The sequence below is a fragment of the Trachypithecus francoisi genome, unplaced genomic scaffold (assembly GCF_009764315.1).
Source record: "Trachypithecus francoisi isolate TF-2019V2 unplaced genomic scaffold, Tfra_2.0 Lachesis_group1, whole genome shotgun sequence".
Lineage (NCBI taxonomy): Eukaryota > Metazoa > Chordata > Mammalia > Primates > Cercopithecidae > Trachypithecus > Trachypithecus francoisi.
In genome coordinates this window covers 326,419-398,507 of record NW_022681454.1, presented here as the reverse complement: position 1 = coordinate 398,507, position 72,089 = coordinate 326,419, and the positions used below count along the sequence as shown (strand labels likewise).

General features: G+C 42.9%; 1 protein-coding gene and 1 long non-coding RNA gene across 2 annotated transcripts; one reads left to right on the top strand and one right to left on the bottom strand.

Annotated features, from left to right (window-relative positions):
* The first annotated feature begins 12,538 nt into the window (after nucleotides 1-12,538).
* Nucleotides 12,539-18,395, top strand: LOC117084997. The gene is made up of 3 exons (XR_004437742.1): nucleotides 12,539-12,600; nucleotides 17,802-17,932; nucleotides 18,205-18,395. It is a non-coding gene; the product is annotated as an uncharacterized LOC117084997 (long non-coding RNA).
* A 12,106-nt stretch (nucleotides 18,396-30,501) lies between these two features.
* LOC117084992 (zinc finger protein 141) lies at nucleotides 30,502-71,578 on the bottom strand. Its single transcript, XM_033213354.1, has 4 exons — nucleotides 71,350-71,578; nucleotides 63,559-63,685; nucleotides 63,027-63,122; nucleotides 30,502-33,037 (listed from the first exon to the last, which is right to left on the bottom strand). Exons 1-4 carry the CDS (start codon nucleotides 71,350-71,352, stop codon nucleotides 31,833-31,835), a joined length of 1,431 nt encoding a protein of 476 aa, XP_033069245.1. The 5' UTR covers nucleotides 71,353-71,578; the 3' UTR covers nucleotides 30,502-31,832.
* Between the last annotated feature and the right edge of the window lie 511 nt (nucleotides 71,579-72,089).

Here is a 72,089-nt window from a genome sequence, read left to right as displayed (position 1 = left end):
AGACGGGGTTTCACCGTATTAGCCAGGATGGTCTCGATCTCCTGACCTCGTGATCCGCCCGTCTCGGCCTCCCAAAGTGCTGGGATTACAGGCTTGAGCCACCGCGCCCGGCCCTCCCTAACTCTTTTTATGAGGCCAACATCATCCTGATACCAAAGCCTGGCAGAGACACAACAAAAAAAGAGAATTTTAGACCAATATCCCTGATGAACATCGATGCAAAATTCCTCAATAAAATACTGGCAAACCGGATTCAGCAGCACATCAAAAAGCTTATCCACCATGATCAAGTGGGCTTCATCCCTGGGATGCAAGGCTGGTTCAACATTCGCAAATCAATAAACGTAATCCAGCATATAAACAGAACCAAAGACAAGAACCACATAATTATCTCAATAGATGCAGAAAAGGCTTTTGACAAAATTCAACAGCCCTTTATGCTAAAAACGCTCAATAAATTTGGTATTGATGGAACGTACCTCAAAATAATAAGAGCTATTTATGACAAACCCACAGCTAATGTCATACTGAATGGGCAAAAACTGGAAAAATTCCCTTTGAAAACTGGCACAAGACAGGGATGCCCTCTCTCACCACTCCTATTCAACATAGTGTTGGAAGTTCTGGCTAGGGCAATCAGGCAAGGGAAAGAAATCAAGGGTATCCAGTTAGGAAAAGAAGAAGTCAAATTGTCCCTGTTTGCAGATGACATGATTGTATATTTAGAAAACCCCATCGTCTCAGCCCAAAATCTCCTTAAGCTGATAAGCAACTTCAGCAAAGTCTCAGGATACAAAATTAATGTGCAAAAATCACAAGCATTCTTATACACCAGTAACAGACAAGCAGAGAGCCAAATCAGGAATGAACTTCCATTCACAATTGCTTCAAAGAGAATAAAATACCTAGGAATCCAGCTTACAAGGGATGTAAAGGACCTCTTCAAGGAGAACTACAAACCACTGCTCAGTGAAATCAAAGAGGACACAAACAAATGGAAGAACATACCATGCTCATGGATAGGAAGAATCAATATCGTGAAAATGGCCATACTGCCCAAGGTTATTTATAGATTTAATGCCATCCCCATCAAGCTACCAATGACTTTCTTCACAGAATTGGAAAAAACTGCTTTAAAGTTCATATGGAACCAAAAAAGAGCCGCATTGCCAAGACAATCCTAAGTCAAAAGGACAAAGCTGGAGGCGTCACGCTACCTGACTTCAAACTATACTACAAGGCTACAGTAACCAAAACAGCATGGTACTGGTACCACAACAGAGATATAGACCAATGGAACAGAACAGAGTCCTCAGAAATAATACCACACATCTACAGCCATCTGATCTTTGACAAACCTGAGAGAAACAAGAAATGGGGAAAGGATTCCCTATTTAATAAATGGTGCTGGGAAAATTGGCTAGCCATAAGTAGAAAGCTGAAACTGGATCCTTTCCTTACCCCTTATACGAAAATTAATTCAAGATGGATTAGAGACTTAAAAGTTAGACCTAATACCATAAAAACCCTAGAAGAAAATCTAGGTAGTACCATTCAGGACATAGGCATGGGCAAGGACTTCATGTCTAAAACACCAAAAGCAACGGCAGCAAAAGCAAAAATTGACACATGGGATCTAATTAAACTAAAGAGCTTTTGCACAGCTAAAGAAACTACCATCAGAGTGAACAGGCAACCTACAGAATGGGAAAAAATTTTTGCAACCTACTCATCTGACAAAGGGCTAATATCCAGAATCTACAAAGAACTCAAACAAATATACAAGAAAAAAACAAACAACCCCATCAAAAAGTGGGGAAAGGATATGAACAGACATTTCTCAAAAGAAGACATCCATACAGCCAACAGACACATGAAAAAATGCTCGTCATCACTCGCCATCAGAGAAATGCAAATCAAAACTACAATGAGATACCATCTCACACCAGTTAGAATGGCAATCATTAAGAAGTCAGGAAACAACAGGTGTTGGAGAGGATGTGGAGAAATAGGAACACTTTTACACTGTTGGTGGGATTGTAAACTAGTTCAACCATTATGGAAAACAGTATGGCGTTTCCTCAAGGATCTAGAACTAGATGTACCATATGACCCAGCCATCCCACTACTGGGTATATACCCAAAGGATTATAAATTACTCTACTACAAAGACACATGCACACGTATGTTTATTGCGGCACTATTCACAATAGCAAAGACTTGGAATCAACCCAAATGTCCATCTGTGACAGACTGGATTAAGAAAATGTGGCACATATACACCATGGAATACTATGCAGCCATAAAAAAGGATGAGTTTGCATCCTTTGTAGGGACATGGATGCAGCTGGAAACCATAATTCTTAGCAAACTATCACAAGAAGAGAAAACCAAACACCGCATGTTCTCACTCATAGGTGGGAACTGAACAATGAGATCGCTTGGACTCGGGAAGGGGAACATCACACACTGGGGCCTATCATGGGGAGGGGGGAGGAGGGAGGGATTGCATGGGGGAGTTATACATGATATAAACGTCATGCACATGTACCTTAGAACTTAAAGTATAATAAAAAAAAAAAAATTAAAAAAAAAAGCGAACTTCTTGTTTTGCTATTTATCTTTGGACCTAATTACCAGGCTGTAACTGTATGTTTTTCTCCTGTGGTGTGGGGCACTGTGTGAGTTTAAGCATCAATCACATGTGTTCACATCGACCTGCACTTCTGTTCCCAGAAGGAAGGCTGTTAAGTGTAAGCTGTCCAGGTCCTTGTCATTTTGAACAAAAAAATTGAACAAAACAAAGGAACGAAAAACAGGAAGGACGCAGCAAAAGCAAGAATTTATAAAAGTGAGAAAGCACTCCACAGGGTGGGTGTGGGCTCCAGCAGGCAGACTGAGGACCTGGTTACAAAGTTTCCTGGGTTTAGGGCCGGGCGCGGTGGCTCAAGCCTGTAATCCCAGCACTTTGGGAGGCCGAGACAGGTGGATCACGAGGTCAGGAGATTGAGACCATCCTGGCTAATACGGTGAAACCCTGTCTCTACTTAAAAATACAAAAAACTAGCCAGGCGACGAGGCGGGCGCCTGTAGTCCCAGCTACTCGGGAGGCTGAGGCAGGAGAATGGCGTAAACCCGGGAGGCGGAGCTTGCAGTGAGCTGAGATCCGGCCACTGTACTCCAGCCTGGGTGGCAGAGCAAGACTCCGTCTCAAAAAAAAAAAAGTTTCCTGGGTTTTAAGTACTCCTTTTGAGGTCCCTATCAGCTAAACCATTATTTGGATGAAGAATTTGGTCCGTGGCTAATCAAAGGCTGAGGCGAATTGGTACCCCATGCAGATGAAGGCATGGCCTGTGCTTGGCCCACAGCCTCTCCAAGGCACTCTCCTTTTCTATCAGAGAACTGGTGCAAGGGGGAGGGTTGTAGCGACAGTCACCTCTGATCCTTTGCTACTCGGGTGTAGATGAGGTTTCTCCTTTTGGTTTAGATGCAGGAAGTTCACGTTAATTGGCCTTAGGTTCCCTGCTCCCAGACCTTGGTGTTTTTACTTTTAGGAAGTCAGCACGAATTGGCCTTAAGTTCCCTGCCTCCAGACCCTATTCTCCTGCCTCACTTCTGTGTAAGTAAATACCATCTTACAACAAATTTAACTTTAAATAAAGGAAAAAAGAAAATCAATACCTAAAGAGTGCCAAGCATTTGCAGGTTATTTGTAATCAATCTGTCCTGGCATCCTGGAATCCTGTTTTTAATGGGTGTATATATGACTAAGTTACAACTGCATAACAAACAATCCCAAAACATAGTAGCTCAGCATTGAGCTGTTTAGAAACTTAGGCTGGGCTCAGCTGGGCCATTCTTCTGGGTTCAGTTTGGCTCCTACAGGTGTGAATGGTCAGCTGCTGGTGAATTAGGTGGCTCTGCTTCTGGGAGTGAGCTGTCTGTAAACTGAGGCTCTTTGGCTTTTCCCAGCATGCTATTTTATCCTCTAGAAAGCTAAAATGGGCTTGTTGTCATAGAGATGGAAGAATTCTGAAAAAGATAACAGAAGCATTTAGTACCTTTAAACCTGGGGCCCAAACTGGCACACTGTGCCCGTGCAAATAAGTCAAGAGAGATTCAAGGTTTGGGAAACAGAATCTGTCTCTTGATAGGAACGACTATGAAAGCCATTTCCAAGGACATGAATAAGAAAATTTTCAAATTGCTGTTTTTGCAATCAATTTTATCATTACTTTTCTTGCAGATGTGTCTTATATAACTATCCTACAGCTACTAAGTAGCTGGCTGGGATCAGGATCAGCGTTGGCCTGACTCTGAAGCCCATGCACCTCCATAGACCACACTACTCAGCCAGGTTTCCTGGTCCTTCAAGGGGTTGAAGAGTGACACTTCTGAAGTAGAAGCAAGATTTTTTTTTTTTTTTTTTGAGAATCTCATGCCATCCACCCCTTACTCTTCACCATTGGAAATAATTCATTCCAGGGAATGGTTCTGAAGTCTCTTGGAAAAACTGGAAACAATTTGAGAAAATTGCTGAGCGTTGGGTTTAGGAAATTAATGCCCAACATTATATTTTTAATTTATAATCGGAGAAATTTGAAAACACCTATAATGCACTCATCATATCTGCAAACTCTTTGTATTTTTTGTATTTGTTGACTATGATTTTTAATATAGACTAAGTCAAATTACTGTTTCTGAGACAACTTTTGCTCTGCAGGCAAGTGACATAGCAATAGGGCTGCTGATATTTTTTCCCTCTGCAATTTATTCAACCAGCAGAGTATGCTTCGAAGGGCCAACGTGTTTTGTAAGACCCCACTTTTATGAGCAGCTATCGGGCAAATGCCTGGAGCACACATAGAAATCACACACAACCAGTGAATTTCTGACCCTGAAACAATGCTTCTTTCCCTTGGATGCATGTTAGCCTGCTGTGCATGTGGATAGTGGTATTTAAAGTTCCCAAACCCAAGTTGCAAGGGAATAATTAAGCCAGAATCTCTAGTGAGACCCAGGCAACAGTGTGATTTAAAGCTCTCCAGGTGATTACAATATGCAATCACATTCACAAACGTCTGCTGTAAACCACCATCTTTCAGAGGACCAGTTGAAAATATTTCTCAAAATAATGTAAAAAGTGTTTGCTGTTGAGTTGTGGCTTTTCAGTCCTACCTGTATTGTCTACATTCTATCCTTTGCAAAACTGACCTCTGCTACTTGTTTTGTTCCTGATTCAAACCAGTTCCACAAACACTGAGTGCACACTATGTGCAGCCCACGGTGCTAGATGGCCTGGCCGTGGTGAATACTATTATGGAGGAAAGACTTTGCTGTAAGAAATTGCATTACCCAAAACCAGAACCATGCTGCTTACTCAACTGAGGTAAAAAATGGAAGACTATCACGCCTGTAATCCCAGCACTTTGGGAGGCCAAGGCAAGTGGATCACGAGATCGGAGATCAAGACCATCCTGGCTTACATGGTGAAACCCTGTCTCTACTAAAAATACAGAAAATTAGCTGGGCATGATGGTGGGCGCCTGTAGTCCCAGCTACTTGGGAGGCTGAGGCTGGAGAGTGGTGTGAACCCGTGAGGCAGAGCTTGCAGTCAGCTGAGATAGCGCCACTGCACTCCAGCCTAGGCAACAGAGTGAGACTCTGTCTCAAAAAAAATTAGCTGGGTGTGCTGGCGTGCGCCTGTATTCCCAGCTACTCGGAAGGTTGAGGCAGGAGAATTGCTTGAACCCAGGGGGTAGAGGTTGCAGTGAGCCGAGATCATGCCACTGCATTCCAGCCTGGTGACAGAGTGAGATTCTGTTTCAAAAAACAAACATTGCTATGATTCTGAAATATTAATTTAGGATTAAATATGTAATATTTCAATTTTTATTGATGTATAACATGCATACAGAAATACTTCTGCAATAAAGTATTAATGTAATGCTCAATAAATTATAACGAAGCTAATACATTTGTGTAACTATAGAACTACGCTTGTTTTTGCCCACAAACTATTTCCTCTTTTCCTCCTCCCCAAATGTAAGCACAAGCTTAAGAGCTAGTATTGGCCGGGCGCGGTGGCTCAAGCCTGTAATCCCAGCACTTTGGGAGGCCGAGACGGGCGGATCACGAGGTCAGGAGTTCGAGACCATCCTGGTGAATACGGTGAAACCCCGTCTCTACTAAAAATACAAAAACTAGCCGGGCGAGGTGGCGGGCGCCTGTAGTCCCAGCTACTCGGGAGGCTGAGGCAGGAGAATGGCGTAAACCAGGAGGCGGAGCTTGCAGTGAGCTGAGATCCGGCCACTGCACTCCAGCCTGGGTGACAGAGCAAGACTCCGTCTCAAAAAAAAAAAAAAAAGGCCGGGCGCGGTGGCTCAAGCCTGTAATCCCAGCACTTTGGGAGGCCGAGAGGGTGGATCACGAGGTCAAGAGATCGAGACCATCCTGGCTAACACTGTGAAACCCCGTCTCTACTAAAAATACAAAAAAACTAGCCGGGCAAGGTGGCGGGCGCCTGTAGTCCCAGCTACTCGGGAGGCTGAGCAGGAGAATGGCGTGAACCCGGGAGGCGGAGCTGCAGTGAGCTGAGATCCGGCCACTGCACTCCAGCCCCGGCGACAGAGTGAGACTCCGTCTCAAAAAAAAAAAAAAAGAGCTAGTATTATAGAGGGGTTTTTTAAATATGTGTTTTATCAGAGAATATTTTAAATTTTTACATGCTATAACCAAAATAGTATAATAGACTGATGCTTAGCCTCAACATCTACTAATTAAGTCTCATTTCTGTTTAATTTCTACTTCAATTCCTTCCCCATCCCCACTTTATTATTGTTTTTATTTTCTGTAAGATAACATGTATATGCATTGAAACATACAGTCTTTACTGTACCTTTCTGACAAATCAGTGTATCTTATATCCTTTTCCCTTTCAAATATAGAATTACTGCCACTTAACAATTATTAATGTGCATGTGAATCACCTGGAAATACTTGAAGTTTAGATTTTGATACAATGTATCTGGGTTTTGCCTGAAAATGTGTATTTCTACCATGTAGAGCACATGATAAGTACAAGATCTCTTTGTCTAAAATGTATAAAACTTGATGAATAAAATTAAGAAAAATTGGACTGGGCACGGTGGCTCACACATGTAATCCCAGCACTTTGGGAGGCTGAGGTGGGCTGATCATCTAAGGTCAGGAGTTTGAGACCAGCCTGACCAATATAGAGAAACCTCATCTCTACTAATGTAGCAGGATGAGCAGCAGACAAAACTCCTCAGACACCGAGTTAAAGAAGGAAGGGGTTTATTTGGCCAGAGGCGTCGGCAAGACTCCTGTCTCAAGAGCCGAGCCCCCCGAGTGGGCAATTCCTGTCCCTTTTAAGGGCTCACTCTAAGGGGGTGCATGTGAGAGGGTTGTGACTGATTGAGCAAGCAGGGGGTACGTGACTGGGGGCTGCATGCACCGGTAATTAGATCGGAACAAAACAAGATAGGGATTTTCACAGTACATTTCTATACATTGTCTATAATCTATAGATAACATAACATGATTATAGGTCAGAGGTCAATCTTTAACTACTAGGCCCAGGGTGCGGTGCCAGGCTATCTGCCAGTGGATTTCATTTCTGCCTTTTAGTTTTAACTTCTTCTTTCTTTGGAGGCTAAAATTGAGCATAACAAGATATGAGGGGTAGTCTCATCCCTTACTAAAAACACAAAAGATTAGCCAGGTGTGGTGGCACACGCCTGTAATCCTAGCTACTCGGGAGGCTGAGGCAGCAGAATTGCTTGAACCAGGTGGTGGAGGTTGCGGCGAGCAGAGATTGTGCCATTGCACTCCAGCCTGAACAAGAAGAGCAAAACTGTATCTCAAAAAAAAAAAAAAAAAGGAAAGGAAAGAAAAAGAAAAATTGACCTTATATAAAAGAAGAAATCAAAAGTGCAGTATGCTATCTGTAGGAGCACTTCATCAACAATGACTCACAGTCATATGTGACTTGTCACGCACATCCATGTAAAGACACCACCAAATAGGCTTTGTGTGAGCAACAAGGCTGTTTATTTCACCTGGCTGCAGGAGGGCTGAGTCTGAAAAGAGAGTCAGCACAGGGAGATGGGGTGGGGCTATTTTATAGGATTTCGGTGGGTAGTGGAAAATGATAGTCAAAGGGGGTTTTTCTCCTATGGGCAGGGGCAGGGTCACAAGGTTCTCAATGGGGGAGGTTCTGAGCCAGGAGAAGGAATTTCACAAGGTTAATCGCTCATTTAAGGTGGGGCAGGAACAAATCACAATTGTGGAATGTCATCAGTTATGGCAGGAACTGGCCATTTTCAATTCTTTTGTGATTCTTCACTTGCTTCAGGCCATCTGGATGTATACATGCAGGCTTGGGTTCAGAGGCCTGACATTCCTGTCTTCTTATATTAACAAGAAAAATAAAACAAAATAGTGTTGAAGTGTTGGGGCAGTGAAAATTTTTGGGCGTGATATGGAGAGATATTGGGTGCTGTTTCTCAGGGCTGCTTCAAGTGGGATTAGGGGCGGTGTGGGAACCTACAGTGGGAGAGATTCAACTGAAGAAAAATTTTGGGGTAAGGGGTGATATTGTGGGGTTGGTAGAAGGTGCATTGGTCATATAGAATTATTGGTGAAGCCAGGCGCAGTGGCTCAAGCCTGTAATCCCAGCACTTTGGGAGGCCGAGACGGGCGGATCACGAGGTCAGGAGATCGAGACCATCCTGGCGAACACAGTGAAACCCCGTCTCTACTAAAAATACAAAAAACTAGCCGGGCGAGGTGGCGGGCGCCTGTAGTCCCAGCTACTTGGGAGGCTGAGGCAGGAAAATGGCGGGAACCCGGGAGGCGGAGCTTGCAGTGAGCCGAGATCCGGCCACTGCACTCCAGCCTGGGCGACAGAGCAAGACTCCGCCTCAAAAAAAAAAAAAAAAAAATTATTGGTGATGGCCTAGATGTGGTTTTGCATGAATTGAGAAAGTAAATGAAAGATATAAGGTCTGAATAAGAGAAGGAGAAAAATAGGTATTAAAGGATTAAGAACTGGGAGGATGCAGGACATCCAATTAGAGAGTGTCGAAGGGGGTTCAGTGTAATTACTTGTTTGGTTGGTGAGTTTTTGGGCTCTATTCTTGACAGAGTCCTTATTTTTAAGTTGGAGGCTGAGCTTGTTGAGGTGTGTTTTTAAAAGACCATTAGTCTGTTCTACCTTTCCTGAAGACTGAGGATGGTAAGGGGTATGAAGGTGTCACTGAATACCAAGAGCCTGAGAAACTGCTTGAGTGATTTGACTAGTAAAGGTCGATCTGTTATCAGACTATATAGAGGTAGGAAGGCCAAACTGAGGAATTACGTCTGACAGAAGGGAAGAAATGACCACAGTGGCCTTCTCAGACCCTGTGGGAAAGGCCTCTACCCATCCAGTGACAGTGTCTACCTAGACCAAGAGGTATTTTAGTTTCCTGACTCAGGGCATGTGAGTAAAGCCTGTTTGCCAGTCCTGGGCAGGGGCAAATTAACAAGCTTGATGTGTAGGGAAGGGAGGGGACCTGAACAATCCCTGAGGAGTAGTAGAATAGCAGATGGAACACTGAGAAGTGATTTCCTTCAGGATAGATTTCCACAACAGAAAGGAAATGAGAGGTTGTAAGAGGTGGGCTAGTGGCTTGTAACCTACATGGAAGAGGTTATGAAATGATGACAGAATGGAATGGGCTTGTGAGGCTGGGATGAGATATTTTCCTTGGTCCAAGAACCCTCTGCCATGTGTGGAAAGGTTGATATGTGGAAGTTTCAGTCGGGGAGTAGGTGGGAGTGGCCAATAAGAAGGAGAAAAATGCTGTGAAGGATAGAAGTTGGAATGCTAGCTGCTTTTTTAGCTACCTTATCAGCGTAAGTGTTGCCCTGAGCTATGGGACCTGATGCCTTTTGATGTCACTTGCAGTGAATGACTCCAGCTTCCTTTGGAAGTGGCCTTGAGAAGAGTTTTTATTAAAGAGGCATTAATCATGGAGGACCTTTGAGTAGTGATGAAACCTCTTTCAGCCCATATTACAGCACGGTGGTGCAGGATATGGAAGGCATATTTAGAGTCAGTATAAATATTGATGCGTAATTCCTTTGCAAGACTGAGGGTTTGGCCGGGCGCGGTGGCTCAAGCCTGTAATCCCAGCACTTTGGGAGGCCGAGGCGGGCGGATCACAAGGTCAGGAGATCGACCTAGCTAACACGGTGAAACCCCGTCTCTACTAAAAAATACAAAAAACTAGCCGGGCGAGGTGGCGGGCGCCTGTAATCCCAGCTACTCGGGAGGCTGAGGCAGGAGAATGGCGTGAACCCGGGAGGCGGAGCTTGCAGTGAGCTGAGATCTGGCCACTGCACTCCAGCTTGGGTGACAGAGCGAGACTCCATCTCAAAAAAAAAAAAAAAAAAAAAGACTGAGGGTTCAAGTTAAGGCAATGAATTCGGCTTGCTGAGAGGTAGTGGAGGGGGGCGGAGTGGTAGCCTCAATGATAGATGTGGAAGATACTATAGCATAGCCTGCCTTTGCTAGTGAGTGGCGATTAGGCCTGGTGGAACTGCCATCAATAAAGCAGTTGTGATCATGGTGAGGAACAGAATATAAGAATATATGGGTTTTGGCACCAAATGTCACACGCGTCCATGTAAAGAGACCACCAAACAGGTTTTGTGTGAGCACCAAGCCTGTTTATTTCACCTGGGTGCAGGCGGGCTGAGACCGAAAAGACAGTCAGCACAGGGAGATGGGGTGGGACTGTTTTATAGGATTTGGGTGGGTAGTGGAAAATGACAGTCAAAGGAGGTTTTTCTCTTATGGGCAGGGGCGGGGGTCACAAGGTTCTCAATGGGGGAGGTTCTGAGCCAGGAGAGGGAATTTCTTTCTTTCTTTTTTTTTTTTGAGATGGAGTCTCGCTCTGTCGCTCGGGCTGGAGTGCAGTGGCCGGATCTCAGCTCACTGCAAGCTCCGCCTCCCGGGTTTACGCCATTCTCCTGCCTCAGCCTCCTGAGTAGCTGGGACTACAGGCGCCCACCACCTCGCCCGGCTAATTTTTTGTATTTTTTAGTAGAGATGGGGTTTCACCATGTTAGCCAGGATGGTCTCGATCTCCTGACCTCGTGATCCACCTGTCTCGGCCTCCCAAAGTGCTGGGATTACAGGCTTGAGCCACCGCGCCCGGCCAGGAGAGGGAATTTCACAAGATTAATCGCTCAGTTAAGATAGGAGGGGAACAAATCACAATGATGGAATGTCATCAGTTAAGGCAGGAACTGGCCATTTTCAATTCTTTTGTGATTCTTCTTCACTTGCTTCAGGCCATCTGGATGTATACGTACAGGCTTGGGCTCAGAGGCCTGACATGACCTTTACTGAATTGCCGAAAATTCAGTCATTTATACACCAAGTGCACATATATTTCATGGTTTCCTATTAAAATTGCATGTAATACCTTTAGAAAATCAACTCAGTTTTCTTATAAAATTAAGTAACAACATTTTACATGACATTATAAATTCCATTTATATTAAACTTAATCATATATAATTTTATTAGGCAGTGTCTGTGTGTCTACCACTGAATATTCTTTGAGTTCTAGCATTTGCACAGGCATCACAGCTGAGAAGTACAGATTCTGGGTCTTTGTCTGTGTGACTGAGACAAAGGTGGACGTTATGTTCAACTGTTTTTTTTTTTTTTTTTTTTTTTTGAGACAGAGTCTTGCTCTGTCGCCCAGTCTGGAGTGCAGTGGCCGGATCTCAGCTCACTGCAAGCTCCGCCTCCCGGGTTCACGCCATTCTCCTGCCTCAGCCTCCCGAGTAGCTGGGACCACAGGCGCCCGCCACTTCGCCCGGCTAGTTTTTTTTTGTATTTTTAGTAGAGACGGGGTTTCACCGTGTTAGCCAGGATGGTCTCGATCTCCTGACCTCGTGATCCGCCCGTCTCGGCCTCCCAAAGTGCTGGGATTACAGGCTTGAGCCACCGCGCCCGGCCTATGTTCAACTGTTGAAAGGCATTTTTATTGCCATTCTGACTTGACAATGATACATCTAAAAAGATAATGGAATGCTGGGCACGGTGGCTCAAGCCTGTAATCCCAGCACTTTGGGAGGCCGAGACGGGCGGATCACGAGGTCAGGAGATCCAGACCATCCTGGCTAACACGGTGAAACCCCGTCTCTACTAAAAATACAAAAACTAGCCGGGCGAGGTGGCGGGCGCCTGTAGTCCCAGCTACTCGGGAGGCTGAGGCAGGAGAATGGCGTGAACCCGGGAGGCGGAGCTTGCAGTGAGCTGAGATCCGGCCACTGCACTCCAGTCCGGGTGACAGAGCAAGACTCCGCCTCAAAAAAAAAAAAAAAAAAAAGATAATGGAATGGATGTTAACTCCTGTCAAACAGATCACTAGCAATTTCTTCCTTATGCAGAGGTTGCAATGAGCCGAGATTGTGCCACTGGATTCCAGCCTGGGCGACAGAGCAAGATTGCCTCAAAAAAAAAAAAGAAGAAAATAAAGGAATAAAGATTTGTTTTCTGAAACACAACAGCCAAAAGTGAGTAAGTTCAGTTTCAATAAATGGACCAAGATCTTCAAAGACATTTTCTAAAGGAAGCTTTGCAAATGGCCAAGAGACATTTGAAAAGATAATAAAAATTATTATTATTATTTTTCAGATAGAGTCTTGCTTGTCGCCCAGGCTGGAGTACAGTGGCGCAGTCTCAGCTCAATGCAAGCTCTGCCTCCTGGATTCACACCACTCTCCTACCTCAGCCTCCAGAGTAACTGGGACTACAGGTGCCTGCCACCACACCTGACTACTTTTTTGTATTTTTAGTAGAGACAGGGTTTCACCGTGTTAACCAGGAAGATCTTGATCTCCTGACCTTGTGATCCACCCACCTCAGCCTCCCAAAGTGCTGGGATTACAAGTGTGAACCACTGTGCCTGGCCTCAAGATTACTTTTTGAGAGAAATGCAAAGCACAATCCCAGTGAGCTCTTACCTCTTAACCATTAGCATGGCCACTATTCAACGCACAAAAGGAATCAATGTTGTCAAGGATGCAGAGCATTTAGAACCCCCATGCACTGTGGTGGGAGAGAATAATGCAGCCCCCAAGAAAATTTGGATGGAGATTTCTCAAAATATTAAAAATAAAATGCATCTTGGTGTGGTGGCTCCTGCCTGTAATTCCAACACTTTGGGAGGTTGAGGTGGGATAATTACTTGAGCTCAGGAGTTTGAGTCCAGCCTGAGCAACATAGTGAGACCCCATCTCTACAAAAATTAAGCAGGTGTGGTGGCATGTTTCTGTAGTTTCAGCTACTGGGATGGCTGAGGTGTGAGGATTGTTTCAGCCCAGGATGTTTTTTTTCTTTTTTTTGAGACGGAGTCTCGCCCTAGCCCGGGCTGGAGTGCAGTGGCCGGATCTCAGCTCACTGCAAGCTCCGCCTCCCGGGTTCACCCCATTCTCCTGCCTCAGCCTCCGAGTAGCTGGGACTACAGGCGCCCGCCACCTCGCCCGGCTAGTTTTTTTTTTTTTTTTTTTTTTTTTTGAGACGGAGTCTCGCTCTGTCGCCCAGGCTGGAGTGCTGTGGCCGGATCTCGGCTCACTGCAAGCTCCGCCTCCCGGGTTCACGCCATTCTCCTGCCTCAGCCTCCCGAGCAGCTGGGACTACAGGCACCCACCACCTCGCCCGGCTAGTTTTTTGTATTTTTTTTTTAGTAGAGACGGGGTTTCACCGTGTTAGCCAGGATGGTCTCGATCTCCTGACCTCGTGATCCACCCGACTCGGCCTCCCAAAGTGCTGGGATTACAGGCTTGAGCCACCGCGCCCGGCCTAGTTTTTTATATTTTTTAGTAGAGACGGTATTTCACCGTGTTAGCCAGGATGGTCTCGATCTCCTGACCTCGTGATCCGCCCGTCTCGGCCTCCCAAAGTTCAGCCCAGGATGTTAAGGCTGCAGTGACCACAGCACTCTAGCCAGGGTGACAATGTTAAGATGCTATCTCAGAAAAATGAAATTATCCTACAATCCAGCAATTGCATTTCTGGGTATCTATCTATGTATGCAAAGCAGGAGCTGGAATGGACATTTGCATACACATGTGTATAATAACACTCCCCGCAAAAGATGAAAACTACTTAAAAGTTTCTTGATAGGCCGGGCGCGGTGGCTCAAGCCTGTAATCCCAGTACTTTGGGAGGCCGAGGCGGGCGGATCACGAGGTCAAGAGATCGAGACCATCCTGGCTAACACGGTGAAACCCCGTCTCTACTAAAAAAATACAAAAAACTAGCCGGACGAGGTGGCGGGCGCCTGTAGTCCCAGCTACTCCGGAGGCTGAGGCAGGAGAATGGCGTGAACCCAGGAGGCGGAGCCTGCAGTGAGCTGAGATCCGGCCACTGCACTCCAGCCCGGGCGACAGAGCGAGACTCCGTCTCAAAAAAAAAAAAAAAAAAAGTTTCTTGATAGATAAATGGATAAAGATGTGGCATATGCATGCAATGGAATATGGCTCTAACTTCTGAAAGCAAATTATGCACGTGCTACAAAAAGTATAAAACTGGCCGGGCGCGGTGGCTCAAGCCTGTAATCCCAGCACTTTGGGAGGCCGAGACGGGCGGATCACGAGGTCAGGAGATCGAGACCATCCTGGCTAACACGGTGAAACCCCCGTCTCTACTAAAAAAATACAAAAAACTAGCCGGGCGAGGTGGCGGGCGCCTGTAGTCCCAGCTACTCTGGAGGCTGAGGCAGGAGAATGGCGTAAACCCGGGAGGCGGAGTTTGCAGTGAGCTGAGATCCAGCCACTGCACTCCAGCTGGGCGACAGAGTGAGACTTCGTCTCAAAAAAAAAAAAAAAAAAAAAAAAAAAAAGTATAAAACTTTAGGACATTCGGTGAAACATGCCAGAAACAAAGTGACAAAGATCATATAATTCCATTTATATGAGCTATCTCAAGTAGTCAAACTTACAGAAACAGAAATTAGAATGATGTAATTTCATAAGGTGGAGAGAGAGTAAAAGGGGCAGTTAATGCTTCGGGGGTATTGAGTTTCAGCTTTGTAAGATGTGAAAATTCTTGGCTGGGCACGGTGGCTCACACCTGTAATCCCAGCACATTGGGAGGCTGTGGCAGGTGGATCATGAGGTCAGGAGGTTGAGACCAGCCTGGCCAACATGGTGAAACCTCATCTCTACTAAAAATACAAAAATTAGCCAGGCATGGTGGTGGGTGCCTGTAATCCCAGCTACTCGAGAGGCTTAGGCAGGTGAATCACTTGAACTTGGGAGGCGGAGTTTGCAGTGAGCCAAGATTGAGCCACCGCACTCTAGCCCGGGTGATAGAGTGAGACCCCGCCTCAAAAAAAAAAAAAAAAAAAGTAAGTTCTGGAGGTTTGTTGCAGAGCAATATAAATATACTTAGCACTGCTAAACTGTACACATTAAAAATATAAGATGGTCAATGTCATGTGTTTTCCTGACAATTAAAAATTTGTGAAAAGTACTTAAAAGAGATTCAGCATAATAAACTGTTCCTAAATTATCTTCAAATTACAAAAGTGTTTTGCTCCCACAAAATCACTTAGATTCATCCAAAAGCACATAGTGAAATTAATATTCTTTTCATGACTATTTGACTCAACAGGGTAAAACAACCTTCAGCACAAGCCAAGAACACAAATAGACAAGATAAGCCATGCAGAAAGTTGGGGTTATGATTTTAGAGGAAGACAAATACATGCATAATTTGATTGGTGATGAATATGGCATATTCCTACTAAGCCCCACATTGACTTGAAGTGTTTCTAGAGAGTTCCAAATTGACATCCAGAATCACTGACATCCAAAATCACCACTCCCAGGTAAAACCAAACACACAATACACTGACACCAAGAAACTTACCATAAAAAAAAATCATACAAAATTACCAAATAAGAATGAGAAAAGCATTCACCCAAACAATCCTGTATACAACCTAGATATACTACTGAAAAAAAATCCCATAGATTTTCAAATGGATATGTGTAAATGTGAAGAGCAGATATCTTAAATCATTAACTGTTTGAAAAAGTTGCCCCAGAGCAAGCACCTCCACTCTCAGGAAGACAGTGGCACAATCCTCTGGCTTAATAGACCACAAGGCCACATGGAGCATTGGTGGCACATGGGGTGGGACAGCAGGAGCACTGGTTCTGGAGTTTTGGAGGGCAACTGCAGGCCCCAGTGTAGGCCCCAGCCTCTGGCACACTGGTGCATGCCAAAAAAGGAGCCCTCAGGCCACCATCACTCTTATCAGGGCCCTTGCATCTGTCACTTTGTAATCTGTGCCTGCAGCTCCCTGGTCCCTGAAGGTCCTGTTCTCCAGGAGGCAGATAGCTTTGCTTCCAGCCTCTACACCTTCTTATTTCACCTATGCAGGATATAAGGATCTGTGCTTTTCCTGTGCCTCTAAGGATCTATGTGCCCAACCATGAGAATAAGGAGGAGGTGTTTTGAGGGAGCCAGAGGCAGTGGCTGGCTGAGAGGAGGGGTGACAGGACCACTACGTGCATGATGTCATGGGTGGTAGGGCAGGCTGGGCTGGCTGCTTCCTGGGCAAGGAAGTCAGAAGATCCAATGGTTTCCACCATCTCCACACTCTAACCAGGGTTGCCAGGGGGAGATCTAAACACATTCATGACTGGGTGCTACAGAAATGGAAGCAGCAGCAGCTTCATCTTGCAGTTGCATGGCTGTTATCATGACCACACAATGGGGAAAGGGCTGACTCTCCAACAAAAGGTATTAAAAAACTCAATATTGAAACTTAATTTTACTTAGACCTTTCCTTCGCACAATGTACAAAACATTACTTATCTGTTTATGTATGCATAGCAGGAACTAGAAATGACATTTGCACACCCATGTTCATAAACAGTATTATTCCAAAGCCAAAAGTTGGAAGCTACTTATATAACCCTTGACATATAAATGGATTTGTAAAATGGAATATACATGCAATGGGAAATAATTCTATTTTATAAAATGAAATTATGTCACACGCTATTATAAAGATAAACCTTGAGGGCTAGGTGTGATGACTCACGCCTGTAATCCACATAATTGGGGAGGTAAAATAAAAGAGAGAGAGAATCTTTTGAGGCAAGCAGTTCAAGATCAACCTGGACAACACAGGGAGACCGCATATCTACCAAAAAGGAGTAAATCTTTACAACATTACGTAAAGAGAAATACGCAAAAAAACAAAGTATCAGGGAGTATATAATTTCATTTATGTGAGATACTTTTAGTAGTCCACTCATAAAAACAGAAAGTAGAATGGTGTTTGTCAAGAGCTGGGGGAGGAAGAACATGTTACCAAGAAGTGCAAGGTCCTTAATTTTTGTCTTCTTGAGAGAAAGAATTCAGCCAAGAGGTCATTTAGTGAAACAAGCAGAGTTTATTAAAGGAAAATAAAGTACACTCCAAGAGGAGTAGGCTGGCCCAACTGAAAACTGCCCTGAGAGTTCCATGTTGCAGTTTTTATTATCTTGCATTTAAAAAAAAAAAAAATTTCCTCATCTGTCTCAAGGGGCTGTTTTTTCTGGTCATTTCTAACTATCGGCCTACTCCAACATTCCCTTCTCAATAGATTGTGACTAAAAATCTTCAAGTCTAGGGGCACTGTGGGTCTTCTGTAACTACTTCCTGCTGATATGAGACAAAGAACTCATCAGTGTCTCATTCTCTTGCTCCCTTTCAGGGAAAGATACCTTCCACGTTTTCCCAGAAGGTTCAACTTGCAGTGTCCAGAGGAAATGTGGAGGAACATGGTTGTCCAGAAGGGAAGAAGATAGATCAGTGTTCCCGTTGCAGGACCGCTTGTAGTCTGAGGTGAGAGAAAACAAACCTGGTTACTAGATTTAGTGAACAAGGCCCAAAAAGGATGGGGGAAAAACAAAGAAACAAACAAACAAACAAACAAACAGATAGGAACAAGGCCAGAGATCCCAAGAAAATGAGATATCAGGAGAAGTGGAACCAGGTGGCACCCTAGGAGAACTAGCTCTCAGTGGCATGTTTAGGATGGCTTAGTTTATAAAATCTCTAACTTAATTCTGGCCTTTCTCTATTCTGTTAACCCAGAAACAGCATTTTTCTCCTAGAATAAGGCAAATTCCTTTGTGAGCTGCAGCTAGTGTGTCAAGACCTCTACAACTTTGGAGAACTACAACCATGAGAGAATCAACTTATTGCTGTGACTCAGAGTTGGAGCAGTGGTTTCTATTTTGTGAGTCAGTTCCAGAGACAGGTGGTGGTAAGTTGAGGAGGCAATAATAATGCCAGTTATTTCTGTGGTGGCACTTGTGGTGCCAAGCTCATTGCAGAAAGAAATTAGATGGGCTGGGCGCGGTGGCTCAAGCCTGTAATCCCAGCACTTTGGGAGGCCGAGATGGGCGAATCACGAGGTCAGGAGATCGAGACCATCCTGGCTAACACGGTGAAACCCCGTCTCCACTAAAAAATACAAAAAAACTAGCTGGGCGAGGTGGCGGGCGCCTGTAGTCCCAGCTACTTGGGAGGCTGAGGCAGGAGAATGGCATAAACCTGGGAGGCGGAGCTTGCAGTGAGCTGAGATCCGGCCACTGCACTCCAGCCTGGGCGACAGAGTGAGACTCCGTCTCAAAAAGAAAAAAAAAAAAAGAAATTAGATGAACTGCTCAGTCGATCTGGTGTTGAGTAAATGTGTTAAATGGTGTGGTAAATAAGGGTAATAGCAGAGAAGCAATGGACAATGGAAACTTAAGGGGTGAGGTAAGCCAGAATATATGTTCTGGTTCAGTTTGCCGGGAGGCAGAGATAAACTTGCATTTCCCAGAGGAATTAAAGTTCTGCAGTTGAGAAACAAGAATGAGGCCAGGTGCAGTGGCTCACGCCTATAATCCCAGCACTTTGGGAGGCCGAGGCGGGCGGATCACGAGGTCAGGAGATTGAGACCATCCTGGCTAAAACAGTGAAACGCCGTTTCTACTAAAAATACAAAAAATTAGCCAAGCACCTGTAGTCCCAGCTACTCAGTAGGCTGAGGCAGTTGAATGGCATCAACCTGGGAGACGGAGCTTGCAGTGAGCCGAGATCGCGCCACTGCACTCCAGGCTGGGCAATAGAGTGAGACGCCATCTCAAAAAAGCAGAAACAAAAACAAAACCAAGAATGAATGTAGGAGGTAAGGTCAGATCCAAACATTGACCAGTGTACTTTGTTGGCTACCCAATATATGATATTTTGCCAATAAAGTTGCCGCTATCGAGGAGCCAGATATGGGTGATTAGTTTGAATAGGACAATGGGTCCTATTTTCTTACAAGAGCATGTGTCTAATAGTATCAAGAGAAGTGGAGCAGTAGTTTCTGTTTTGTGAGTCAGTTCCAGAGACAGGTGTTGGTAAGTTGAGGAGGCAATAATAATGCCAGCTATTTCTGTGGTAGCACTTGTGGTACCAAGCTCATTGCAGAAAGAAATTAGATGAACTGCTCAAGGAGTATCAAGGAGAAGGGTTTTCTGGAAGGAATCACAGAGTTGAAACCTATTGCATAATCCATACCAGCTTGGTCAGTACCATGAGTTGGATTGACTGCAAGGGTGACTGAAGCAGAATTCAGTGGCATCATTTTGGATGAAAGGGCCAGGAGTTAAAATATTTGAAGGGCCCAGAGAATCCCATTGGTAAAAAAAAAAAAAAAAAAAAAAAAAAATTTGAGAGCTATCAATAATGGTGCTGTTTGTGTTGCATTGTGCTCAGTTAATTTCACCCACAAGGGTTCTGGAATTTATGGTATCATAGATGTATAGAGGTGTCGCCGGGCGCGGTGGCTCAAGCCTGTAATCCCAGCACTTTGGGAGGCCGAGACGGGCGGATCACGAGGTCAGGAGATCGAGACCATCCTGGCGAACATGGTGAAACCCCATCTCTACTAAAAAATACAAAAAACTAGCCGGGCGAGGTGGCGGGTGCCTGTAGTCCCAGCTACTCGGGAGGCTGAGGCAGGAGAATGGTGTAAACCCGGGAGACCGAGCTTGCAGTGAGCCGAGATCCGGCCACTGCACTCCAGCCTGGGCGACAGAGCGAGACTCCGCCTCAAAAAAAAAAAAAACAAAAAAAACAGATGTATAGAGGTGTCAGGTCAATAAGGGTAACAGGGGAGAACAAGGGGCTTAAGGTGGTAGAATAAAATCTTTTTTTTTTTTTTTTTTTTGAGATGGAGTCTGGCTCTGTCGCCCGGGCTGGAGTGCAGTGGCCGGATCTCAGCTCACTGCAAGCTCCGCCTCCCGGGTTCACGCCATTCTCCTGCCTCAGCCTCCCGAGTAGCTGGGACTACAGGCGCCCGCCACCTCGCCCGGCTAACTTTTTGTATTTTTTAGTGGAGACGGGGTTTCACCGTGTTAGCCAGGATGGTCTCGATCTCCTGACCTCGTGATCCGCCCCTCTCGGCCTCCCAAAGTGGGTAGAATAAAATCTTTTTTTTGTTTTTTTTTTTTGTTTTTTGAGGCGGAGTCTCGCTCTGCCGCCCAGGGTGGAGTGCAGTGGCTGGATCTCAGCTCACTGCAAGCTCCGCCTCCCGGGTTCACGCCATTCTCCTGCCTCCGCCTCCCAAGTAGCTGGGACTACAGGCGCCCGCCTCGTCGCCCGGCTAGTTTATTGTATTCTTTAGTAGAGACGGGGTTTCACCGTATTAGCCAGGGTGGTCTCGATCTCCTGACCTTGTGATCCGCCCCTCTCGGCCTCCCAAAGTGCTGGGATTACAGGCTTGAGCCACCGCGCCCGGCCTAGAATAAAATCTTTAAAGCCACTTTAGTTTGTGTTAGAAACAGTACATTAGTAGGGGGAAGCTTTTGCATAGTGAGGTCTCGATGGTAGTTGAAGCCATGTTGGGACTAAGGAGTTGGCCATTCTTGTATTATGACCAAGTAGGACATTCCTACCATGAATGAAGAGGAATTCATGCGTAGCTAACAGGTTGAGACATAGGAAGAACTGGCAGACTTTAGTAGTTGTGGAGCTGCCTATAGAGTGCTAAAAAAAAAAAAAGGCTGTTGACAGTGCACATGCAGGTGATTTTAGCCAGAAGTAAGATTGATGACTATAGAGAATTAGGTTGCATGGTTCCAAGGGAAGTAGATTAGGGCCAAAGTGAGAAGCTTGCTGATTAAGAGATACTGTGAACACAATGAATATTAGAGAGAGAGATCAATACTCAAGATTATGACTTTGAAGTTTAAATCTAGGAGGGGCATAGCAAACACTTCCCTGGAGAGTGTGACGGTTTATAGTAAAAAAGGTCTATTAGTTAAGTCTGCATAGAGTATTACAACTTGCAATATAAAGGCCAAAATATTACTAACAATTGCTGATGAACTAAGGCAGTCAAAAGTAAAATAACTAAATCATTAGGCTAAAAAAATTCGTACTAAAGATAGCTCTTACTGAAACTTTGGGCAGTGCACAAGTTAGGGTTAAAGTAAGAATAAACAGTATCTTTGAAAATAAGATTGCCAATATTGGGACTACCCTACTGTGAGGTAAAGGAGTGGGAGCATTACTTATCCTCTCTTTTAAAGAGAAATTTTAAATCCTCTACTGGCTCACAGGAGTAGCTGAGTGTTGGTTCCTTAAAGTCTTGTTGGCCAGGTGTGGTGGCTCACATGTGTAATCCCAACACTTTGGGAGCCTGAGGCGGGCAGATCAGGAGGTCAGGAGTTTGAGACCAGCCTGACCAACATGGTGAAACCCCATCTCTACTAAAAATACAAAAAGTAGCCGGGCCTGGTGGTGTGTGCCTGTAATCCCAGCTACTCAGGAGGCTGAGGCAGGAGAATCACTTGAACACGGGAGGTGGAGGTTGCAGTGAGCTGATTGATTGTGCCACTGCACTCCAGCCTAGGCAACAGAGTAAGAGTCCATCTAAAAAAAAAACAAAAACAAACAAACAAAAAAACTTTCCAGGGTTTTATTCAGAAGTGATGTATTCAACTAGAGATGCCAGGAACTTTGATAACTATTGGGGTGTAAAGTATGATAGTAAAAGGCTTATTTTGTAACCGGGTTGAGATCCCAGAGACCCGTATCTCCAGATTTTAATGAGGACGTGTGACCCTGCCTAGTATAAGGGTTGTTGGTTGTTACAGGGGTCACACTCGGGCAGAATCCTTTATCCCAACTCCTGGATGGCTGTGTGAAATTAAGCCATGGATTTTAATTTGGTAACCACTGGGTACATTAGGTTTGCATGTAGAAAGGGTCTCTCATATAGGATTCCAAAGGAACTAAGGCATAGATGTAATTTAGGGGCTGTTCAGATCTGGAGAAGTGTCATGGGCAGTTCTAGACATAGTAAAGAGGTTTCCTGGCATCATTTGCTCAGGGTCCTTTTAATGGCTTCATTAATTCTACCTTCCCGGAAGATTGTGGCCTTAAGGAGAAGTGTAGAATGTATTTTATCCCTAGGGTTTTTGCCACTAATTGAGTATAGTTTATAAAATAAACATGGACCATTATTAGTTTGTGAAGACTGGGAAAGCCCAAACCAGGTGATAATTTGAGAAGAGCCTTGGCAACTACTTGAGTCTTTTCTATTCTAGTATGAAAGGCTTCAACCCAGCCAGTAAATGTGTCCGCAAAAATCAGAAGGTATTTATAGCCTCAACAGGCCAGGAATTGAGTAGTCTATCTGCCAGTCTTTCTGCTGGGTAGGTTTCTTGTTGCTGAACTGGCTGAATTAAGGGAAGCAGCTTAGGGCCTTGAGGATTATTGCAGACACAGAATGGACAGGCTTTACAAACTTTACAAAAAAAGTTGTTTTTTTTTTTTTTTACATTTGATGGAGATGGTCTCTACCAAAGTGACAAGAATTATAAAGTGCCCTTATTACTTTCTGTTGGAGGGCCTGGGAAGGATAAAGAACCTCACCCAATTATTACAATTTTTCAAGTTCTAGGGTGTTTTTGCATTTGATCGCCATTTCTGTCTTGAGTATATTGCAGGGTGGGTAGGTTGTTAGGCAAAGGTGGAATAAGGGCCACAAAAAGTTCCCAGAGATGGTGGTGGCCCTAGCTGCTTGGTCAGCCCTCCTGTTTCCCTGAGCAATTTCATCTTGACCCTTCTGGTGGCCCCAGCAATGAACTACAGCTACTTTCTATGGTAGGTGGATCGGCTGGACTAGGGTAAAAATCTGTGATCCATATTTAATAGGGGTATTCTCTGCTGTGAAAAGTCTCCTTTCTTTCCAGATGGCTGCATAAACATGAGTACTAAGAAGGCATGTTTGAGGGCGTGGTGCCTTACGCCTGTAATCCCAGCACTTTGGGAGGCTGACCTGGGTAAATCACTTGAGGCCAGGAGTTTGAGACCAGTCTGGCCAACATGGTGAAACCCCGTCTGTACTAAAAATACAAAAATTACCCAGGCGTGGTGGAGCACACCTGTCAGTCCCAGCTACTATGGAGGCTGAGGCAGGCAAACTGCATGAACCCAGGAGGTGGAGGTTGCCCGGGCGACAGAGCAAGACTCCGTCTCAAAAAAAAAAAAAAAAAAAAAAAAAAAAAAGAATTCTGAATTGCTAAAGGGGTGGGGAAGGACAGTTGAATGGAAAGTTGTTCCCAAGTACGTCAGTATCAAATGGCAATTTCTAGAGTTTATGTGGTTTAAATACAGGAAGCATTTCTCTTTTCTGTATATTTTATACATTTTGCACATACAAATATGACAAGAAACATTTAACAATTTTTGTTAAATTTTTATTAAGAATGTGTTGAAGGCCGGGCGCGGTGGCTCAAGCCTGTAATCCCAGCACTTTGGGAGGCCGAGACGGGCGGATCACGAGGTCAGGAGATCGAGACCATCCTGGCTAACACGGTGAAACCCCGTCTCTACTAAAAATACAAAAACTAGCCGGGCGACGAGGCGGGCGCCTGTAGTCCCAGCTACTGGGGAGGCTGAGGCAGGAGAATGGCGTAAACCCGGGAGGCGGAGCGTGCAGTGAGCTGAGATCCGGCCACTGCACTCCAGCCTGGGCGACAGAGCGAGACTCCGCCTCAAAAAAAAAAAAAAAAAAAAAAAAAAAGAATGTGTGTTGAAGATAATCATGTTTCTGTTTGAAGAGGGATTTTACTGTAATAAGTGTTATCTCTAGAGTCAAAGTTGCCTGTGTGGTGAGCAAGTCATTTTTCTCTATGGTTCTGTTTCTTTCTCTGTAAAATGAGGATATAATAATAATACCTATGTTATTAATTATCTGTGAAAATTAATTTTTTTTTTTTGAGATGGAGTTTTGCTTTTGTCGCCCAGGCTGGAGTGCAATGGCGTGATCTCAGCTCACTGCAATATCCACTTCCCAGGTTCAAGCAATTCTCCTGCCTCAGCCTCTTGAGTAGCTGGGATTATAGGCTCCCGACATCACACCTGGCTAATTTTTGTATTTTTAGTAGAGACAGGGTTTCACCATGTTGGCCATGGCTGGTCTTGAACTCTTCACCTCATGATCCACCTGCCTTGGGCTCCCAAAATGCTGGGATTACAGGTGTGAGCTACTGCGCCAGACCAAAAATAAAATTTATTAAAACATATACAGTATAATGGTTAGCATTTAGTAGATATCAACTATTAATAAAACATGTATATACTGAATTACAATACATGCTTTAATACAGAAATATCTTCTCATTACATGAGTTTTTCAACCAATAAATGAATGTATTTTTCCAAAAATATGGTATACACAAGGAAATACAATTCAACATTAAAAGGGAGGAAATCTTTTCATTTGAAACAATGTGGATAAATGTGGAGGACACTATGCTAAGTGATATAAGCCAGACAGTAGAATGCTGGTTACCAGATGATTGGGAATTTACAAGAAAGGGGCATCTGGAGACATGTCTGTAAAATAAGACATAGTTGCCGCAGAGGAATAAATTCAAGAAATCTATTGTACAGCATGGTGACTACAGTTAATAATATGTTTTTGGAAAATGCTAAGACAGCCGATGTTATGAGTTCTTATCACAAAAGTAATGACTATGTGCAGTGAAGTATCTGTTAAGTAGCTAGAATTAAGCTTTTGACAATGTATATATACTGCAAAGCACCATGTTCTACAGGATATTTTATCTGTCAATTAAAAAACGTATTTTAAAAATTACAGAACAATGTTGCAAATGCTGTCTCTTTGTCAAACAACTTGAATATTATCAAAAATGTATAGTTTTTGTGCTGTTTTTGTAATATCATAACCATAGACACTGGGCATGGTGGCTCACACCTGTAATTCCAGGACTTTGGGAGGCCGAGGTGGGAGGATCACAAGGTCAGGAGTTCGAGACCAGCCTGGCCAACATGGTGAAACCCGTCTCTACTAACAACACAAAAATTAGCCAGGCGTGGTGGTGCATACCTGTAATCTCAGCTACTAAGGAAGCTGACGCAGGAGAATCGTCTGAACCCGAGAGGCGGAGGCTGCAGTGAGCTGAGATTGCACCACTGCACTCCAGCCTGGCAACAGAGCGAGACTCCATCTCAAAAACAAAATAAAGAAGAAAATAATCATAGGAACTCTAATATTTACTAGCGTATCTTAGACCCAGAACAATATATAATACAAGACAATGCACTCTAGGGCTTTTACTTTTACGCTTGAAGTACCTGGATTTTTTTTTTTTTTTTTTTTTTTTTGAGACGGAGTCTCGCTCTGTCGCCCGGACTGGAGTGCACTGGCTGGATCTCAGCTCACTGCAAGCTCCGCCTCCTGGGTTTACGCCATTCTCCTGCCTCAGCCTCCCGAGTAGCTGGGACTACAGGCGCCTGCCACCTCGCCTGGCTAGTTTTTTTTTGTATTCTTTAGTAGAGACGGGGTTTCACCGTGTTAGCCAGGATGGTCTCGATCTCCTGACCTTGTGATTCGCCCGTCTTGGCCTCCCAAAGTGCTGGGATTACAGGCTTGAGCCACCACGCCCGGCAATACCTGGAGTTTCTAGTGCTGATGGAAATCATATATAAACAGACACTAAAAAGGGCGAGTGATGCTAAAGGTCCCATAATTGGCCACTCTGTGAACACAGTAAATGAATTTTCATCAAAAACCACTGAGAGGCTTGGCACGATGGCTCATGCCGGTAATCCCAGTACTTTGGGAGGCTGACGTGGGTTGATCACGAGGTCAGGAGTTTGAGACTAGCCTGGCCAACTTGGTGAAACCTCATCTCTACTAAAAATACAAAAATTAGCTGGGTGTGGTGTTGGGCACCTGCATCCCAGCTACTCGGGAGGCTGAGGTAGGAGAATCACTTGAACCCGGGAGGTGGAGGTTGCAATGAGCTGAGATCATACCACTGCACTCCAGCTGGGTGTCAGAGCAAGACTCCATCTCCAAAAAAAAATAAAAAAAAAATCACTGAGAAAATATTTGAATTCAATAGCTGCCATAATCTTCAAACTTTTTTGCAGAGAAGGTGACCAAGGACTTGGATAAAGTAAGGTGACTAAAAATGAAAACTGTAGCTCATGAAATGCATCCACTAAAACAAAAGATTAGAAGAGAAATTCCTCAAGATTGTAATATGAATATGGACAGAAAAGATCATTGCAGATTTTCAATCTACAGAGATAATTCTATTGTTTTTTCACCATTTAACACTCACACTCAAAAATATAAGATTCTGGCCTGGCACAGTGGCTCATGCCTGTAATCCCAGCATTTTGAGAGGCTGAGGCAGGCAGATCATGAGGTCAAAAGATCGAGACCATCCTGGCCAACATGGTGAAACTCCATCTCTATTAAAAATACAAAAATTAACTGAGTGTGGTGGCAGGCGCTTGTATTCCCAGCTACTCAGGAGGCTAAGGCAGGAGAATCACTTGAACCTGGGAGGCGGAGCTTGCAGTGAGCTGAGATTGAGCCACTGCACTCCAGCCTGGTGACAGAGTGGGACTCCATCTAAAATAAATAAATAAATAAATAAATAATAAATAAATAAATAAATAGAATATTTTGTATGGAAAAATAAGTTTTACTATGTCACAGAAAATTAAATGTATAATTCTTCACTTACCATTGTCTCCTAAAAATGTTCTTCCTTTTTGTTGTTGTTGAGATGGGGTCTTGCTCTGTTGGCAGGATGCACTGCAGTGGCACAACGTCAGCTCACTGCAACCTTCGCATCCTGGGTTCAAGCGATTCTCCCGCCTCAGCCTCCAGAGTAGCTGGGCCTACAGGCATGTGCCACTATGCCCAGCTACTTTTTGTATTTTCAGTAGAGATGGGGTTTCACCATGTTTGCCAGGATGATCTTGCTCTCTTGACCTCGTGACCCGTCTGTCTCAGCCTCCCAAAGTGCTGGGATTACAGGTGTGAGCCACCACGCCTGGCCTAAAAATTTTATTACTAATATACATTTCCTCTTAAGAAATTTTGAAATTCTGATGTGTTTCTTCATATGGTGGTACAATACACAACCCACTTATATGAATGCTTTACTTGTTCTAACTTTTGTTACATTGTACACACTTCGTGATAGAATCTCATACAATTTTTCTTTTACAAACACAGAAAAACAATACCGACTGACTTAATCCTCTTACCTGTGGACAGTAAATTCCTCTTATCTCAATTACATGATCTAAATGTTGCACTGATAACCTATAAATAACCTCAAACACCACAGTTAACAACAATTTACCACAGTAAAAACTTCAAACTTATCATTAGAACCTAAAGTCCATGTGAAATTACGTGGCATGAAGAGAACAGTGAGAAACTAGCCATAATACAAAAATGAAGAAAGGCTCTGGGGCATACATACCTGGCGATAAATACATAAAGACATCACAAAACTCAAGATAAGTAGAAAATAAGAACACAAATCCTCTTTACATTCATAATGAGTTGGTTCTATAGCCTGGGAACAGATGTCCCCTCCACATGCACAGTTAATGCCATTTGTTCACCACACATTATTTTCAATCTCTTACTTGGAGCTACAAACTAACTCCAGGAATATTTATGGCTAATCATGAGGCAACTATTAAACACCCAGAACTTTCTGTTTGTTCACTACAATAATACATCAAAACATCCCCATAATTGACAAAGTTTTCCCAGTACTTACCTGAACAAATAGGTAAAATAAACTAATTTATGTCAATTATAAAAACTGAAAGGAACAATAACTAAACAAAACAGCTTATATAGGGTTCTTAAAATGAAATGTTCTAACTAAAATATAACTTAATACATATATTATGAAATTACATCTAAAAATTTTATGTTCATTACTAAATTTTATAAAAATCATTCTTATAATTTCTGGCCAGCTCACATAATAAATACTTCATGAAGTGAAAAAAAAAAAAAAATAAGAGAGAGAATCAAAGAAATTAGAGCTCTAGCATGAACACCAAATAAAAACAGGGAATTTGTATGGGGAGATTCTCAACAACAATCCATTAGATTTCAGAGTAATTAATTAAATAAAAAGATGAAAATATAAACGTGGTTTCAGAATGAATCAGGCTTCTAGATTTCCAGTAAATTATCCATGGTATTCGTATAATCTTCTTTGTTCTAATATTGCTATTTTCTTTGGAAAATAGGTACAAACTCACACAAACACAATTGATTGCTCCGTAATTTTCTTACACCTAAGGTTTATCTTTAGAGCAACACATTTATATACTTAACTTCATGTAACGGGAACTAATGTTTGTATAAGTTTGCAGGAAAAGATGCCACATGTTCAAAGATAAATGTAAAACATTTTAAAAAGTATTCAGGATGCATAAATGAATTATAATTACACTCTAATACTACAATCATAATTGTACAGTTAGAAATAATTAAAGTGTATAATTGGATTGTGTGTAATACAAAGGATGAATGCTTGAGATGATGAATAACTCATTTACTCTGGTATATTACATGTTGTATACCTGTATAAGAAAATAACCCATATATGCCATAGATAAATATGCATACTATGTACCCACAAAAATTTTAGAAAATAACAAGAGTAAAAATGCAACATATGGGAAAGATATTCTTCAATATATTTGCTATTTAAAGCCATTGGAAAAACAGAATACTAAAAATGTCATTCAACTATGTTACCATCTTTTGCCTACACCCTTGAGTAAGGTGGGATAGCTGTTAAGTTGGTGGCATAATGAGACTTCCTTCAAGCAACATTTCAATACGTTAACAATTTTCTTTAGTTAAAAAATTGTTCCCACATAATCTTAAAATAATTAAATGTACTGTATTTTATTGCATAAATGTATAATTGGTAAAACAATTTACTAGTGAAATACAGATTGTTTTTCTCTCACTATAATGCAGAAGAATATTACTCTGAACACCTACCTCATGCATCACTCAATATTGTCAACTACAAAAAAGCCTCTCTGCTTAGATTTTCATCATGGATCTTTCATTTATGCTCTTACTCTTTCTTGTAAAAATTCATGAATAATGCCTACTGAATGAAAGAGAATCTCTCTTATCTCTGATGCAGCAACAATTCATCACATGCTTTCATATAAACAGGAATGTTGAAATAGTATGAAATAGGCCGGGCGCGGTGGCTCAAGCCTGTAATCCCAGCACTTTGGGAGGCCGAGACGGGCGGATCACGAGGTCAGGAGATTGAGACCATCCTGGCTAATACGGTGAAACCCTGTCTCTACTTAAAAATACAAAAAACTAGCCGGGCGACGAGGCGGGCGCCTGTAGTCCCAGCTACTCGGGAGGCTGAGGCAGGAGAATGGCGTAAACCGGGAGGCGGAGCTTGCAGTGAGCTGAGATCCGGCCACTGTACTCCAGCCTGGGTGGCAGAGCAAGACTCCGTCTCAAAAAAAAAAAAAAAAAAAAAAAAGAAATAGTATGAAATAATGAGTTGAATTAACTATTATATGCTTTTCAAAAAATCTATACTTTTTTCAAGTGAAAAAATATACTTTAAATGTAGCATCTCTTCAAAAATCTTCTTTTCAACTTGTATACAAAGAAATTCTCTAACAGGTTCAACTTTGCATTATTTTTTATATTTAATACTCTGATTTACTGCAGTGTCCAAAGTGTTAGTTCCTTAGTTCTTTCTACTGTAAATCCTCTGATGTTTACAGTCTTAATTTTAGACTAAATGTTTCTTCACATTTACTGCATCTACAAATTATATTCTAGTAGAAACTCTCTGGTGTTTTTTAAGCTGCAGTTTTTGAACAAATGTTTTTCCACATTTACTACATTTGTAGGATTTTTCTCCAATATAAATTTTCTGATGTTGAAGAAAGTCTCCTTCAGGGTTTTCCCCTATTACAAAATGTGTACAACCCTCTTTATGTTTGTATTGTTTGTCTTAAGAGTACTCTTCTTCACTTTTAAGGCCTATATTTTCTGAAAGGTCTTTCAACAGAAATTACATTTATAATGTTTTCGTTATGTACGAACTTTGCTAGTTAGTAAAATGTGAGTAGATATGACTTTTCTATATTTCTTATATTTCTACAACTTTTCTTGAGTATAAAGGCTATCACGTGCAAAAAGATGAGCATTGGTAAAAGTTTTGCCACATGTTTTGTATTTCCAGGGGATTTATTCAATAGGAATTATATATATACAGTAAGATATGACAAGCATTTGAAGGCTTTGCCACATTTTTCATATTTTTATGGCTTCTCACCAGTATCATTTCTCTTATATTTAGAATAGATTGAGGTGTGGTTACAAGCTTTGTCACACTTTTCATGTTTGCATTTTCTCTCCAGTGTGAATTATCTTATGATTAGAAAAGACTGAGGAAGATTTAAAGACTGCCACATTTTTCACATTTGTAAGACTTTCCTCCAATATGAGTTATCGTATGTTTAAGAAGCCTGGAGTATGGATTAAAGGTTTTGCCACATCATTTACATTTCTATGGTTTTATATCTAGTATGAATTTTCTTATATTCATCTTTCATATCTTCTCAAGGTTAAGTTTGTGGAATGAATCTTCTATGCTCAAATGTGAATTTTCGTAAAAGTTTGTGGATGGTCTGAAGGCTCTGCCACATTCTTCACATATATTATAGCATTTTTCCCCCGGAATGAATTCTCTTGTGTACAGTAAGGGTTGAGAACCTATTAAAGGCTTTGCCACATTCTTTACATGTGTAGGATTTCACTCTGGTATAAATTCTCTTATGTTTAACAAAGTTTGAGGATGTGGTAAAGACTGTGCCACATTCTTCACATGTCAAGCATTTTGCTCCAGCATGAATTTGCTTATGTTCATTAAGGATTGAGGACCATTTAAAGGCTTTTTCACACTGTTCACATGTGAAGTTCATCTCCAGCATGAATTATCTTATATTAAGTGTTGAGGACCAATTAAACGCTTTGCCACATTCTGTCACATGTGTAGGGCTTCCCTCCAGCATGATTTTTCTTATGTTTATTCACCAGTGAGGACTGTTTAAAGGTTTTGTCACATTCTTTACATTTGCAGGGTTTATCTCCAGTAATAATTTTCTGCTGCTCATTCAGGTTTGTGGACCATGCACAGGCTTTGCCACATTCTTCACATTTGTACAGTTTCTCTCTGGTATGAATTCTCTTATGTTTAGCAAGTTTTGAGAATGAGGTAAAGAACTTTGCCATGTTCTCCACATTTCCAGGGTTTCTCTCCAGTATAAATTTTCTCATGTTCATTCAGGTTTGTGGATCATCCAAAGGTTTGTCACATGCTTTAAATTTGTAGGATTTCTCTCAGGTATGAATTTTCTTATGTTTATTCAGGTGTGAGAACCGTTTAAAAGCTTTGTCACAATCTTTACATTTGTAGGGTTTATCTACAGTATGAATTTTCTTATGTTGACTCAGGAGTGAGAACTGTTTAAAGGCTTTGTCACATTCCTTGCATTTGTAGGGTTTAGCTGTGCTATGAATTTTCTTATGTTGACTCCGATCTGTGGACCGTCTAAAGGCTTTGCCACATTCTTCACATTTGTAGGGTTTCTCTCCAGTATGAATTTTTTTATGTTCATTCAGGACCCTGGACCGTCCAAAGGCTTTGCCACATTCATCACATTTGTAGGGCTTCTCTCCAGTATGAACTTTCTTATGTTCATTAAGTTTTGAGGACTGTCTAAAGGATTTGCCACATTCTTCACATGTGTAGGGCTTCTCTCCAGTATGAATTCTCTTGTGTTTAGTAAGGGTTGTGGACCTATTAAAGGCTTTGCCACACTCTTCACATTTGTAGGGTTTCTCTCCAGTATGAATTCTCTTATGTTTGGCAAAGTTTGAAGATGAGGTAAAGATTTTCCTACATTCTTCACATGTGATGGGTTTCTCTCCAGCATGAACTCTCTTATGTTTAGTAAGGGTTGTGAACCTATTAAAGGCTTTGCCACATTCTTCACATTTATAGGGTTTCTCTCCAGTATGAATTATTTTATGCTTAGCAAAGTGTGAGGATGTGGTAAAGATGCTGCCACATTCTTCACAAGTAAAAGGTTTCTCTCCAGTATGAATTCTCTTATGTTCATTAAATATTAAAGACCATTTAAAGGCTTTGCCACATTCTTCACATGTGTAGGGTTTCTCTCCAACATGAATTACCTTATGTTGAGTTAGGTGTGAAAACTTACGAAAAGATTTGCCACATTCTTTACATTTAAATTGTTTCTCTCCAGTATGTCTTGTCTTACGTTTGTTTGAATTTGAAAGTTTACTAACAACTTTGACGCTTGCTTTACACTGAAATATTTTGCTCTGGGTAGTTGACAAGCATTCATTAAATTCATTATAACCTCCTTTCTGCAACTTACAGTCATTCAAACTTTCACAGCCTTTTCTTAATTGTAAATTCTCATGTCCACATTTCTCATATCTTCTCAGTATAAGATTGTGGAATGAATCTTCTATGCCCTGCACTGGCCAACGGTCTTGGGTGAAATGAGAACACACAGCTGAAAGAAATAAAAATTACAAATTATCCCACTTAGTATATTCATATAAATATACTTTGTAAATCTTATGAAATTATTCAAACTACATTAGTAAGATGGCATAACAAAATCCCACAGGCCATAATTTCTTCACAGACATACACATGTAGCAAACATGTACTAAAAAAGATGCCTTTCTGTGAAACCTATAAATGAGTTAATTGTATGCAATGCCTCAGGTAAGCAAAATGCCAAGAGCCACATAGAACAGGAAGGAATGTTTGCTACATTTACCCACCAACAGCGCTTCCTCCTCCCCAATATAGCACTATGCCATTAGGAGTGAAGTATCAACTCCTGGCTTCTTCCTTTAAAGAGAATAAAAATACTGATACAGATATCCTTACTTCTGGCTTTTGGGTGTCTTTACAGAGCCTGGTTTTTGTCTCCAATACCACAGAGTGCTGAAATGGTGGTATACTTTGGGAGGACAGATTGGGTCTGCTGAAACCAAATGTAAATGCTTCAGGAGCAGACTGCCGTGCTAAATATAGGCAAGAGGTAGAACAAGTGATTAGAGACTGTGTTTTTTTTTTTTTTTTTTTTTTTTTTTAGAGACAGAGTCTCACTCTGTCACCCAGCCTGGAGTGCAGTGGTATGATCTCAGCTCACTGCAACCTCCGCCTCCTGGGTTCACATCATTCTCCTGCCTCAGCCTCCCGACTAGCTGGGACTACAGGCACCCACCACCATGCCCGGCTAATTTTTTGTATTTTTAGTGGAGACGGGCTTTCACCTTGTTAGCCAGGATGGTCTCGATCTCATGACCTCGTGATCCACCCGCCTTGGCCTCCCAAAATGCTGGGATTACAGGCGTGAGCCACTGCGCCCGGCCCTAGAGACTGTTAAGAAGGAACATGAACAAACCCTTTTAACTGAAAAGTAAACACAAAATTCCAGAGAAGACACATCCTTAGAAGATGTATGAGAGGTTACCATGATCTCCTTTAAGGACAATTGGTTTCAGACCATGTCAAGATATACCTACATTGTAAAGATTGTGACAAACAGCTTTTTGTTAATGTTCAAATAACAACCAAACATTACAATATATACAAAATATTAGAACAACATGGTCCAACAATCTAAAAATTTTCAGAAAAGCGACTGGGCATGGTGGCTCATGCCTGTAATCCCAGCACTTTGGCAGGCTGAGGTGGGAGGATCACAAGGTCAGGAGATAAGAGACCGCTTGGCTAACATGGTGAAGCCCTGTCCCTATTAAAAATACAAAAAAACTACCTGGACGTGGTGACGGGCACCTGTAGTCCTAGCTACGTGGGAGGCTGAGGCAGGAGAATGGTGTAAACACAGGAGGCAAAGCTTGCAGTGTGCCGAGGTCATGCCACTGCACTCGAGCCTGGGTGACAGAGTGAGACTCTGACACACACACACACACACATTTTCAGAAAAGACCAGGCATAGTGGCTCACGCCTGTAATCCCAGCACTTTGGGAGGCTGAGGCGGGCAGAGCACGAGGTCAAGAGATCAAAAACAACCTAGCCAAAATGGTGAAACTCCGTCTTTACTAAAACTACAAAAATTAGCTGGGCATGGTGGCACACACCTGTAGTCCCAGCTACTAAGGAGGCTGAGGCAGGAGAACTGCTTAAACTCTGGAGGTAGAGGTTGCAGTGAGCCAAGATCACACGATTGCACTCCAGCCTGAGTGACAGAATGAGACTCCATCTCAAAACAAAACAAAACAAAAACAAAAGTTCAGAACAATAATTAAAACTGAAGATAAACAAAGTTTTAAAATTTGACCAGAATAAAGCTCAATGAGCTAAATGGTAACACAACTAAATATAATTTAAAATATATACATAAATGAAAACATTAAAACTATAAAAAATCATGGAAGTGAAAAATACAAAAATGACTGAGAAATTTTCTTTTCTTTTTTTTTTTTGAGACAGAGTCTTACTCCGTCTCTCAGGCTGGAGTGCAGTGGTGCCATCTCGGCTCACTGTAAGCTCCGCCTCCTGGGTTCACACCATTCTCCTGCCTCAGCCTCCCAAGTAGCTGGGACTACAGGTGCTCGCCACCATACCTGGCCAATATTTTTTATATTTTTAGTACAGACAGGGTTTCACTGTGTTAGCCAGGATGGTCTCAATCTCCTGACTTTGTGATCCGCCCGCCTCAGCCTCCCAAAGTGTTGGGATTACAGGTGTGAGCCACTGTGCCCGAAGAGACTGCCTCTCAAAAAAGAAAAAGAAATTTTATCTTTAAGAAATTTTACAGAATTGCCAAGATACCACAAAGAATCTGTATAGATACACAAAAGTATAAGAAGTAAAGTCCTATCAACACAAAAATCTAAAAGACAAACAGGAAGACAGAAAAAGAAAATAAGGAACAAAGATAAAATAATACAGTAAAACAATTTATAAAACAGGTAAGCCTTTTTAGTTCAGCAAATTATTCAAATATTTATGAAGTAAACTTTCCATTCAAAATATATGCACCAAATAAAGGGACTGATTGCAAAAATTAAAAAACAAGATCCAACTTGTTTTTCTACAAGACTCACTTGAGGTCTAATTATTAAAGGAGACTGAAAAAGGCAAGATGAAAGAAGACATTTCATGGAAATAACCAAATAAGAGGACAAGAGATGCAAGTTATATAACACAAAGTACATCTTAAGTCAAAAACTCTATTTCATAAAATATACTTTAACTAAAAGCTCGTAAGGGGCAAAGGAGGACATTAAACAATAATAAACAGGTTCATTTACTTAGAACCCATGACAAATGTGTGTATACATACATTAATGTGTGTGTGTGAGTGTGTGTGTGTATCTTACATTAGGGTTCAAAATATACAAAGCAAATACTGACAGAATTAAAGCAAGATATAGGGAGCAATATAATTGTAGTGGGATAATTCAATACCCCCATATCTATAATGAATAATGAAACAAGACAGAATACTCATAAGGGAAGAGAAGACTTGAAAGCAGTATAAAACAATTTTGCCTAACAGAATTGTACAGCACACTGCTCAACAACAGAATACACATCCTTCTCAATAGCTCATACAATATTCTCCTTGATAGACTACATGTTAGGGCACACAAAAAACTTAATTTTAAAATTGAAATTTTATAGATTACTTTTAATGATCTAACTGGAATGAGAGTAGAAATAAAACTAAAACGTTTGCATATTTATAGAAAATAAACAACACACTCTTAGGCATGCTCTTGTTCAAAGTTTGAAATAATGTTATTAAGATGTCTAGCTGGGTACAGTGGCTCATGCCTGTAATCCCAGCACTTTGGGAGACTGAGGCAGGGGGATTACAAGGTCAGGAGATCGAGACCATCCTGGCTAACATGGTGAAATCCTCTCTCTACTAAAAATACCAAAAATTAGCCAGGTGGGGTAGTGGGCACCTACAGTCCCAGCTACTCGGGAGGCTGAGGCAGGAGAATGGCGTGAACCCAGGAGTCAGAGCTTGCAGTGAGCCTAGATCACGCCACTGCACTCCAGCCTGGGCGACAGAGCAAGACTCCGCCTCAAAAAAAAAAAAAAAAAGATGATGTCTAAATTGTTCAATGTAATCTACAGATTAAATGCAATCCCTATCAAATTTCTAATTAAATTCTTGCAGAAAAAGAAACAGCAACCCCCAATTCATGTGGAATTCAAGAAACAATGAAGCACTCAACAATCTTCAAAAAGAGTAACAATGTCAGAAACACTACAGTTCCTGATTTCAAAACACATACAAAGGTAAAGAATTAAGCCAGGCGTGGTGGCTCACACCTGTAATCCCAGCACTTTGAGAGGCCAAGGCTCTCAAGGTCAGGAGATTCAGACCATCCTGGCTAACACGGTGAAACCCTGTCTCTACTAAAAATACAAAAAATTAGCTGGGTGTGGTGGCGGGCACCTGTGGTCCCAGCTACTTGGGAGGCTGAGGCAGGAGAATGGCCTAAGTAAACCCGGGAGGCGGAGCTTCCATTAAGGCTGCATCATGCCACTGCACTCCAGCCGGGGCAACAGAGTTTTTGGCAACAGACTCCATCTCAAAAAATAAATAAGTAAATAAATAAAAGAATTAAAACAATCTGGTATGGGTTTGAAGGTGAACACCTAAATCAATAAAATCTGGCAAAAAGATGAACTGTCACACATATGGTCACATGAAGAGTAATTTGGCCACACACAATTATTGTAGCATTGCTACTGAAAGCAAATAAGTGAAAGTAATGCAAATTTCTCTCACGAAATAAATGGATAAATATAATCTGAAATATTAAAATAATGAAACATTGGCTGGGCATGGTGGCTCATGTCTGTAATCCCAGCACTTTGGGAGGCCAAGGCAGGTGGATCACTTGAGGTCAGGTGTTCGAGATCAGCCTGACAAATGTGGTGAAACCCTGTCTCTACTAAAAATACAAAAATTAGCTGGGTGTGGTGGTGCACACCTGTAATCCCAGCACTTTGGGAGGCCAAGGCAGGTGCATCACTTGAGGTCAGGCATTCGAGATCAGCCTGAGCAATGTGGTGAAACCGTCTCTACTAAAAATATAAAAATTAGCTGGGCATGATGGTGCACACCTGTAATCCCAGCTACTTGGGTGGCTGAGGCACAAGAATTGCTTGAACCCAGGAGGCAGAGGTTGCAGTGAGCTGAGATCGTGCCACTGCACTTACATTCTGACTGGGTAACAGAGCAAGACTCTGTCTCAAAAAAAAAAAAAAAAACCCTTTAAAAAAATAATGAAACATTACTGTTTATAAAAAGCAAAAAATATCCTAACGTATAATAAAGATAAACATTGATGGCACTGTGTAACATGAAATAAGTCAGCCAAGAAGAGACAAAAATTGCATGAGTCAACTTACATGAGACATCTAAAGCAGTCTGACTCTAAAATAGAAAACAGAAGTTTTTGTAAAGCGCCAGAAAACAGAAAAAGTACGTAGTTGTTTAATGTGTATGAGTGTTAAGATTTGCAAGATAAACATATTCCAGAGATAGAGTGCATAACAATATTGATATGACTAAGGTAAATACTTAAAAGTATTCATAGGCCGGGCACGGTGGCTCAAGCCTGTAATCCCAGCACTTTAGGAGGCCGAGGCGGGCGGATCACGAGGTCAGGAGATCCAGACCATCCTGGCTAACACCGTGAAACCCCGTCTCTACTAAAAAATACAAAAAACTAGCCGGGCGAGGTGGCGGGCGCCTGTAGTCCCAGCTACTCGGGAGGCTGAGGCAGGAGAATGGCATGAACCCGGGAGGCGGAGCTTGCAGTGAGCTGAGATCCGGCCACTGCACTCCAGCCGGGCCACAGAGCGAGACTCCGTCTCAAAAAAAAAAAAAAAAAGTATTTATGGCACATGTATACCTATGTACCATGTTTTCCACATGTACCCCAGAAGTTAAATTGTAATAACAAAATTTGGAAAAAAACGGTATTTAAGATTGTAAAGTTTTGGCTGGGTGCAGTGGCTCACACCTGTAATCTCAGCATTTTGGGAGGCTGAGGTGGGCGGATAACGAAGTCAGGAGATCAAGACCAGCCTAGTCAATATGGTGAAACCCCGTCTCTACAAAAAATAGAAAAATTAGTTGGGCGTGGTGGTGCACACCTGTAATCCCAGCTACTCAGGAGGCTGAGGCAAAACAATCACTTGAATCTGGGAGGAGGATGCAGCGAACCGAGATTGCATCGCTGCACTCTAGCCTGCATGACAGAGTGAGACTCCATGTCAAAAAGAAAAAAAAAAAGATTGTAAAGTTTATGTGTTTTTGACAATTAAAAATAGTATCTAAAATCTGAGATACAGACATATGACAGTTTTTGAACTTACCTACAAGTCGCAAAAGTGTTTCTCCCACACATAAATATAGATTTACAAATAAATAGAGAGTAAAATTAGGAGGATTTCAATGACTACTCAAAGCCACCACTGTATACACAAACAGAACAAGTATACAACTCATAAACAAAACAAAAACAATATGCATACAGATAAATAAACACAGACTCAAATTGGAAATAGACATATCAGTGATCCATATTTGACTTGTGCTCCAGTCTTACACTGCACATGGTTGGATGCTGTCAATTGTAGTATAAAATAAAAACATCCTTGTCTTGTTCCAGATCTTGAATAAAAAGTTTTCGGCTCTTTCCTACCCAGTATGGTATCAGCTATTAATCTGATCATTATTAATCATATATGGTCTTTACTGTATTGAGGTACATATAATCTATACCTAATTTGTTGAGTTGCTTAAATCACAAAGGCATGTTCAATTCTGGCAATGTTTCTTCTGTATCCACAATAACAAAAAAGGTGCTGGCCAGGTGCGGTGGCTCACGCCTGTAATCCTAGCACTCTGGGAGGCTGAGGCATAAGGATCACCTGAGGTTAGGAGTTCAAGAACAGCCTGGTCAACATGGCGAAACCCTGTCTCTAGTAAAAATACAAAAATTAGCTGGATGCAGTCCAGCTACTCCCAGCTACACAGAAGAATTGCTTGAACCTAGGAGGCAGAGGTTGTGGTGAGCTGAGATCGCATCAGTGCACTCCAGTCTGGGTGACAAAGCAGGACTCCATCCCAAATAAAATAAAGTAAAATGAAATAAAATATGTCTAGCAGCAAACTGAATTGAAAAGGTGAACACTCTCTACACTGATAATTAAAAAACATTGATAATGCTGGGCATGGTGGCTCACATCTGTAATCCTAGCACTTTGGGAGGCCAAGGTGGGCAGATCACAACGTCAGGAGTTCGAGAGCAGCTTGACCAACATGGTGAAACCCCATCACTACTAAAAATACAAAAATTACCGGGGCGTGGTGGCATGTGCCTGTTGCCCCAGCTATTCAGGAGGTTGAGGCAAGAGAATCATTTGAACCTGAGAGGCAGAGGTTGTGGTGCACTGAGATCACACCATTGCACTCCAGCCTGGGCAACAGAGTGAGACTTCGTCTCAGAAAACAAACAACAACAGAATTGATAAAAAACTGAAAAAGACATAAAAATTGAAAGATATTTTTCCTCATGTATTGAAAAAACATTAGGAAAGTGGCCATTCTACCAAAGGTGACACACAGATTCAATGCCATCTCTATCAAAATACCAATGACTTTTTCACAGAAATGGAACAAACAGCCGGCTGCGGTGGCTCAAGCCTGTAAACCCAGCACTTTGGGAGGCCGAGACGGGCGGATCACGAGGTCAGGAGATCGAGACCATCCTGGCCAACACAGTGAAACCCTGTCTCTACTAAAAAATACAAAAAAACTAGCCAGGCGAGGTGGCGGCGCCTGTAGTCCCAGCTACTCGGGAGGCTGAGGCAGGAGAATGGCGTGAACCCGGGAGGCGGAGCTGAGATCCGGCCACTGCACTCCAGCCTGGGCGACAGAGCGAGACTCTGTCTCAAAAAAAAAAAAAAAAAAAAAAAAAAAAAAAAAAAAAAAAAAGAAATGGAACAAACAAGCTTAAAATTAATCAGGACCAACCAAAGACCCCCAAATAGCGAAGGTAATCCTTGGCAAAAAGAATCAGGTTGGAGGCATTACACTACCTGACTCCGAAATATCCTATAAAGCCATAATAAGCAAAACAACATGACACTGGCATAAAAACAGACATATCAAACTATCCAGTGAGCTCAGTAATAAATTCATGAACCTAGAGGCAAGTGATTTTCAACAAAGATGTCAAGAACACACATTTGGAAAAAGACAGTCTTTTCAATAAATGGTGCTAGGAAAATTGATTATCTACATGATAATCAAAAAATGAAAGTAGGCCCCTAGCTCTTATGATATAAAAAACTCAATTGCACATAAAGATTTAAATGTGAAACCCAAACTTATAAAGCTATTTGGATAAATACGGAGGAATGCTTTACCACTTATTACAGAGCAAAGAATTTTTAAGTAAGACCTCAAAAGCACAGGCAAAAGAAGCAACAATATGCAAATGGGATTACAACAAACTAAAAATGTTTTGCACAGCAAAGAAAACATTAACAAAGTGAAGAGATAATCTACAGAGTGAAATAAAATATTTGTGAAATGCACACAAAAGATAAACTTATAGAATATTTAACAAGCTTAACAACAAAAATAACACACAATTTAAACATAGAGCAGAGACATCCCATTCCAAGATGGCTGAATAGGAATGGCTCCAGTTTGCAGCTTCCAGTGTGATCAACATAGAAGACGGGTGATTTCTGCATTTCCAACCGAGGTACCCGGTTCATCTCATTGGGACTGGTTGGACAATGGGTGCAGTGCAGCCCACGGAGGGTGAGTCGAAACAGGGAGGGGCATCACCTCACCTGGGAAGCACAAGGGGTTGGGGGATTTCCCTTTCCTAGCCAAGGGAAGCTGTGACAGACTGTATCTGGAAAATCGGGACACTCCTGCCCAAATACTGTGCTTTCCAATGGTCTTAGCAAACAGCACACAGGAGATTATATCCCGTGCCTGGCTTGCCAGGTCCCACGACCATGGAGCCTTGCTCACTGCTAGCGCAGCAGTCTGAGATTGACCTGCGAGGCAGCAGCCTGACAGGGGGAGAAGCGTCCACCATTGCTGAGGCTTGAGTAAGTAAACAAAGCAGCCAGGGAAGCTCAAACTGGGCGGAGCCCCCTGCAGCTCAGCAAGGCCAGTTGCCTCTACAGATTCCACCTCTGGGGATAGGGTATAGCTGAACAAAAGGCAGCAGAAATTTCTACAGATTTCATCATCCCTGTCTGACAGCTCTGAAGAGAGCTGTGGTTCTCCCAGCATGGTGTTTGAGATCTGAGAACGGGCAGACTGCCTCCTCAGTGGGTCTCTGACCCCCGTGTAGCCTAACTGGGAGACACCTCCCAGTAGGAGTCGACTGACATCTAATAGAGGCAGGTGCCCCTCTGGGACAAAGCTTCCAGAGGAAGGATCAGGCAGCAATATTTGCTGTTCTGCAGCCTCCGCTGGCAATACCCAGGCAAAGAGGGTCTGGAACGGACCTCCAGCAAACTCCAACAGACCTGTAGCTGAGGGACTTGTTAGAAGAAAAACACAACAAACAGAAAGGAATAGCATTGACATCAACAAAAAGGACATCCACACCAAAACCCCATCTGTAGGTCACCAACATCAAAGACCAAAGGTAGATAAAACCACAGAGATGGGGAGAAAACAGAGCAGAAAAGCTGAAAATTCAAAAAACTAGAGCGCCTCCTCTCCTCCAAAGGATCACAGCTCCTCACCAGCATCGGAACAAAGCTAGATGGAGAATGACTATGATGAGCTGACAGAAGTAGGCTTCAGAGGGTCAGTAATAACAAACTTCTCTGAGCTAAAGAAGGATGTTGGACCCCATCGCAAGGAAGCTAAAAACCTTGGAAAAAGATCAGACGAATGGGTAACTAGAATAAACAGTGTAGAGAAGACCTTAAATGACCTGAAGGGGCTGAAAACCATGGCACGAGAACTACGTGAAACATGCACAAGCTTCAATAGCTGATTTGATCAAGAGGAAGAAAGGGTATCAGAGATTGAAGATCAAATGAATGAAATAGAGAGAGAAGAGAAGTTTAGAGAAAAAAGAGTAAAAAGAAATGAACAAAGCCTCCAAGAAATATGGGACCATGTGAAAAGACCAAATCTACGTTTGATTAGTGTACCTGAAAGTGATGAGGAGAATGGAACCAAGTTGGAAAACACTCTTCAGGATAATACCCAGGAGAACTTCCCCAACCTAGCAAGGCAGGCCAACATTCAAATTCAGGAAATACGAAGAACACCACAAAGATACTCCTCGAGAAGAACAACCTCAAGACACATAATTGTCAGATTCACCAAGGTTGAAACGAAGGAAAAAATGTTAAGGGCAGCCAGAGAGAAAGGTCGGGTTACACACAAAGGAAAGCCCATCAGACTAACAGCGGATCTCTTGGCAGAAACTCTACAAGTCGAAGAGAATGGGGGGCCAATATTCAACATTCTTAAAGAAAAGAATTTTCAACCTAGAATTTCATATCCAGTCACACTAAGCTTCATACGTGAAGGAGAAATAAAATCCTTTACAGACAGGCAAGCAAATGCTTAGAGATTTTGTCGCCATCAGACCTGCCTTAAAGAGCTCCTGAAGGAAGCATTAAACATGGAAAGGAACAACTTGTACCAGCCACTACAAAAACATGCCAAATTGTAGAGACTATCGATGCTAGGAAGAAACTGCATCAACTTACGGGCAAAATAACCAGCTAACATCATAATGACAGGAGCAAATTCACACATAACAATATTAACCTGACTTCAAACTATACTACAAGGCTACAGTAACCAAAACAGCATTGCACTGGAACCAAAACAGAGATATAGACCAATGGAACAGAACAGAGCCTTCAGAAATAATACCACCCATCTACAAGCATCTGATCTTTGAAAAACCTGACAAAAACAAGAAATGGGGAAAGGATTCCCAATTTAATAAATGGTGCTAGGAAAACTAGCTAGTCCTATGTAGAATGATGAAACTGGATCCCTTCCTTAACATCTTATACAAAAATTAATTCAAGATGGATTAAAAACTTAAATGTTAGACCTAAAACCATAAAAACCCTAGGAGAAAACCTAGGAAATACCATTCAGGACTCAGGCATAGGCAAGGACTCCATGACTGAAACGCCAAAAGCAATGGCAACAAAAGCCAAAATAGACAAATAGGATCTCATTAAACTAAAGAGTTTCTGCACAGCAAAAAAAAACTACCATCAGAGTGAACAGGCAACCTACAGAAAGGGAAAAAATTTTTTGCAATCTACCCATCTGACAAAGGCTAATATCCAGAATCTATAAAGAACTTAAAGAAATTTACAAGAAAAAAACAACCCCATCAAAAAGTGGGCAAAGGATATGAACAGACTTTTCTCAAAAGAAGATACTCTCACCCTAATACTGTGCTTTTCCAATGGTCTTAGCAAACGGCACACCAGGAGATTATATCCTATGCCTGGCTCGGAGGGTCCCACGCCCACGGAGCCTCGCTCACTGCTAGCACAGCAGTCTGAAATCAACTGCAAGGCAGCAGCAAGGCTGGGGGAGGGATATCTGCCATTGCTGAGGCTTGAGTAGGTAAACAAAGCAGCCAGGAAGCTCGAACTAGGTGGAGCCCACCGTAGCTCAAGGAGGCCTGCCTGCCTCTGTAAACTCCATCTCTGGGGGAAGGGCATAACTGAACAAAAGGCAGCAGAAACTTCTGCAGACTTAAACATCCCTGTCAGCTTTGAAGAGAGTGGTGGTCCTCCCAGCACGGAGTTTGAGATCTGAGAACAGACAGTCTGCCTCCTCAAGTGGGTCACTGACCCCAGAGTGGCCTAACTGGGAGACATCTCCCAGTAGGGGCTGACTGACACCTCATACAGCCGGGTGCCCCTCTGAGATGAAGTTTCCAGAAGAAGGATCACGTGGCAACATTTGCCGTTGTGCAATATTTGCTGTCCTGCAGCCTCCGCTGGTGATACCCAGCAAACAGCGTCTGGAGTGGACCTCCAGCAAACTCCAACAGATCTGCAGCTGAGGGTCCTGACTGTTAGAAGAAAAACTAAGAAACACAAAGGACATCCACATCAAAACCCCATCTGTATGTCACCATCATCAAAGACCAAAGGTAGATAAAACTACAAAGATGGGGAGAAACCAGAGCAGAAAAGCTGAAAATTCTAAAAATCAGAGTGCCTCTTCTCCTACAAAGGAATGCAGCTCCTCACCAGCATATGGAACAAAGTTGGACAGCGAATGACTTTGACAAGTTGAGAGACGAGGGCTTCACACGATCAGTAATAACAAACTTCTCCAAGCTAAAGGAGGATGTTCGAATCCATTGCAAAGAAGCTAAAAACTGGCCGGGCACGGTGGCTCAAGCCTGTAATCCGAGCACTTTGGGAGGCCGAGACGGGTGGATCACGAGGTCAGGAGATCAAGACCATCCTGGCTAATACGGTGAAACCCTGTCTCTACTAAAAAATACAAAAAACTAGCTGGGCGAGGTGGCAGGCGCCTGTAGTCCCAGCTACTCAGGAGGCTGAGGCAGGAGAATGGCGTAAACCTGGGAGGCAGAGCTTGCAGTGAGCTAAGATCCGGCCACTGCACTCCAGCCTGGGCGACAGAGCGAGACTCCGTCTCAAAAAAAAAAAAAAGCTAAAAACCTTGAAAAAAGATTAGACAAATGGCTAACTAGAATAAACGGCATAGAGAAGACCTTAAATAACCTGATGGAGCTGAAAAACGTGGCACGAGAACTACGTAATGCATGCACAAGCTTCAGTAGCTGATTCGATCAAGTGGAAGAAAGGGTATCAGAGATTGAAGATCAAATGAATGAAATGAAGCAAGAAGAGAAGTTTAGAGAGAAAAAAAGAAACAAACGAAGCCTCCAAGAAATATGGGACTATGTGAAAAGACCAAATCTACATTTGATTAGTGTACCTGAAAGTAATGAGGAGAATGGAACCAAGCTGGAAAACACTCTTCCGGAAATTATACAGGAGAACTTCCCCAACCTAGCATGGCAGGTCAACATTCAAATTCAGGAAATACAGAGAGCACCAGAAAGATACTCCTCAAGAAGAGCAACCCTAAGACACATAATTGTCAGATTCACCAAGGTTGAAATGAAGGAAGAAATGTTAAGGGCAGCCAGAGAGAAAGGTCACATTATCTACAAAGGGAAGCCCATCAGACTAAGAGCAGATCTCTTGGCAGAAACTCTACAAGCCAGAAGGGGGTGGGGGGGCCAATATTCAACATTCTTAAAGAAAAGAATTTTCAACCCAGAATTTCATATGCAGCCAAACTAAGCTCCATAAGTGAAGGGGAAATAAAATCCTTTACAGACAAGCAAATGCTGAGAGATTTTGTCACCACCAGGCCTGCCTTACAAGAGCTTCTGAAGGAAGCGCTAAACATGGAAAGGAACAACCGGTACCAGTCACTGCAAAAACATGCCAACTGTAAAGACCATCAATGCTAGGAAGAAACTGCATCAACTAATGAGCAAAATAACCAGCTAACATCATAATGAGAGGAGCAAATTCACACATAACAATATTAATCTTAAATGTAAGTGGACTAAATGCTCCAATTAAAAGACACAGACTGGCAAACTGGATAAAGAGTCAAGACCCATTAGTGTGCTGTATTCAGGAGACCCATCTCACGTGCAGAGATACACATAGGCTCAAAATAAAGGGATGGAGGAAGATCTACCAAGCAAATGGAAAGAAAAAAAAAAAGCAGGGGTTGCAATCCTAGTCTTTGATAAAACAGACTTTAAACCAACAAAGATCAAAAGAGACAAAGAAGGTCACTACATAATGGTAAAGGGACCAATTCAACAAGAGCTAATTATCCTAAATATATATGCACCCAATACAGGAGCACCCAGATTCATAAAGCAAGTCCTTAGAGACATACAAAGAGACTTACACTCCCACACAATAATAATGGGAGATTTTAACACCCCACTGTCAACATTAGACAGATCCATGAGACAGAAAGTTAACAAAGATATCCAGGAATTGAAATCAGCTCTGCATCAAGCATACCTAATAGACATCTACAGAACTCTCCATCCCAAATCAACAGAACATACATTCCTCTTAGCACCACGTCGCACTTATTCCAAAATTGACCATACAGTTGGAAGTAAAGCACTCCTCAGCAAATGTAAAAGAACAGAAATTATAACAAACTGTCTCTCAGACCACAGTGCAAACTAGAACTCAGGATTAAGAAACTCACTCAAAACTGCTCTAATACATGGAAACTGAACAACCTGCTCTGGAATGACTACTGGGTACATAACCAAATGAAGACAGAAATAAAGAATGTTCTTTGAAACCAATGAGAACAAAGATACAACATACCAGAATCTCTGGGACACATTTAAAGCAGTATGTAGAGGGAAATTTGTAGCACTAAATGCCCACAAGAGAAAGCAGGAAAGATCTAAAATTGACACTCTAACACCACAATTAAAAGAACTAGAGAAGCAACAGCAAACACATTCAAAAGCTAGCAGAAGGCAAGAAATAACTAAGATCAGAGCAGAACTAAAGGAGATAGAGACACAAAAAACCCTTAAAAAAAAAAAAAGCAACGAATCCAGGAGCTGGTTTTTTGAAAAGATCAACAAAATTGATAGACTGTTAGCAAGACTAATAAAGAAGAAAAGAGAGAAGAATCAAATAGACGCAATAAAAAATGATTAAGGGGATATCACCACTGATCCCACAGAAATACAAACTACCATCAGAGAATACTATAAAGACCTCCACGCAAATAAATTAGAAAATCTAGAAGAAATGGATAAATTCCTGGACACTTACACTCTCCCAAGACTAAACCAGGAAGAAGCTGAATCCCTGAATAGACCAATAACAGGTTCTGAAATTGAGGCAATGATAAATAGCCTATCCAACAAAAACAGTCCAGGACCAGACGGATTCACAGCCGAATTCTACCAGAGGTACAAAGAGGAGCTGGTACCATTCCTTCTGAAGCTATTCCAATCAATAGAGAAATTGGGAATCCTCCCTAACTCATTTTATGAGGCCAATATCATCCTGATACCAAAGCCTGGCAGAGACACAACAAAAAAAGAGAATTTTAGACCAATATCCCTGATGAGCATTGATGCAAAAATCCTCAATAAAATACTGGCAAATCGAATCCAGCAGCACATCAAAAAGCTTATCCACCATGATCAAGTGGGCTTCATCCCTGGGATGCAAGGCTGGTTCAACATATGCAAATCAATAAACGTAATCCATCATATAAACAGAATCAAACACAAAAACCATATGATTATCTCAATAGATGCAGAAAAGGCCTCTGACAAAAGTGAACAGTGCGTCATACTAAAAACTCTCAATAAACTAGGTATTGATGGGATGTATCTCAAAATAATAAGAGCTATTTATGCAAACCCATAGCCAATATCATACTGAATGGGCAAAAACTGGAAACATTCCCCCCGTCCTTTTTTTTTTGAGATGGAGTCTCGCTCTGTCACCCAGGCTGGAGTGCAGTGGCATGATCTTGGTTCACTGCAAGCTCTGCCTCCTGGGTTCATGCCATTCTTCTGTCTCAGCCTCCTGAGTAGCTAGGAGGGACTACAAGTGCCCACCACCACACCTGGCTAATTGTTGTTTTTTTTTTTTTTTTTTTTTAAGTAGAGACCAGGTTTCACCGTGTTAGCCAGGATGGTCTTGATCTCCTGACCTCGTGATCCGTCTGCCTTGGCCTCCCAAAGTGCTGGGATTACATGCATGGGCCACCGCACCTGGCCAGGAAGCATTCCCTTTGAAAACTGGCACAAGACAGGGATGCCCTCTCTCACCACTCCTATTCAACATAGTGTCAGAAGTTCTGGCCAGGGCAATCAGGTAGGAGACAGAAATAAAGGGTATTCAACTAGGAGAAGAGGAAGCCAAATTGTCCCTGTTTGTAGATGACATGATTGTATATTTAGAAAACCCCATCGCCTCCGCCCAAAATCTCCTTAAGCTGATAAGCAACTTCAGCAAAGTCTCAGGATACAAAATCAATGTGAAAAAATCACAAGCATTCGTATACACCAAAAACAGACAAACAGAGAGCCAAATCATGAGTGAACTCCCATTCACAATTGCTTCAAAGAGAATAAAATACCTAAGAATCCAACTTACAAGGGATGTGAAGGACCGCTTCAAGGAGAACTACAAACCACTGCTCAGTGAAATCAAAGAGGACACAAACAAATGGAAGAACATTCCATGCTCATGGATAGGAAGAATCAGTATTGTGAAAATGGCCACATTGCCCAAGGTAATTAATAGATTCAATGCCATCCCCATCAAGCTACCAATGACTTTCTTCACAGAATTGGAAAAAACTACTTTAAAGTTCATATGGAACCAAAAAAGAATCTCCATTGCCAAGACAATCCTAAGCCAAAAGAACAAAGCTGGAGGCATCACGCTACCTGACTTCAAACTGTACTACAAGGCTACAGTAACCAAAACAGCATGGTACTGGTACCAAAACAGAGATATAGACCAATGGAAGAGAACAGAGCCCTCAGAAGTAATACCACACATCTACAAGCATCTGCTCTTTGACAAACCTGACAAAAACAAGAAATGGCAAAACGATTCCCGATTTAATAATTGGTGCTGGGAAAACTGGCTAGCCATATGTAGAAAGCTGAAACTGGATCCCTTCCTTACACCTTATATAAAAATTAATTCAAGATGGATTAAAGACTTAAATGTTAGACCTAAAACCATAAAAACTCTAGAAGAAAACCTAGGCAATACCATTCAGGACATAGGCATGGGCAACGACTTCAGGACTAAAACACCAAAAGCAATGGCAACAAAAGCCAAAATGGACAAATGGGATCTAATTAAACTAAAGAGTTTCTGCACATCAAAAGAAACTACCATCAGAGTGAACAGGCAACCTACAGAATGGGAGAAAATTTTTACAATCTACCCATCTGACAAAGGGCTAACATCCAGAATCTACAAAGAACTTAAATAAATTTACAAGAAAAAAAATGAAACAACCCCATCAAAAAGTAGGCACAAGATATCAAAAGAAGACATTTATGCAGCCAACAGACACATGAAAAAATGGTCATCATCACTGGCCATCAGAGAAATGCAAATCAAAACCACAATCAGATACCATCTCACACCAGTTAGAATGGTGATCATTAAAGTCAGGAAACAACAGGTGCTGGAGAGGATGTGGAGAAATAGGAACACTTTTACACTGTTAGTGGGACTGTAAACTAGTTCAACCATTGTGGAAGACAGTGTGGCGATTCCTCAAGGATCTACAATTAGAAATACCATTTGACCCAGCCATCCCATTACTGGGTATATATCCAAAGGACTATAAATCATCCTGCTATAAAGACACATGCACATGTATGTTTATTGCGGCACTATTCACAATAGCAAAGACTTGGAACCAACCCAAATGTCCATCAATGATAGACTGGATTAAGCAAATGTGGCACATATACAACATAGAATACCATGCAGCCATAAAAAAGGATGAGTTCATGTCCTTTGCAGCGACATGGATGAAGATGGAAACCATCATTCTGAGCAAACTATCACAAGGACAGAAAACCAAACACCGCATGTTCTCACTCATAGGTGGGAACTGAACAATGAGAACACTTGAACACAGGGTGGGGAATATCACACACTCGGGCTTGTCATGGGGTCGGGGGAGGGACAGCATTAGGAGAAATACCTAATGTAAATGATGGGTTAATGGGTGCACCAGGCCAGCATGGCACATGTATACCTATGTAACGAGCCTGCATGTTGTGCACACATACCCTAGAACTTAATTTAAAAAAAAAAACAAAAAACAAAAACCAGAAAGATATTCTGACACATCTTACAAAAACAAAGGCTGAGATCATTATGTTAAAAAAAATAGTCAAAAAGAAACAGATATCAATTAGTGATACCAATATAAAAATCAGTCAAATGTATAGAAACAGTAAGTAAAATGGTGTTTCCCAAGAGCTGAAGAGAGGAAAAGGGCAGTTTGTTTATTGAGTATTACATTTTACTTTTGTAAGATAAAATTAATCTAAAGATCCATTGCAGGCTGTGCGTGGTGCCTCAAGCCTGTAATCCCAGCACTTTGGGAGGCCGAGACAGGCAGATCACGAGGTCAGGAGATCGAGACCATCCTGGCTAAGCCGGTGAAACCCCGCCTCTACTAAAAAATACAAAAAACTAGCTGGGCAAGGTGGCGGGCACCTGTAGTCCCAGCTACTCAGGAGGCTGAGGCAGAAGAATGGCATAAACCCAGGAGGCGGAGCTTGCAGTGAACTGAGATCAGGCCACTGCATTCCAGCCTGGGCAAGAGACAGAGACTCCGTCTGAAAAAAAAAAAAAAAAAGATCCATTGCAAAATAATGTAAATGCACTTAACTCCACTAGACTGTATACCTGAAAATGTTTAAGATGGCAATTTTATGTTTTTCATCACAATGAAATATTTACATCTACCTAAAAAGGTTACATTTTTAAAAAATCACCTTCAAATAACAAGTGTTTCTCTCACAGAGTAACATATAATCAAACAATAAATAGATGGTAAATTTACGGTTTCTTTGACTACTCACCTACACAAGGAAACACTGATGACTACCCAAGAAAATAAATAATTTATAAACAAAGTAGGGCAATATTTATACAGGCAAATACCACATAGGTAACTTTTATAGGCAACGGAAATGTCATTCATATATACACACACACACACACACACACACACATATATATATAAATTTGCTCCAATGATTTATACATGGTCATAAAATGTACAAAGTGGAAAATTACCATACAAATATGAAGATTAAAAACACACAAAAAAGTAAATGATCGAGGAGAACCTACATGAAAAGAGACTCCCCAGTAAAATACAGTTGAAAACAAGAAAAAAAATTCTGACCTATAAAATACTGAATATAGACGTATCATAAAAACAATCCTTTAAATAACTAGTTTTCAACTGTGAACTTATGAAGAGCTGGCATTTTGAATCTTTGACATGCAATGTACCGCAGTAAAAGCAAATGCATTTCAATAATTAATAAAATGCTCTGAGAATGAAGCATTTCAATACGTTTAGTTATTACACAATGTGTAAATCTGAGTATTTTATTTCAGAAAATCTGAATTTGTAATCAGATAAATTTGACATAGAACATACCGGAAAGTGAAACATATGAGGGAGTGACATAGCAAGATGGCAGAATAGGTTTTCTACCCACATTTTCTACACTAACAAAAACGCAGCAGTTAAGCCCTGACAAAACAACCTTTATGGGAACTTTGGAACCCATTTGTAAGACTGCGAACTGAAGACTGAGGAGGGCTGTATTGAGAAGGCATGTCCTTGCTTGAGTGGCATATTTGACCACAATAGTCCCAGCTACAGAATGAAATGTAACTAATTCTCATTGTAAACAGAGCTATAGATCATTTGGTTTTGTTTATGTCACTAGCACCATCTGCCAAGACACTTAGGAGGATTCATAATGTCCTGTGTCTCAGGTGAAAGGCCTTTAGATGTTAGCTCTGTCTGTGATCTCTGAATTACCCCAAAATCCACCCCTTGCACATGTCAGTCATGATGTGGAAGAAATCCTACTCACACAGGGACCCACAGACAGAAATATCCATCTGTGCCCCTGGATGTAGGCTTGACAATATTCATTTGACGGTGGATCTTGACGTGGCACTACAATTTGGCTACAAGTCCACGCAACCAAAATCCAGGAGGAGTTTTTCCTAACCTGTGATCTGCCAAAAATCACAGCTATATGTGCCCTGTAGACATGCTGGCTGACTTTATTCCCACTGTGAATTGTGAAGCAGTCCTACAACCAGACTCCAATCCCTGGCAGCTAGAGTCTGGGAGAAGTCCTGCCCACCCAGAAATCTGGAGGGAGAAATGTCATGAACCCAAAAACAAACCTGAAGACTTTGGTCTCAGCTGTGTATCCTGAAGCAGCCCTATGAATCAGTTTCACACCCTCTCCGCTGTGATGAAGGGTCAGTAATACTCATCTAGAAACCTGTCCAATGACTAGGTTAGAGCATTTCCAAACATCCAGCAAGAGCGAAATAGCAGGAGCCACACCTGTTCATATTTATTGTATCAGTATCTCCATTTGCAGATATTAACTGGGTTTTGTTTTTTTTTCTCAGCACGAGTCTTATTGATCAAGATCTTAAAGAAAGTTCAGTATCCTCAGAAAATAGACAGAATCCTCAACTGTCTGATGCTTTAATAACAGGTCTACCAAGCATGAACTTCACTGTAGACCCAGTAGTAGTTACGTGACCAGGATCCATTTCAGTTGACTGTGATCTTAGTGACAATCTCATCAGCCCAGAAATCCAATAGAAGATATTTACCTCCTCAAACTAGTCTATAATGACTGAAAGAAGTATTTACTACTTCAGATGCAAGAACATCAAAACAAGGCTTCACAGATTATGAAGGATCAGGCAAACCTAACAGCACAAAAGGAAACTAAACACGTTCCAGGAACGACTAACAATAAAACACAGATCTAGAAAATGTCTAACAGAGAATTCAAAGTAATTACCTTAAAAATTCTCAATAAAGGCCAGGCGCGGTGGCTCACGCCTGTAATCCCAGCACCTTGGGAGGCCAAGGCAGGTGGATCACAAGGTCAGGAGATCAAGACCATCCTGGCCAACACGGGGAAAACCCATCTCTACTAAAAATACAAAAATTAGCTGGGTGTGGTGGCGCACTCCTATAATCCTAGCTATTTGGGAGGCTGAGACAGGAGAATTGCTTGAACCCGGGAGGCAGAGGTTGCAGTGAGTTGAGATCAAACCATTGAACTCCAGCCTGGCAACAGACCAAGACTCTGTCTCAAAAAAAAGCAAAAAACAAAAGAACAAAACAACAAAAGAAAAAAAAATGCAAAAGTACACAGATTACTAATTTTTTTTGCAACAATGCATGAACACAATCAGTTATAAAAAAGAAAGAGAGCCGGGCACAATGGCTCACGCCTGTAATCCCAAAACTTTGGGAGGCCAAGGCGGGCAGATCACGAGGTCAGGAGATCGAGACCATCCTGGCTAACATGGTGAAACCCCGTCTCTACTAAAAATACAAAAACAAAATTAGCCAGGCGTGGTGGCGGGCGCCTGTAGCCCCAGCTACTTGGGAGGCTGAGGCAGGAGAATGGCGTGAACCCAGGAGGCGGAGCTTACAGTGAGCCGAGATCGCGCCACTGCACTCCAGCCTCGGTGACAGAGTGAGACTCTGTCTGAAAAATAAATAAATAAGTAAATAAATAAACTCTCAATTATTCAACAGACCCACCATCTCCTTCCAACCAAGTCTGCTGTGAATTCTTTTTTCTTTTTTTTGAGACAGGGTCTCACTTTGTCACTCAGGCTGGAGTGTAGTGGCATGATCTCAGGTCACAGCAGCCTTGACCTCCCAGGGTTCAAGCAATCCTCCAGACTCAGCCCCCAAGTAGCTGGGAATACAAATGCGTGCCACCATGCCTGGCTAATTTTCTGTATTTTTGGTAGAGGTGGGATTTCACCAGGTAGACCAGGCTGGTGCTGAATTCCTGAGCTCAAGGGATGTGCATCCTCGGCCTCCCAAAGTGCTAGGATTACAGATATGAGCCACCACACCCAGCCTGATTATCTTTATTCTAACACCAAATATATGGAGTTTGCTGAACATCAACCAATCCTCCAACACAAACTGGGTGTCCAACAACTCAATTCTGACAACACCAGAGTCAGCATAGACCCCGCAAGTTCAAACCCGGTTCCACAATACTGCTTCCACTGCACATGCCAGTCACAAACTCCAGGGGCCCACCTACACTTCTGAGCAACTGACCATAAATCATGGGCTTCTGTAACTCCCTCCCTCAAATTTAATAAGTTGATAAAACTACTCACAGAACTTAGCAAAACCACTTTACCTGTTTTCCACGTTATTATACTGAATACGGCTCAGTAAAAGCCAAAGGGAAAAAATGTGTAGGACAAAGGAAAGTAGGGGAAAAGACAAGGTGGGTAGTGAATCTTGGTAAATAGCTATGACTGAGATCTCTCCAATCCTTTGTGATCCGCAAGAAATGCTTATTGCAAAGAAATACCCTTTTCATTATGACTTTGATGATGCTCCCTCTTAGATATCACAAATTCAGACTCTACATTCCCCTAGCCCCTGGACTCTGCTCCGCCTTCAGTCTGAGCTAGCATACAACCCCTCTTGACGCCCCTTCCAAGAACAGGCTGACTTCAGGGTAAAACATTCTCTAATCTTAAATCTGATTTTGCCATTCTCCATTCTGCCTTCTCCCTCTCCACCTTCCCTTTTTTTTTTTTTTGGAGACGGAGTCTTGCTGTGTCACCAGGCTAGAGTGCAGTGGCACAGTCTCGGTTCACTGCAATCTCTGCCTCCCGGGGTCAAGTGATTCTCCTGCCTCAGTCTCCCAAGTAGCTGGGACTACAGGCGCCCATCACCACACCTGGCTAATTTTTTTTTTTTTTTTTGAGACGGAGTCTTGCTCTGTCGCCCAGACTGGAGTGCAGTGGCTGGATCTCAGCTCACTGCAAGCTCCGCCTCCTGGGTTCACGCCATTCTCCTGCCTCAGTCACCCGAGTAGCTGGGACTACAGGCGCCCGCCACCTCGCCCGGCTAGTTTTTTGTATTTTTAGTAGAGATGGGGTTTCACCGTGTTAGCCAGGATGGTCTCGATCTCCTGACCTCGTGATCCGCCCGTCTCGGCCTCCCAAAGTGCTGGGATTACAGGCTTGAGCCACCGCGCCCGGCCTAATTTTTTGTATTTTTAGTAGAGATGGGGTTTCACCATATTGGCCAGGATCGTCTCCATCTCTTGACCTTGTGATCCGCCCATCTTGGCCTCCCAAAGTGCTGGGATTACAGGTGTGAGCCACCATACCTGGCCCTCCCACCTTCTTTCTCATCTTGTTTGCTCCTCTATATAAAAAATAGCCTTTTTCTGCCTCATTTTGGAGATGCCTGCAGGTCTTATGCTTGATGCTTTCCCCATTGCAATACTCCTTAGAATAAACTCACTTCTTACCTGTATCGAAATTTATTTTATTTGACAATGTCTAGAAACAGCCCCATGACAGTAATAATTACACCCTCTCAGAGGATATCACAATCTCCTCTCATCCAAACCCTCACTGCATCTGCCTGTGGATACCCAGCTTTCCAGGGCTCCTTCTCTGTCTAATTTGAGCAGGCTGAGACACCTGAAGGAAAGGTTCACCAGCAACACACTACTGGGCTATTGATGACCTGCTTTGGTAGAATCAAGATTGACCTTATCCTGCAGTCAGTGGGCTTAGGTCTCTGATTCCCTGTCAAGGTTATTCACTTAGTTTTATATAAAAAGAACTCAGTGGTTGAAGAATCCAGGAAAATTCCTTAAACTCAGTGCTTATGTTTTAAGAGGAAAGAAAATTGTAAGGCACTTACATTTTATACTTCAACAAGTATATGGAAGTATAAATGTTTCTCCGGCCGGGCACAGTTGCTTACGCCAGTAATCTCAGCACTTTGGGAGGCCGAGGTGGGTGGATCACAAGGTCAAGAGACCATCCTGGCTAACATGGTAAAACCCCACCTCTACTAAAAATAAAAAAAAATTAGCCAGGCGTGGTGGCGGACGCCTGTAGTTCCAGCTACTCAGGAGGCTGAGGCAGGAGAATCACTTGAACCCAGGAGGCGGAGACTGCAGTGAGCCGAGATTACGCCACTGCACTCCAGCCTGAGTGACACAGCGAGACTCCGTCTCAAAAAAAGACAAAAGAGGTTTAACTGGCTCATGGTTCTGTAGGCTGTACAGGAAGCACAGCAGCTTCTGCTTTTGGGGAGGCCTCAAAAAGCTTCCAGTCATGGCACAAAGCAAAGGGAGAGCGAGTCACCTCACACAGTGGGAACAGGAGCAAGACAGAGTGAGAGGGGAGGTACCACATGCTTTTAAAAAATATCTCAGACTGGGCACGGTGGCTCACACCTGTAATCCCAGCACTTTGGGAGGCCGAGGCGGACAGATCACGAGGTCAGGAGATCGAGACCATCCTGGCTAACATGGTGAAACACCATCTCTACTAAAAAAACAAACAAAAAAAATTAGTCGAGTGTAGTGGCAGGCACCTGTAGTCCCACCTACTCTGGAGGTTGAGGCAGGAGAATGGCATGAACCGGGAGGTAGAGCTTGCAGTGAGCCGAGATCGTGCCACTGGACTCCAGCCTGAGCCACAGAGCGAGACTCCATCTCATAATAAATAAATAAGATCTCAGGAGAAGTCACTCACTATGGCAAAGACAGTACCAAAGGGGCTGGTGCTAAATCATTCATGAGAAGCCAACCCTATGATCCAATCACCTCCCACCAGGCCCACCTCCAACACTAGGGATTACATTTGACATGAGATTTGAATGGGGATATAGATCCAAACCATATCATTTACAAAAGTGAAAAAGTGAAAAAATTCAAACATCCTTCAGTGAATGAAAGATTTTAAAAGATGTGGCTTATACATTGAATTACACATGCATTGAATTATACATTGAATTATACATTGAAATATTCTTTAGCTTCAAATGAAAATGTCTTGTCAGATGCTACAATAAGGATAAATCTTAAAGCCATTATTCTAAGTGAAATAAGACAATGCATGATTCCACTTTTACACAACATTGTAAGTAGTAAGCACATAGAAAACAGAAGTAGAAAGGTGCTTGCCTATGGTTGGGGTTGTGAAACCTCAGTGGAGCCAGAGATCGAGGGTTATTTGGAATAAGCAGGCCCTCACTCAGATGGCCAAATCAAGAGCACATACACATGGCTACAGACAAGGAAATGGCACACGGAGCTTGGTCTTACTGAGGATTCTGAAGCAGTTCTGTAACCTCTCTCAAATTCAATCTCAGCTATAGTCCAGAAGTGGTCCTTCCCATCAAGAGACCGGCAGGGAGATACACCCAGCCATGCTCCTGGAGACAGGCCTGTATATCTAGGCCTCAGCTGTGCTCCCTGAAGCAGCCCTGTGACTCACTTCTAGCCCTTACAGTCACAGTTCATAGCCAGTTGTACACAATCAGGGACTCACAGAGAAAAGCGTGGAAACTGTTCCCAGGTCATCAGTAGAAGCCAAACCCATTCATACACCTGGTATTTGGCCCATAATACGCAGACAAACTTCAAAACCCTAGTTTACTGCCTGCCATATAGATTAATGTCCTCAAGGAAATTTAATCTCTCCAGGGCCCAGAAAGAATCCAAGACTGTCCAAATCTCTGGTAATAGAACCATCAAGGCAGACCCCACAGCAGACCCAGCAGCAACCTTCTGACCCAGCAGCAACCCTTCTTCTCTGTAACCCCAGTTAATCTCATCAGCCTGGGGACTCAACAAAAGGAGATCTTTACCTGCCAGAAATAGTTTATAGAAACTTTAAAAGCTGTCAAATGTACAGACACAGGGCTGCTTCAGAGACTGTAGCTGGTGACAAGACCTGCAGGCCTGCCTCCAGGGCCACAGCTTCTATCTTAACATATTACTGGAAACTTGTATCAGAATAATTAGACAAAGAAAAGGAGAATAAAGCTCTCCAGCATGGAAAAGAAATAAAAATGTTACTGTTTGTGGATAATATAATCATGCATATATATAAAACCCTAGAGTAAAATAAGAAAAATTGACTGAACTAATAAATGCATTCATTAAAGTATCAGGATACATAATCAACATAGAGATGCTTGTTGGGATTTTTTTTTTTTTTTTGAGACAGGGTCTCACTCTATTGTCCAGGCTTATCTCAAACTCCTGTACTCCCATGATGCAACTGCCTTGGGCTCTCAAAGTGCTGGGATCACAGAAATGAGCCACTGCACCTTGCACCACATACAAATATTTCTTGCATTTCCATAGAGTGAAAATGAACTTTCCAAAAATAGAAACCATTTTCATTTGCAATAGTATGAAAATAAGAAAGTTAATCAAAATAAATTTGGCCGGGCGCGGTGGCTCAAGCCTGTAATCCCAGCACTTTGGGAGGCCGAGACGGGCGGATCACGAGGTTAGGAGATCGAGACCATCCACCCTAACCCTAACCCCGTCTCTATTAAAAAATGCAAAAAAAAAAACTAGCCGGGCGAGGTGGCAGGCGCCTGTAGTCCCAGCTACTCGGGAGGCTGAGGCAGGAGAATGGCGTAAACCCGGGAGGCGGAGCTTGCAGTGAGCTGAGATCCGGCCACTGCACTCCAGCCTGGGCGACAGAGCGAGACTCCGTCTGGAAAAAATAAAAAAAATAAAAATAAATAAATAAATAAATTTAACCAATGACATAAAAAACATATAATATTATACACTAAATACAATAAGATTATCAATGACAGAAATTGAAGTAGAAACAAATAAATGGAAACATATTCCATTAGGATAACTAATATTGTCAAAGAATATTATTCAAAGTGATCTATAGATTCAATGTGATCCCTATCAAAATTTTATTGGCATTTTTCACACTAATAGAAAACACAATTGTAAAATTTAAGTGTAACCTTAAACGACTTTTAATAATCTGAGCAATCTTGAGAAAGAATAAAACTGGGGGCATCATACTTTTTTTTTTTTTTTGAGATGAAGTCCAGCTCTGTCACGCAGGCTGGAGAGCAGTGGCACGATCTAGGCTCACTGCAACCTCTGACTCTTGGGTTCAAGCAATTCTTCTGCCTCAGCCTCCTGAGTAGCTGGGATTACAAGTGCCCACTACCGTGCCTGGGTAGTTTTTGTATATTCTTAGTAGAGACAGGGTTTCACCATATTGGCCAGGCTAGTCTTGAACTCCTGATCTCAAGTGATCCGCCCACCTTGGTCTCCCAAGGTGCTGGGATTACAGGTGTGAGCCACCTTGTCTGGCAGGCATCATGCTTTCTAATTTCAAACTTTCAAAACGAAAGACTGAAATGTCATGAAATCTTAAAACTCATGGAGAAAACATATGGAAAAACCTTGTTGATATTGGTCTCGGCAATAACTTTTTTTGAAATGACATCAACAGCACAACAACAAAACAAAATATAAACAAGTGAGACTGCATCAAAGTAAACAGCTTGTGCACATCAAAGGAAAAAATAAAAACAAAATTTTTTAAAACTCTACAGGCCGGGCACAGTGGCTCATGCCTGTAATCCCAGTACTTTGGGAGGCCGAGGTGGGCGGATCATGAGGTCAGGAGATCAAGACCATTCTGGCTAACACGGTGAAACCCCATCTCTATTAAAAATGCAAAAAATTAGCCGGGCGTGGTGGTAGGCGCCTGTAGTCCCAGCTACTCAGGAGGCTGAGGCAGGAGAATGGTGTGAACCCGGAAGGTGGAGCTTGTAGTGAGCCGAGATCGAGTCACTGTACTCCAGCCTGGGCGACAGAGCGAGACTCTTGTCTCAAAAAAATAAATAAACAAATAAAATAAATAAACTAGGCCAGGCGCGGTGGCTCACTCGTGTAATCCTAGCACTTAGGGAGGCTGAGGCGGGTGGATCACCTGAGGTCAGGAGTTCGAGACTAGCCTGACCAATATGGAGAAATTCCGTCTCTACTAAAAATACATAATTAGCCGGGCATGGGGGCACATGACTGTAATTCCAGCTACTTGGGAGGCTGAGGCAGGAGAATCACTTGAACCCAGGAGGCGGAGGTTGTGGTGAGCCAAGAGTGTGCCATTGCACTCCAGCCTGGGCAACAAGAGTGAAATTCCATCTCAAAAAAAAAAAAAAAAGAATAAACTAGAAGTATCATATAATCCAGCAATACCACTTCTAGGCATACTACCAAAGGAAATAAAATTAGTACCTCAAAGAAATATCTTCCCCCCCATGTTTATTGTAGTACTGTTTACAATAGCCAATACATGGTGTGTGTGTGTGTGTGTGTGTATATATATATATGTATATACACACACACACACACACACACACACACACACACACACACAGGATACTATTCAACCATAAGAGAGAAGGAAATCTAGCCATTTACAACATGGATAGACCTGGAGAACATTATGCTAAAGGAAATAAGCCAAACACAGAAAGACAAAGAAACTAAATTTTCTCAGTTAGATAGGAAATCTAAAACTGTAAACTCATGGAAGCAGACAGCAGAATGGTAGTTGTTAGTGCCTAGGGTGGGAATATGAGATGTTGTTCAAGAGTACAAATTTTTAGTTGTAAGTTGAGTAAATCTGAGAAATCTAATGTATATTAGCATTAGATTACCAAAATAGCATTGCATTTATAGTTAATACTATAATGTATGCTTTACATTTGCTACAACAGTAGGCCTTAAGTGTTCTTACTACCAAACAAAATGGTTATCCAGGTGAAGTAATAAATTTCTTCATGAACTTGATTATATTGTTTCACAATGTAGATGCATATCAAATCATCATGTTGTACCTATTAAAGTTATGTAATTTTTACTTATCAGAAAAATCCATGTCACACAAACACAGATGTACAGTAAGTCCTCACTTAATGTTCAAATTAGGTTCTTAAAAACTGCATTGCTAAATAAAACAATGTTGCTATACACCAAACATAACTCTTGTTTATATCAATTAAACTCTGGAAAATTAGTTTTCTTAAACAATATGTTGCTTCCCTCAGTTTCCAAGAACCGATCAACAATGTTAAGTGAGAATTTACTACACACTTAAATAACTTATATAGGTGTGTGTGTAAGACACACATTTTTATATAGCTACAGAGAGATACATTTCAAAGAGAGAATCTCAACAGACTTCCTACTAAGACAAAATTATAATAGTTATTAACAAATAAGAGAATAATTGAGAGCTTAACATACACTTAGCAATGTTCTACGCTGGTAAATGACATAGCACATTTATGCTGGTTAATGATACAGTGCATTTAAGAAATACAGAAGGTGAGTAGATACTTGAATCCAGTGGTGTCCAACCCTTTGAATGCAAGGACTTTTTTTGCTTATCTTCTGTGGTGGAGGATATCACAAAAATTTTTCAAAAACTTTTTTTTTTGAGACAGTTTCACTCTTATTGTCCAGGCTGTAGTGCCATGGTGAAATCTCAGCAAACCGCAACCTCCGCTTCCCGGGTTCAAGCAATTCTCCTGCCTCAGCCTACCAAGTAGCTGGGATTACAGGAATGCGCCACCACACCCAGCTAATTTTGTATTTTTAGTAGAGACGGGGTTTCTCCATGTTGGTCAGGCTGGTCCCGTACTCCCGATCTCAGGTGATCCGAGCTCAGCAGCTATCATTAGTGTTGGTGTATTTTATGTGTGGCCCAAGACAATTCTTTTTCCAGTGTGGCCCAGGGAAGCCAAAATGTTAGAAACCCATGCTTTAAACTATATTATAATTTCAAAATTGCACATATAGAGTTTAAATTATAAATAAGTTTATACTAAAACAGTAACATTTTGAAGTAAAATAACATTACATTTTTTTCATATTTGGGAAGTGCTTATTGTTCTGATAAAATTGCTGTGTAAGAATTTTTGTAGAATTACATTTGCAATCTCCATAGGAATAAGGAACACTAAGTAGAAAAGATGCAACATCTGTCCCTGGTGTTCCTGGGATTTCTGAACCAAATCCCAGTATGTCCACTACTCACGTTATACATTTCAGATATGATACAAAAAGAATATTTGAAAAAAATACTTTGACATAGAGCTCCTCAATAACACAAATATTCCAATGTCTCCAAAAGCAATGGAACAGCAGTCACATCATGCAGCCCCCTTATAAGCGATAAAGTGGACATTAGTTCTCCCTGTAAACTTAAAGGGAGATCACTAAAGCAAAAAGAGAATTCTTTGAAGATTTAACAGCATGGGACAGAAAAAATGCAGCTTTTTCAGAAATTATTTTCATTGGAGCAGAGCTTCCCAAACTACCTGTTTTTTTTTGTTTTTTTTGTTTTTTGAGACGGAGTCTAGCTCTGTCACCGGGCTGGAGTGCAGTGGTGTGATCTTGGCTCACTGAAACCTCCACCTCCGGAGTTCAAGAGATTCTCCTGCTTTAGCCTCCTGAGTAGCTGGGACTCCAGGTGCACACCACCATACCCAGCTAATTTTTGTATTTTTAGTAGAGACGGGGTTTCACCATGCTGGCCAGGATGATCTCGATCTCTTGACCTCATGATCCACCTGCCTCAGCCTCCCAAAGTGCTTGGATTACAGCCGTTAGCCACTGCACCCGGCCCCAAACCACATTTTAAGGCCTGGCTTCCTTCTTGACCTTTGGTCCCCTTGCCTGTGTCCTCTGCTTCATTCACTCTCACCTACCTGGGGGTCTGGCTACGATCTTACGTATCTTCACATTATAGGGCTCTTTTCTTTGCTCCAGGCAGGTGACCAGGTCTGGGTTAGAGATAGCAACACCTGTTTTATTAAAAAAAAAAAAAAAAAAGAATAACATGAGTATTGTTGGGGATTCTCCAATTACCAACCTAGTATTATGCTAAGCAGAATAGAGAGATATTATGGAAGATTCTAGAAAATTAATCCAAAAATTGTTTCCTGACAGAATCTTTAGAATATTTAAGTATTTTAAATCTGCAGGTTCTAAGTTCCACTACCCAGTATTACTGAATAAAAAATAACTAGTGCAAATTGGATTTTAAGATGTGGGAAACAATATTTCATGTCATTGAATTTATAGAATTACCACTAATCTAGAGTGAAGGACTCAAAATAGCTCAAGAAAAGAGAAGGTTTATGTAAAGATAAAACATAAAAGTTCCCAGGAGAAATTCTTCAAAGGAATAAAATAAAGCTCTGAGATGAATTAGGAATTACGTATTAAAGTTATCCTCACCCAAGGAGACCAGGTTCCTGTAGTTCTCCAACATCACATCTCTATACAAATTCTGCTGGGCAGGATCCAGGCATTTCCACTCTTCTGGAGAGAATTCTATGGCCACATCCCTGAATGTTAAGAGTTCCTGAAAATACATACGTATCAAGTGACAGAGTTCTTAATTTGACTACAGGTGAAATGAGTTAAGAGAACTAGTTCTGACATGTAACTGACTGGGATTATCTGACAAAATAACTTTCAACACAGTAATGTTCTCTAAAGTATTCTATAGCTCTGCAGAAAAAGGAAGGCATTCCGGCCGGTGCGGTGGCTCAAGCCTGTAATCCCAGCACTTTGGGAGGCCTAGACGGGCGGATCACGAGGTCAGGAGATTGAGACCATCCTGGCTAACACGGTGAAACCCCGTCTCTACTAAAAAATACAAAAAAATTAGCCGGGCAAGGTGGCGGGCGCCTGTAGTCCCAGCCACTCGGGAGGCTGAGGCAGGAGAATGGCGTGAACCTGGGAGGCGGAGCTTGCAGTGAGCTGAGATCCGGCCACAGCACTCCAGCCTGGGCGGCAGAGCGAGACTCCATCTCAAAAAAAAAAAAAAAAAAAAGAAAAGAAAAAGGAAGGCATTCCAACAGTTTCTGTTGCTGCAATAAAAATAATGGGCTACACTGACACGCCCCTACCAAAACCAAGCAGAGTAGGCCCTGTGACCTCCTGGAACAAAGCGTGAACTCACCTTTCAGTAAAGTATCTGGAAGCCCTCATGTGTGACCCTGGCCTCACTGTAGAATCATGCAAGGAACTGAATTTTAAAAATAAGGATGTTTTCACCCAGAAAAATAGATAGGATCTGTGAAGAGGGTACAACTGATAGTTTCTCTTCAGACTGTCCATGGGATCCTACTGGAAGACTGGGCTGAAGGTCACTGAGCTAAAGCACTGCCTCTCAAGCTTCAATGTACATATAAATTATTTGATATTCTAGGCCTCACTGTAAGTAACAAAATTCTGCAGGTTTGAAAAGGGTCCATGAATTAGCTTTTTACAGCAAGTCTCCTGTTAATGTTGATGCTCCTCTCTCTAGACCCATTATAGTACCACTCAGTTAGAGAAAGCAGACACAGCACACAGAGTCCCTTACCCCAACACCGTTATCACAACACAAATACTTTTTATCCCAAGACAAGACCACCAATCATCATTCTGAATCATGGCATTCTCTGTAGACCCTGTAAGGTTACAGAAGTTGGAAATGGTGGCAACGTCTGAGTTAAGTCTGCATCTGAAAAACAACGTGCACCTGCATTAATGCCATCTTTATGGGGCATGTAATATGTGCTCAGACGTATGTCACAGAGCACTGTGATGGGAAGCTCACATTATGTGTGTTAATTCTCATAACATTCTCGGAGGTAGAAACTAAGTGTCCCATACTTCCCAGATTTAAATGCAGGGCCCAGAATTTCCATTTCCTTTCTGTTTCCCCGACTGATTTTTTTTTTAATGTATAGAATAATAGCTAAATATAAATAGATGGGAGAGAGCCAGAAAGAAAGTGTTAAGTACAATTCAGAAGAATATTTTATTTTTGTGTTTGTATTTACTTGGAGACTTGTAAGAAAAAGCCACTGAAACTGCAGGGATGAAGAACAGGTTGCTAGGTGGGATGTCTCTAGAAACACTAGTTTTAATTTTATAGAAAAGATTTAAGGCCCGGCCGGGCGCGGTGGCTCAAGCCTGTAATCCCAGCACTTTGGGAGGCCGAGACGGGCGGATCACAAGGTCAGGAGATCGAGACCATCCTGGCTAACATGGTGAAACCCCGTCTCTACTAAAAAATACAAAAAACTAGCCGGGCGACGAGGCGGGCGCCTGTAGTCCCAGCTACTCGGGAGGCTGAGGCAGGAGAATGGCGGGAACCCGGGAGGCGGAGCTTGCAGTGAGCTGAGATCCGGCCACTGCACTCCAGCCAGGGCGACAGAGTGAGACTCCGTCTCAAAAAAAAAAAAAAAAAAAGAAAAGATTTGCCGGGCGCGGTGGCTCAAGCCTGTAATCCCAGCACTTTGGGAGGCCGAGACGGGCGGATCACGAGGTCAGGAGATCGAGACCATCCTGGCTAATACGGTGAAACCCCGTCTCTACTAAAAAAAATACAAAAAACTAGCCGGGCGACGAGGCGGGCGCCTGTAGTCCCAGCTACTCGGGAGGCTGAGACAGGAGAATGGCATGAACCCAGGAGGCGGAGCTTGCAGTGAGCTGAGAGCCGGCCACTGCACTCCAGCCTGGGCGGCAGAGCAAGACTCCGTCTCAAAAAAAAAAAAAAAAAGAAAAGATTTAAGGCCCCAAGGTAAATAGTTTTTCCCTATTTATTGGCTTTTGGGTTTCAGAAAATTGTGGGCACCAGCTCTGGAGAGAAGGTAGGAGTAGTCACCCGAAACTCTGATCTCCTCTACTAATCAGTTCTGTGAGAGATTTCAGTGTGGCCTCAGACCTGGATGAGGACCAGAAGAGGGTGGATCTCGACAGGGATGGGACAGAAAGTGGGCCCTAGGCTTCTGCTCTCTATGTCACTAAGTACTTTCGGTTTTGTCTTTTCTAAGCCTGCCCAAGAGAAATTTGATTCCCAGAATTTGTGAAATATTAATCTATTTTAGCCACTTCTCTGTCTTTTGTATAACATACAGTAACAAGGAATTTAACCAAAACCCTTATGTTTCTCTAGAGCAATTATATTAGAAGTTAAATATTTAGTCTTAGCAAAGTAAACACAATACAAATAATAACAATTTCTCTTCTGTCAATGAATAGCCATTCACGTAGTGGCATCAAAACTCACAAAACAGACTGGGTGCGGTGGCTCATGCCTGTAATCCCAGCACTCTGGGAAGCTGAGACGGGTGGATCACAAGGTCAGGAGTTGGAAACCAGCCTGGCCAATATGGTGAAACCCCGTCTCTACTAAAAATACAAAAAAAATTAGCCGACGTGGTGAAGGGCGCCTATAGTCCCAGCTACTCAGGAGGTTGAGGCAGGAGAATTGCTTGAACAGGGTAGGTGGAGGTTGCAGTGAGCCGGGATAGCACCACTGCACTCCAGCCTGGGTGACAGAGCGATACTGTCTATTAAAAACAAACAAACAGGCCGGGCGCGGTGGCTCAAGCCTGTAATCCCAGCACTTTGGGAGGCCGAGACGGGCGGATCACGAGGTCAGGAGATCGAGACCATCCTGGCTAAAACGGTGAAACCCCGTCTCTACTAAAAAATACAAAAAAAAAAATTAGCCGGGCGAGATGGCAGTCGCCTGTAGTCCCAGCTACTTGGGAGGCTGAGGCAGGAGAATGGTGTGAACCCGGGAGGCGGAGCTTGCAGTGAGCTGAGATCCGGCCACAGCACTCCAGCCCGGGCAGCAGAGCGAGACTCCGTCTCAAAAAAAAAAAAAAACAAACAAAAACAAAAAACAAAACAAAAAAAAAACCTCACAAACACAGTAAAGGGGAAGTAGCCCAAAGGAAGCTTAAGTGGCCTGTACAGTTTCCATCTTTGTACTGAACACATGATGCTGAATTCAACCATTTATTCATGTGCTCTAGACTGCAAGTTTGATGGTAGCAACCATGACTGCTTCATGACTTTTTCTAATGAACATCTGAAATAGAAGCAATTAGCTTATTGATCAGTTTGAGTCTTCAGAGCTCCTCATTTTTCACCAATACCAGAAAACTGGAGCAACTCTTATCTGGGTACAAACCAAGGAGATTCTTTCTGTGAGGGGAGGAACAAACTCTGGATGAATCATTTCTCTTTCTCTGAAATGGAAGCAGAATTAGACCTTGGGGTCAGACTTACCCCAGTCTGCAAGGGACATCGTCAAATGTCTCAAATACTCACAGATGCTGGTGAGAGTGTCCCCAGCGACTCTGGGCAGATGCTGCCCCCATAGTGATCCAGGCAGGAGAGACAGACTGACTTTGTGGAGTGCAAACAGAAAATGGAACAGCCCTGGTGGAGCTGCAGATCCTGGATCCAGATGTGAAAGCCCTGTCCCTTTTCAACTCTAAGGCAAGGGGAAGGACAAAAGCACTCTACTCCAATAACACAGTCTACAGGGAGGCATAGTTGTGACTATGGCTCTGGAGATTTTGTGGCCCTGAGTTCCCACTGCTAAAGTGCTTGTTTACACTTACAGATTCTGCCACAGGATTCTGTTTACACCAGAAGTCTCGCACACAGCTATACCAGGTAATTGGAGAAGATCTGGAAAACTCAAAGGGCTCCACTCTGAAAGTGGGGCTTATGATGTCTATGTTGACCTCTCATGATGCAGAAAATGCCTTCTGTGAGTTTTCTGTATGTCTTTTGCCCAAAATCTGGCCCAGTCTTGAGAATCCTAGGCAGAGGCCAGCTTTTATGTGCAGATTCTAGGTAGGATTAATGTGCCTCAGCATTCTTAGGGGTTATAGCAAGCAGAGTAAAACTAGGAGAGATCACCTCCTGGAGACTCCTTCAACACTTTCTAAAGAATATTTTGGCCGGGTGCGGTGGCTCACATCTGTAATACCAGGACTTTGGGAGGCAGATCACAAGGTCAGGAGTTTGAGGCCAGCCTGGCCAAGATGGTGAAACCCTGTCTCTACTACAAAATACAAAAATCAGCTGGGCATGGTGGCGTGTGCCTGTTGTCCCAGCAGGAGAATTACTTGAACTTGGGAGGCAGAGGTTGCAGTGAGCCAAGATCGTGCCACTGCACTCCCGCCTGGCAACAGGGTGAGATTCTATCTCAAAAACAAACAAACAGAAAAACCATTTGACCTAAAAGGAAAAAGTTGGGGTAAACATAATATAAGAGAGTTTATTTGAGCCAAAGCTTGAAGACTGCAACCCTGGACCATAAAGCTGCCCTGAATATACACTCCAATTAGAAGCCATTACAAGTATATTTTTAAAGGCAAAAAGAAAGGCACCGGGAACTGACAGAAAGCTGTCAGAAATTCTTACTGGTTTATAGAAGTAACTTTGGTTAGTGATTGGCTATATACATTGTTAAGCTATAAGGTGCGGGTTATAGTGTCCAGTATGGCATTATCAGGTTAATTTATATCCATTTGTGGCAGTAGCAAGTAATTTCAAAAGACAAATAGTTCAAAGAGGGGAACAGTAGTCGGACTGTGGTCTCATTTTAACACATCACTGGTTCTCATAATTAAAAGAACTTGTATTTCTCAAATAAAAGTTCTGTTCCTCTCTCAAATCCCAGGACCTAAACTCAGAATTTGGAACTGCACATTTAAGACTTGGAGGGCTAGTAAGCTACGCACATTTGTGGGCATTTGGGCAAGGGGAGAAGGGAGAGAATTGAAGTTCTCAGATTTAATCAATGCACATGTGTGATCCTGGCTGGATTTACGGGCCCCATGATCTCTGACTCAGTGTCAGATCTGAAGATGCCTGAAAGAGGTGGAAAAACTGATTGCTATCTTAAAAAGTTATTTTTGTAGAAAACTAGTCTAACTGCTATAGAAGGGACTGCAGATCCCAAATAGAGAGATCATTTCGTTTGCAGCTTTAGGGAGCACTTTGCTGCACTTTGTCGCACAATTGTGGGTTGTGACCATAATCCTGAGAAAGGTTTTTCTCCAAGATGAAGCCTGGTGGGCACTTTTTGTATAAGATCTAGTAATTCTTGACAGTGTGTGGAAAATATAACTAACAGCAAAATCATCTACAATCCTAAAATACTCTCCACAAAAACAGAACTGCAAGAAAATGTGTTATAGAATTAAACAAAATGTGATGTGCATTACAGGCAATCTACTAAGAGACTGCCAAAACAAAGAGAGACACCATAATTAGCTCTCAAGTAGAAGACTTGACAGTACCATGTATCATACACAGTTTATTACACTTTCACCTTGTAATGTAGGAGGTCATCTGGGTTTTCTAATTGGTAATATTCAAAGGGAAAATAAACTTCCCACAGCTTAGTGACAGAAGGAAGTTTTTTTTTTTTTTTTTTGAGACGGAGTCTCGCTCTGTCGCCCAGGCTGGAGCGCAGTGGCCAGATCTCAGCTCACTACAAGCTCCGCCTCCCGGGTTTACGCCATTCTCCTGCCTCAGCCTCCTGAGTAGCTGGGACTACAGGCGCCCGCCACCTCGCCCGGCTAGTTTTTGTATTTTTAGTAGAGACGGGGTTTCACCGTGTTAGCCAGGATGGTCTCGATCTCCTGACCTCGTGATCCGCCCGTCTCGGCCTCCCAAAGTGCTGGGATTACAGGCTTGAGCCACCGCGCCCGGCCTAACATCTGAATTCTTGTGGCACATGAGGGATGCACTCGGGCAAACTGTGTGCACAGGAAAGACGATTTGTGGGGAAGAAAAGCGCAGAAGAAAGGTGCTATCAAGATCCTTGGGTGGGGGCAAGGCAGGATTGAGGAAAGGACTGGTTTGTGCTACAAGTTCAGGCCCAGGCAGGGCTAAGCTCTGACTGATTCCTGAGTCCATAAAGGCAGAGGAGATTAGGATCAGGTGGTCCAGAAGCCTAGGTGGGTGAAGAAAACAGATTCCTGCTACAGATCCGGGGTTGAAATGAACCAGGAGTCTTTTGGGCACTGTGTGTGTTCTTGGCAGAAAAAGCTAGGAGCAAAGCTGCCATGGCCACAATTCCTGAGGTTAGAACCCTGTACTGGGAGGAGTGGGGCCATGCGAATGTCCAGTGGGCGTGCTCAGGAGTGGGTTAGCATTGGGTGGAGGCCGGCAGCAGGGTACAGGGAAGGGACGTTTCTCAGAACTTCTTTCCTCTAAGTTCCCAGTCCCCTCTCCCCGGGAGCAGACCTGGAGGAACAGGACAGTGCCCAGCTGGACCGCGCACGTGCAGAACCCGGCCGCGCCTCCCGCAGACACCAGCGTCTCCCTCCAGTCCAGGCTCAGCCATGTCTTTCTTCTGACAGAAAACCTGCGGAATTTCCTCAACACCCGTCAATGCTCCAACCCCAACGGGCTGTCCAGCAACTCACTAACGACCCCACCCAGAGTCAGCGCAGACCCCACAAGCTCAGCGCTCTTCCCGCAACTGCCCCCCTGCAGACGCCAGTCCCTGCCTCTGGACACCCGTCTTCATTTCTGAACGTCTCCAGCAACCAGGGGCGCCCACACCCTCCTCAAGTTCCATAATGTGGCAGAACCACTCACACAACTCAGCGAAGCGCTGTGCACACGACACCAGCCTATTCTAAAAGAGGCCACGCAGGAACAGCCACGCGGAGGCGGCGCTCAGGGCAAGGGGACCGGTGGGAAAGTTGGGGCGGGCGGGTGATCTGCTTCCCTTCCTCACACACCTCACACAAGCCTTTCCTTCAAGACCCGCTGGCAGCCCCCAAACCACGAGCCGCGGGGGCGCTGTCCCATTACTGAGTCCCCGTTTGCTCACATGAACTCTGTGTTTTGACGGAGCCTCCATCTCATTCCGAAAAGGGTAAAGAAGAAACGGGACCCCGGACCACAGCTCCGCCCACGCGGGCAACGCGCACGCCGCGCCGGCGTCTTCCGGTGAGCTCCTCACCCCACAGCCGGGGAAGGCGCGGGGCTGCGGGCGCAGAGCTGCACGAGGAGGGCTGCAGGCTGGGCAGAGCCGCCGTGCGGGGACCGACAGGAGCGCGGGTCCCTCACCGGAGGGGACTGAGGACCGAGGGCTGAGGGGCGGCAGCAGGGACTCCGTTCGCAGACTCGGTCCCGCCGCCGCCATTTCCCGCCGGTTCCGATGAGGCCCCTCCAGCCTCGGGACGCCCCGCCCCGCACACTCACCATTTCCCCACTTCAGGGGTATCCAGGAGTCTTAGCTACAAATCATCCAATACCCGCAGGTCACAGAGCAACGGAGGCTGAGGCTGAGGCTGTGGTCAAATCACCGAGGCCTCCCAGAACCGACTACGCAGACAGATGAAGCCCCCAACCCAAGGCCTGGAAGAAGCCAGACGCAAAGACCGCGCCACATCCCGGAAGCCACCGCCTCCTCTTGGCTGCGTGCCTGACTGGGCAGGTCTCATTCCAGCGCCCTGATTGGATGTGGCTCCAATCTCCCCGCCCTCAGGCCTTGAGTGACAGAAGTTGCAACCACACACTCCACGAAATGTGGCGAGAGTGACAGCCTGGGTCCTCCAGACACTTTCAAGCGGGGCTTTCTCTCTCTGCTTGGCCTGGCACAGCCCAGGGGTCATTTTTTAACCTTGTGATGTGTAAGGTGATGTCCACTTAGAAATTATATACGCACGAACACACAGACGTACACACACAGACATATACGCGCGCACACACACAGACGCACGCCACGTACACAGTCTCTCAGACACAGTCACGCACAGCCACACATACAGTCTCACAGTCACACACACACACGCACAGCCCATCCTTCCTCCAGGCTCTCGAACCTCCTCTCCAGAAACCCTGCCTTCGCGGCCGCAGCCCGCATGCCGACCTCAGTGGGTCCTCACAGAGCCGAGTTGGGTACGCAGCCCTCCCTTACCCGGAGGCGCAGGTTCCCGGGG

Excerpts from the sequence above, each read along its gene's own strand:
- LOC117084992 (XM_033213354.1), bottom strand. Across the intron at positions 63,123-63,558 it reads CAGGAACCTGGTCTCCTTGG|GTGTTGCTATCTCTAACCCA; the intron begins GTGAGGATAACT and ends TTAATAAAACAG. Across the intron at positions 33,038-63,026 it reads GATCGTAGCCAGACCCCCAG|CTGTGTGTTCTCATTTCACC; the intron begins GTAGGTGAGAGT and ends TATTTCTTTCAG.